This window comes from Pelophylax lessonae, assembly GCF_965119305.1.
Source record: "Pelophylax lessonae genome assembly, chromosome: 11".
Taxonomy (NCBI): domain Eukaryota; kingdom Metazoa; phylum Chordata; class Amphibia; order Anura; family Ranidae; genus Pelophylax; species Pelophylax lessonae.
The window spans coordinates 11,524,217-11,596,305 of record NC_138778.1 but is presented as its reverse complement, the minus strand read 5'-3'; the positions used below and the strand labels follow the sequence as shown (position 1 = coordinate 11,596,305).

The window sequence follows — 72,089 nt, the reverse complement described above, 5'->3', positions numbered from 1 at the left end:
GATGTAGGATAGAATGTAAAGATCTGATTGGAGGATGTATGTATGACACACAGAGGTCAGATCTGCATGGAGGATGTAGGGGGTAAAAATCTGATTGGAGGATGTATGGATGACACAGAGATCAGATCTGCATGGAGGGTGTGGGGTTGTACAGGGGACAGGTCTGGTTGGAGGACACAGAAGTCAGATCTGCATGGAGGATGTAGGAAGGAGAGGGTATAGATCTGATTGGAGGATGTATAGATGACACACAGAGATCAGATCTGCATGGAGGATGTAGGAAGGAGAGGGTAAAGATCTGATTGGAGGATGTATGGATGACAGAGATCAGATCTGCATGGAGGATGTAGGGTTTTTCAGGGGACAGGTCTGGTTGGGGGACACAGAGATCAGGGCTTAGGTCTGCATGGAGGATGTGGCACACAGAGATGAGACGTGGGAGGACACACACAGCTCAGAAGGACAGACTTCGGTCGGGCTGCAGGCACATTGGAGGTATGCAGGGCCCGGTGTCCGGCCTCCCCCGGGGTGCAGAGCGGGGAACCTCAGGCTCGATGCACAGCGCTGGGGGGCGGGATTGGAGGGGACACCACACAGCTCAGCAGATTGGTTCCGGGGGAGGAAGAGACCGAAGGGCGCTGGGTGGGGGGGGCGGAGCATCAGAGGTCACCTATCAGGGCGGAGCAACTATGGCATCCCAGCGTGTCAGAGGGCGATCAGGGAAGCACGTGTGAGGTGGGGGGGGGGGGGGGGGGGCGGCACAGTAGTGACATCACCCGACCCCGCCCCTGATATGCCATTTCTGTGATTGGTGGATTTTTTCTGGGTATTTCACTGACAGCTCTATGCATATATAGTATAGCAGAAGAATTTCCTTTTAAACTTTTTCGTTTTATTAAGTTAACCACGTCAGCTCCAGAAGATTTAACCCCCCCCTTCATGACCAGGCTTATTTTTTGCGATTCGGCACTGCGTGACTTTAACGGACAATTGTGCGGTCGTACGAAGCTGTACCCAAATAAAATTCATGTCCTTTTTTTATAACAAACAGAGCTTTCTTTTGTTGGTATTTGATCACCTCTGCAATTTTTATTTTTTTGCGCTATAAACAAAAAAAGAGCGACAATTCTGGAAAAAAAAAAATATATATATATATATATATATATATATATATTTTTTTTTTTTTTTTTTTTCACATTCTGTTATATAACATTCCCAAAAAAAAAAAAAGAAAATTAAAAATCTAAATTTTTTAACATTTTAGGCCAATTTGTTTTCTGCTACATATTTTTGGTAAAAAAAAATCGCAATAAGCGTTTCTTGATTGGTTTGCGCAAAAGTTATCGTGTCTACTAACTAGGGGAAAGATTTATGTCATTTTTATTGTTATTTTTTTAGTAGTAATGGCGGCGATCTGCGATTTTTAGCGGGACTGCGACATTGCAGCGGACAGATCGGACCCCTAACATTTTTGACACTTTTGGGGGGACCAGTGACATTACTACAGTAATCAGTGCTAAAAATAGGCACTGTTACTGTACTAATGACACTGGCATGGAAGGGGTTAACCCAAGGGTGATCAAAGGGTTAAATGTGAGCCTAGGGGAGTGTTTTCTAACTGTATGGGGGAGGGACACTACATAGGAGGATCACAGGAGCTCTGTGTTCATTCCAGAGAGAAGAACGGTCAGCTGTGTTTACAACAGCAGACCGCGTCGTTCTCTCTCCACGGGGAGAGATCGTGGGTGCCCGGCGGCAATCGCGGGTGCCCGGCGGCAATCGTGGCCGCCGGCCTCGTGGATCAGCTTCCCTGCTGCCTAATGGGGGCCCCCAGGATCGCTCCTGTGTTCCGACATACCCATATATCTGCGACGGGCGGTCAGCACATGATTGGATAGAAATTTGTACATCTCATCAGTGTTGGGGGTAACTAGTTACAAAGTAACGGATTACAGTAACTACATTACTTTTTTTGGTAACGAAGTAAAGTAACTAGTTACAATACTAATATTGGTAACTATACTACTTTACTAGGCTATAGGAGGTAACTACACTACTTTACTAGGCTATAGGAGGTAACTACACTACTTTACTAGGCTATAGGAGGTAACTACACTACTTTACTAGGCTATAGGAGGTAACTACACTACTTTACTAGGCTATAGGAGAGAACTACACTACTTTACTAGGCTATAGGAGGTAACTACACTACTTTACTAGACTATAGGAGAGAACTACACTACTTTACTAGGCTATAGGAGGTAACTACACTACTTTACTAGGCTATAGGAGGTAACTACACTACTTTACTAGGATATAGGAGGTAACTACACTACTTTACTAGGATATAGGAGGTAACTACACTACTTTACTAGACTATAGGAGGTAACTACACTACTTTACTAGGCTATAGGAGAGAACTACACTACTTTACTAGGCTATAGGAGGTAACTACACTACTTTACTAGGCTATAGGAGATAACTACACTACTTTACTAGGCTATAGGAGGTAACTACACTACTTTACTAGGCTATAGGACGTGACTACACTACTTTACTAGGCTATAGGAGATAACTACATTACTTTACTAGGCTATAGGAGGTAACTACACTACTTTACTAGGCTATAGGAGATAACTACACTACTTTACTAGGCTATAGGAGGTAACTACACTACTTTACTAGGCTATAGGAGGTAACTACACTACTTTACTAGACTATAGGAGGTAACTACACTACTTTACTAGGCTATAGGAGGTAACTACACTACTTTACTAGGCTATAGGAGGTAACTACACTACTTTACTAGGCTATAGGAGGTAACTACACTACTTTACTAGGCTATAGGAGGTAACTACACTACTTTACTAGGCTATAGGAGATAACTACACTACTTTACTAGGCTATAGGAGGTAACTACACTACTTTACTAGGCTATAGGAGGTAACTACACTACTTTACTAGGCTGTAGGAGGTAACTACACTACTTTACTAGGCTATAGGAACGCGCTTTCCTTCGTTACCCAAGCCGTGCGATACAATCGTTATTTCGGAGAATAGAGAAGGATGAAGTTTATGACTTTTTGTTGCACTTTATGTTTTATTCTGTTTTTTTCAGGTTTTCTTCTCATGTTTCCCAAAGCCTGTGTTTATACAATAAACTCTATGCAGAAAGAGTGTCATGTATCTTCTTCTACACGATCAATTAAGAAAGAGGAAAGTAAAGTAATAAGTAGTGAAGTTACTTTTCAAATGCAGTAACTAGTAAAGTAATCTTGTTACAATTTACAGAAGTAACTAGTTACATTTTTTGAGTAACTACCCCAACGCTGCATCTCATATACTACATATGCCAGCATGGGGCCATCTCTGTCCCCTGCCTGGCCAGATAATGGCATAATCCTTCCTCCCTCCTATATGTTTCCACAGATTTTTATCAGCCATGTGATGCCATGGCAGACTGCTTCTGGCAGATTATAATAAAAAGAGAAATGACCCGGCCAATCTATCAACACCACATCCCAAAAGTGAAGACATTAAAAAATATATAAAACTTGAAAAAGGTGAACTGTTATGGTAATAAACACTAAAAATTCCTAAAATAGAATAGCAGCTCCCACCAATTCAAGTACTCATGTGCTTGTGAAATAATAAAATGTATAGTAAAAAATGGTGCGCTAATCAAAGTATAAATGGTATACACAAGTAGATATGCTGTGCAAAAATAGCCAATAATGTGCAAATAGTAAATATAAAATATGAAAAATCGATCGATTCGTTCTTCGAAAAAATTCAATCACATCACACCCTTGTGCAAAATAGCAACTCTTGTGCAAATGAAGAATAAAACCAATCAGTTCAATCCAGAATCTCAGTTCATATATAAAAAGTCCATGAATGATTACATTCCATCAGTAAAAATAGTCAATAAATAAATCAAAAAAACAAATCAGAAAATGTAACCACTCCAAATGTTTCAAATAAATACTGAATACATCTTCATCCACTGTCAGTAAATCTCATATCCATGATTCCAGATATATAGAAGAAAAAAAAAAGAAGATAATAGTGCAATATTGTCTAAATAAAGTTCACTAATTTAAAGTGAATAAATCCAATCGTGTAAAAACAGTGAAAGTGCTCAAATTTGTGCAGGGTGGTGATAAAAATTAAAAAAAAAAAATAAAAATAAAAAATCATTCATGGACTTTTTATATATGAACTGAGATTCTGGATTGAACTGATTGGTTTTATTGTTCATTTGCACAAGGGTGTGATGTGAATGAATCACTGATTTTTTTTTGAAGAAAGAATCGATAGATTTTACATATTTTATAGTCACCATTTGCACTTTATTGGCTATTTTTGCACAGCCTATCTACTTGTATATATCATTTATACTTTGATTAGTGTACCCTTTTTTTTACTATACATAAAAAAATATATGAAATAGCGGGACTTTCAAGGTGTTGGCTACCCCCCTTCAGTAAACTCAAACTAGACAAATTTTATCATAAAAAATGACTTTATTAGACATAACAAATCTAAAAGGATTATTGGTTGTAAACCATAAACTTTAAAATCACATCCATACAAACAAAGTATACATCATAAATGACTAATGGTAAAACCACTCTCAAAATAAGGGGTTTTCCCCCTTGTACTCCAGAACTGCAGCTACTTTAAAAACCCAATTCCAAAAAAAGTTGGGACACTGTACAAATTGTGAGTAAAAAAGGAATAGACTAATTTACAAATCTCATAAACTTATATTTTATTCACAATATAATATAGATAACATATCAAATGTTGAAAGTGAGACATTTTGAAATGTCATGCCAAATATTGGCTCATTTTGGATATCATGAGAGCTACACATTCCAAAAAAGTTCGGAAAGGTGGCAATAAGAGGCCGGAAAAGTTAAATGTACATATAAGGAACAGCTAGAGGACCAATTTGCAGCTTATTAGGTCAATTGGCAACATGATTGGGTATAAAAAGAGTCTCTCAGAGTGGCAGTGTCTCTCAGAAGTCAAGATGGGCCGAGGATCACCAATTCCCCCAATGCTGCGGCGAAAAATAGTGAAGCAATATCAGAAAGGAGTTTCTCAGAGAAAAATTACAAAGAGTTTGGAGTTATCATCATCTACAGTGCATAATATCATCCAAAGATTCAGAGAATCTGGAACAATCTCTGTGCGTAAGGGTCAAGGCCGGAAAACCATACTGGATGGCGGTGATCTTCAGGCCCTTAGACGGCACTGCATCACATACAGGAATTCTACTGTAATGGAAATCACAACATGGGCTCAGGAATACTTCCAGAAAACATTGTCGGTGAACACAATCCACCGTGCCATTCGCTGTTGCCGGCTAAAACTCAATAGGCCAAAAAAGAAGACATATCTAAACATGATCCAGAAGCGCAGGCGTTTTCTCTGGGCCAAGGCTCATTTAAAATGGACTGTGGCAAAGTGGAAAACTGTTCTGTGGTCAGACAAATCAAAATTTGAAGTTCTTTTTGGAAAACTGGGACGCCATGTCATCCGGACTAAAGAGGACTTGGACAACCCAAGTTGTTATCAGCGCTCAGTTCAGAAGCCCGCATCTCTGATGGTATGAGGTTGCATGAGTGCGTGTGGCATGGGCAGCTTACACATCTGGAAAAGCACCATCAATGCTGAAAGGTATATCCAAGTTCTAGAACAACATATCCCATCCAGACGTCGTCTTTCAGGGAAGACCTTGCATTTTCCAACATGACAATGCCAGACCACATACGGCATCAATTACAACATCATGGCTACGTAGAAGAAGGATCCGGTTACTGAAATGGCCAGCCTGCAGTCCAGATCTTTCACACATAGAAAACATTTGGCGCATCATAAAGAGGAAGATGCGACAAAGAAGACCTGAGACAGTTGAGCAACTAGAAGCCGTATTAGACAAGAATGGGACAACATTCCTATTCCTAAACTTCAGCAACTTGTCTCCTCAGTCCCCAGACGTTGGCAGACTGTTATAAAAAGAAGAGGGGAGGCCACACAGTGGTAAACATGGCCTTGCCCCAACTTTTTTGAGATGTGTCGATGCCATGAAATTTAAAATCAACTTATTTTTCCCTTGAACGGATACATTTTCTCAGTTTAAACATTTGATATGTCATCTATGTGTAACGCCCCTGCGTTTTATGTATAATGTGGATTTACAGCTGCAGAAATATTCCACTTCAGTAGTCATGTAGAGAAACGCTGAGACACCAATCCCAACTCCCAAGACTCATCATGTGTGGATAGTCTCAATTCAGCAAGTAGATACACACACTCAATAAGATGTTCCTAGAGTGACTTATATGTATAGTAATATAGTGATGATAGGCTGAAGAGACAGGTTGGGTAGAGATGGTAGATGACAGACACTTGAAAGGAATGTTCTTGAAAGTAAGATAGTAGCAGATGGGATGCAGATAGGTTTAGCAATCATGTATGGTAGCAGATGATAGAGTAGCAGGTGAACATACAGGATAGACCAACCCAGTGCAAGAGCAGATGGTATTAGGCTCAAGAGCTAGCAATCTTAGTTAATGCAGATGTAGTAATAGTCCTTAGTATGCAGAGCTAGATAGTGTAAGCTTTAGTATGAAGGTTATAGAGGTTTCCCCTGTGGGGTACTTATCACTAGTAGCAATGTAGTAGAGGAGAGGTTCGGCAAGAGCGGATGATCCGGTAACGGGATACAGGGATCAGCAGCGTGGTTCCGATAGCGAGGTATGCTTGCAAGCATGAGAGCTTCAAGGCAGATTATGCGGCGTTGAACGAACATGTGAGTGAGACCGCCGGAGGTTGAAATAGCCGCTCCAGCGGCGCTCAGTGATGACAGCATCGGTCTTAAAGGTGTATGCGTACCTTACCAAAAGAGAATGGTGGGGCGCATACACTTAGGAAAAGTAGAATTAGGGTACCAAAGGTACCAGAACATTACAGTACCCCCCCCTTAAGGCCGGCTCCTGAAGGCCTGTGGAGCTGGTTTGTCTGGGTACTTCGCATGAAAGTTGCGGATTAATCTAGGGGCATGTATGTCAGAGGTGTTTAGCCAGGTGTCGTCTTGGGGCCCATAATTCTTCCATCGAACTAAGTATTGAAGTTTTCTTCTGTGGATACGAGAATCCAGAATCTCTTTTATCTCATATTCTTCTCCACCTTCAACTTGTACAGGAGGAGGAAGTGGGATAGTAGGCCTTATTCCTTGGTCAGGAACATGGGGCTTCAGTAGCGACACATGGAAAATGGGATGTATTTTGAGGTCTATTGGCAATGTAAGCTGTACTGCAGCTTTTCCAATAAGTTTCTTGATTGGGAAAGGTCCCAAGAAGAGAGGTCCAAGCTTTTTGCTAGGGATTTTCAGTCTTAAATTTTTTGTTGAGAGCCAAACGAGGTCCCCAATAGCATACTGAGGAGAAGGTCTTCTGCGAAGATCATAGTACTTCTTTTGTTGACTATGAGCGTGTGCAATGGTAGTATTAAGCAAACCCAGAGAGTCCTTTATTTGGGTAACATAGTCTGAGGCTACTGGGTTATTTGAAGGAAGGATGCGTGGTGGAAGAATAGAGGGATGAAGTAGAACGGACTCTGCTTGGTCGTACTGTGGGTTGCGTTGTTGTAGGCAAATTCTGCCAGAGGGAGAAGATCCACCCAATCATCCTGTTGGTAAGAAGTGTAACAACGTAAATATTGCTCGATGCATTGGTTGACTCTTTCAGTCTGTCCGTTGGTCTGCGGATGGTAAGGAGAAGTGAGCTTCCGCTCAATTCGTAGTATGTGACATAGTTCTTGCCAGAACTTGGAAATAAATTGTGATCCACGGTCAGACAGAAGAGTTTTTGGGATACCATGTAACTTAAAGACATGTTTCATCAGGAGTTCTGCCGTTTGTTTGGACGAAGGTAGTCTGCGAATAGCAATGAAATGTGCCATCTTTGTCAGATGGTCCACTGACACCAAGATGGTATTAAATCGTTTGGAAGAAGGTAGTTCTACTATAAAGTCCAAGGACACAACTTCCCATGGAGTTTGGGGTATTGGTAGACTGCATAGTAGACCGGATGGTCTCGTAGTGTCAATTTTGGACCTGGCACAGACATTGCATGAAGAGACGAATTTTTGTATAGATGTTTTCATGTCAGGCCACCAGAATTGTCTGGTAATCAGATTAAGAGTCTTTGTCATACCCATATGTCCTGCCATAGGCACATCATGCGATAATTCCAAGATCTTGGTGCGCATGGTAGGTGGTATGTAAAGTTTGTCGTTGTAGTAGAGGAAGCCTTCTGCATCGGTATTTAGTTGTGGTGGGGGTGAATCCAAACTTATACCATGCAAAACCTCTTCCTTCAAAGAACGGACAACTCCAATAATACGCTTGTGAGGTATTATAGGAACGGAAGGGATTTCGAAGTAGTTTTCTTCAGTTAGTCGTGATAGTGCATCCGCCTTTTTGTTCTTATCTGCGGGTGTGTAGGTCACTAGGAAGTTAAACCTTAGAAAGAATAGTGACCATCGTACCTGTCGGTGAGAGAGAGTTTTGTTAGTCTGAAGATATTGAAGATTTTTATGGTCCGTGTATATAAGTATTGGTAATTGGGTGCCTTCGAGTAAATGTCGCCAATTCTCCAGAGCCAATTTTATAGCAAGCAGTTCCTTTTCACCCACGGGGTAATTTACCTCTGGACTGCTTAAGGATTTAGAAAAGAAGGCGACTGGATGGAGAGGTGAAGTGTTAGTTGGTCGTTGGGAGAGTATTGCTCCTACTGCCATGTTTGACGCATCTACTTCCAGAATGTATTGGAGGGATGGGTCTGGATGGCGTAGTATGGGAGCAGAAGTAAACCTTGTCTTTAACAGGTGAAAAGCTTTATTTGCTTCATCTGACCATTTGAATGGTCTCTTAATGCTAGTGAGCTGTGTGAGGGGTCTGAAATAGGTTGAAATAGCCGCTCCAGCGGCGCTCAGTGATGACAGCATCGGTCTTAAAGGTGTATGCGCACCTTACCAAAAGAGAATGGTGGGGCGCATACACTTAGGAAAAGTGGAATTAGGGTACCAAAGGTACCAGAACATTACACTATGTTGTATTCTGAATAAAATATTGAAACTTCCACATAATTGCATTCTGTTTTTATTCACAATTTGTACAGTGTCCCAACTTTTTTGGAATCTGGTTTGTACAGTAGCAGGAATATAAAGGGGACAGAAAGCTCCGTCCGACGCGTTTCGTCTTTAGGCTTCTTCAGGGGTGTATACAGAGAATTCAGGTGGGTTACTACAAAAGACAAAGAAAAAAGAAACACACTAATAGAAAATAAATATACTTATATAATACATTCTTTCAATACTCTTTATTATTTTATTATATAATACATTCTATATTCAGTATAGGAAAGTTCTCATGATTTGAATCTATAGTCTTAGAGGGAATACCAATGCTCGCTTCAAGTTCAAAACAGGCAGCCTCCTAAGTGACCAAAAAAGGTCAAGATGGGATAGGATTGCACCCGAAGAGAAGGAAGGCCCACCTACTCCAGACTAAGTGCGTTTTTAGCCCATTTTTGACGCATTTTGCATTAGTTAACTGACCAAATAAAAAGAAAAAAAGCATAAAAATATGCAAAATGTGTGTCTGAAAACGCAGAAAGCACACCAAAAAGCACTGCAGAAATGCTCAAAAGCAACATGCATAGGTGTGAATGGAGCCTAAAGTAAAACTTAGACTCCATTCACACCCGAGCATATCAAAATAACTGCGTTTTTTTAGACATTTCTTTAAGCTTTATTGCAGCTTGTTGCAAGCTTTTTTTTTTTTAAGTGTCTTTGAAGTGTATTACAAGCTTTTTACAGCTCCAGATGTTTGTGTTTAGCCAATAGGAAGCACTAGGGGGAGGAGAGGAAATTAGTGGTGGAGAGCTGCTGTTTAAGCAGAAAACGAGTGGCAAAACGATTGTAAAACACTCAATTTAGGGATTTCTATTGAAGTCTATGTGGCCATAAAGGCTTAACCTCTTCATGCCTAAGCCTTTTTCTGACGTGTGTTGCTTACAAGTTGAAATCAGTATTTTCTGCCAGAAAATTACTTAGAACCCCCAAGCATTATATATATATATATATATATATATATATATATATATATATTTTTTTTTAACAGAGACCCTAGAGAATAAAATGTCAATTGTTGCAATATTTTATGTCAAACTGTATTTGTGCAGCAGTCTTTCAAATGCAATTATCTGGGAAGAAATACACTTTCATGAATTAAGGCAAACTTTACTGTTTTTTTTTTGTCTAATGTGAAAGATGATGTTACATTGAGTAAATAGATACCTAACATGTCATGCTTTAAAATTGCGCACACTCATGGAATGGCGACAAACGACGGTACTTAAAAGTCTCCATAGGCGACACTTTAACCACTTCCCCAAATCGACGTACCTGATATGCAGCTGCAGGCATCCACCCGGTACCGTTCTTTGGAGTCGGCGGTCGGCTTTCAGAAGATAACAGCCGATGCGGCTCGAAGGGAAGAGGGGGAGCCAATCAGCGGGTCTGGCAGAATTTCATTCTAATCGAATTCCATTCTAAATCTAAATAACTCAACACACAGCCATTAATGTCTAAACCGCTGGCAACAAAAGTGAGTACACCCCTAAGTGACAATGTCCAAATTGGGCCAAAGTGTCAATATATTGTGTGGCCGCCATTATTTTCCAGCACTGCCTTAACCCTCTTGGGCATGGAGTTCACCAGAGCTTCACAGGTTACCACTGGAGTCCTCTTCCACTCCTCCATGATGACATCACAGAGCTGGTGGATGTTAGAGATCTTGCTCTCCTCCACCTTTTGTTTGAGGATGCCCCACAGATGTTCAATAGGGTTTAGGTCTGGAGACATGCTTGGCCAGTCCATCACCTTTACCCTCAGCTTCTTTAGCAAGGCAGTGGTCATCTTGGAGGTGTTTGGGGTCGTTATCATGTTGGAATACTGCCCTGCGGCCCAGTCTCTGAAGGGAGGGGCTCATGCTCTGTTGAGTATGTCACAGTACATGTTGGCATTCATGGTTCCCTCAATGAACTGTAGCTCCCCAGTGCCGGCAGCACTCATGCAGCCCCAGACCATGACACTCCCACCACCATGCTTGACTGCAGGCAAGACACACTTGTCTTTGTACTCCACAAACATGCGAGAATGCATGCAAACAAATCGCAAACACGCACTTAAATGTAACTTAGTAAAAAAAGAAAAAAAAAATTGAAAAAATTATTCAAGAAGAACATGTGAATGGAAAAACGCACGGTGAACGCAAAGATTGTGGTGTAAATGAGGGAAGTAATGAGTGTTCAGGTGGACATGGAATGAGAGGTGGAGGAGATCTCTGTAATGATCACATTTCACCATCTTTATATCTCCACAGCATTTACAATGCACCACACTGCCCCCCTGAGTACACCGCACCCAATCATAGCCCCTCAAAGCACACTGCACCCAATCATAGCCCCTCACAGTACACTGCACCCAATCATAGCCCCTCACAGAACACTGCGCCCAATCAGAGCCCCTCACAGAACACTGCGCCCAATCATAGCCCCTCACAGAACACTGCGCCCAATCATAGCCCCTCACAGTACACTGCGCCCAATCATAGCCCCTCACACAACACTGCGCCCAATCAGAGCCCCTCACAGAACACTGCACCCAATCATAGCCCCTCACAGTACACTGCACCCAATCATAACCCCTCACAGTACACCGCACCCAATCATAACCCCTCACAGTACACCGCACCCAATCATAGCCCCTCATAGTACACTGCACCCAATCATAGCCCCTCACAGTACACTGCGCCCAATCATAGCCCCTCACAGAACACTGCACCCAATCATAGCCCCTCACAGAACACTGCACCCAATCATAGCCCCTCACAGTACACTGCACCCAATCATAGCCCCTCACAGTACACTGCACCCAATCATAGCCCCTCACACAACACTGCGCCCAATCATAGCCCCTCACACAACACTGCACCCAATCGTAGCCCCTCACAGAACACTGCACCCAATCGTAGCCCCTCACACAACACTGCATCCAATCATAGCCCCTCACAGAACACTGCACCCAATCATAGCCCCTCACAGTACACTGCACCCAATCATAGCCCCTCACAGTACACTGCACCCAATCATAGCCCTTCACACAACACTGCGCCCAATCATAGCCCCTCACACAACACTGCACCCAATCATAGCCCCTCACACAACACTGCACCCAATCATAGCCCCTCACACAACACTGCATCCAATCATAGCCCCTCACACAACACTGCACCCAATCATAGCCCCTCACACAACACTGCACCCAATCATAGCCCCTCACACAACACTGCACCCAATCATAGCCCCTCACAGTACACTGCACCCAATCATAGCCCCTCACAGAACACCGCAACAAATCATAGCCCCTCACACAACACTGCATCCAATCATAGCCCCTCACAGTACACTGCACCCAATCGTAGCCCCTCACAGTACACTGCGCCCAATCGTAGCCCCTCACAGAACACCGCGCCCAATCGTAGCCCCTCACAGAACACCGCGCCCAATCATAGCCCCTCACAGAACACAGCGCCCAATCATAGCCCCTCACACAACACCGCGCCCAATCATAGCCCCTCACAGTACACTGCGCCCAATCATAGCCCCTCACAGTACACTGCGCCCAATCATAGCCCCTCACAGAACACTGCGCCCAATCATAGCCCCTCACACAACACTGCACCCAATCATAGCCCCTCACACAACACTGCACCCAATCATAGCCCCTCACAGAACACTGCGCCCAATCATAGCCCCTCACAGTACACCGCACCCAATCATAGCCCCTCACAGTACACCGCACCCAATCATAGCCCCTCACAGTACACTGCACCCAATCATAGCCCCTCACACAACACTGCACCCAATCATAGCCCCTCACACAACACTGCACCCAATCATAGCCCCTCACAGAACACTGCATCCAATCATAACCCCTCACAAAACACTGCGCCCAATCATAGCCCCTCACACGACACTGCGCCCAATCATAGCCCCTCACACAACACTGCGCCCAATCATAGCCCCTCACACAACACTGCGCCCAATCATAGCCCCTCACAGTACACTGCACCCAATCATAGCCCCTCACAGAACACTGCACCCAATCATAGCCCCTCACAGAACACTGCACCCAATCATAGCCCATCACAGTACACTGCATCCAATCGTAGCCCCTCACACAACACTGCGCCCAATCATAGCCCCTCACACAACACTGCGCCCAATCATAGCCCCTCACAGTACACTGCGCCCAATCATAGCCCCTCACAGAACACCGCACCCAATCATAGCCCCTCACAGTACACCGCACCCAATCATAGCCCCTCACAGTACACCGCACCCAATCATAGCCCCTCACAGTACACCGCACCCAATCATAGCCCCTCACACAACACTGCACCCAATCATAGCCCCTCACAGAACACTGCATCCAATCATAGCCCCTCACAAAACACTGCGCCCAATCATAGCCCCTCACACGACACTGCGCCCAATCATAGCCCCTCACAGAACACTGCACCCAATCATAGCCCCTCACAGAACACTGCACCCAATCATAGCCCCTCACAGAACACTGCACCCAATCATAGCCCCTCACAGTACACTGCATCCAATCATTGCCCCTCACACAACACTGCGCCCAATCATAGCCCCTCACACAACACTGCGCCCAATCATAGCCCCTCACAGTACACTGCGCCCAATCATAGCCCCTCACAGAACACTGCACCCAATCATAGCCCCTCACAGTACACTGCACCCAATCATAGCCCCTCACACAACACTGCACCCAATCATAGCCCCTCACAGTACACTGCATCCAATCGTAGCCCCTCACACAACACTGCGCCCAATCATAGCCCCTCACACAACACTGCGCCCAATCATAGCCCCTCACAGTACACTGCATCCAATCATAGCCCCTCACAGTACACTGCACCCAATCATAGCCCCTCACAGTACACTGCACCCAATCATAGCCCCTCACAGAACACTGCACCCAATCATAGCCCCTCACACAACACTGCATCCAATCATAGCCCCTCACAGTACACTGCACCCAATCATAGCCCCTCACAGTACACTGCACCCAATCATAGCCCCTCACAGAACACTGCATCCAATCATAGCCCCTCACAAAACACTGCGCCCAATCATAGCCCCTCACACGACACTGCGCCCAATCATAGCCCCTCACAGAACACTGCACCCAATCATAGCCCCTCACAGAACACTGCACCCAATCATAGCCCCTCACAGTACACTGCATCCAATCATTGCCCCTCACACAACACTGCGCCCAATCATAGCCCCTCACACAACACTGCGCCCAATCATAGCCCCTCACAGTACACTGCGCCCAATCATAGCCCCTCACACAACACTGCACCCAATCGTAGCCCCTCACAGAACACTGCATCCAATCATAGCCCCTCACAGAACACTGCACCCAATCATAGCCCCTCACACAACACTGCACCCAATCGTAGCCCCTCACACAACACTGCACCCAATCGTAGCCCCTCACACAACACTGCACCCAATCGTAGCCCCTCACACAACACTGCACCCAATCGTAGCCCCTCACACAACACTGCATCCAATCATAGCCCCTCACAGTACACTGCAACCAATCATAGCCCCTCACAGAACACTGCACCCAATCATAGCCCCTCGCAGTACACTGCGCCCCGCCCCGTCCCCCTCCTCTCTGTACTGAGAGAACCGCGAAGCAGCAAAACGGGCGGGAAGAGGAGGGAGATCTCCTGTGGGCGGGGTCTCTGTCTCCTCCTAGAGTTAGGTGGAGTCGGCGTGGTGGGCGGGACGCGCTAGGCAGTGTGGGAGGAAGGCCTTAGCCGCCATTTTCTTGGTCGGGTGGTGAGCGGGGAGCTCCGGTTGTTCGCCATGTTATCCGCCGCGCAGCTGCTGGACGAGTTGATGGGCCGGGACCGGAACCTGGCACCGGATGAGAAGAGGAGTAACGTGCGCTGGGATGATGAGAATGTGAGTCGGGGGCCTGAGAGGGGGATGTGAGCGGCCTGTGCTCTGTACACCGCCGGGGATTGTGTGTGTGGGGGATGGGGGGAATGGTGATGTGTGAAGGGAAGTCACGTGGTCTGTGTGTGAGGGAACATACAGGGACACCATGGCTGTGTGTACTATATAGAGAGGCGTGTCCTATCAGAGCCCCGCCTCTCCTTACATTAGAGGGATGTGACCTGTCATGGCTCCTCCCATTTATAGATTACTACTAGATTAATATTTGGTTGGTGAGGCTCCTCCCATTTTCTAGGCGTGACCTGTCAGTGGAGTTGTCAGAACTCCTCCCCTTCCTGCCCAATGTTCCTGATTGTTATATAGAATGTATGAACACCCCTCTTTATATATACAGAGGGGTGCACGGGAGGAGGAGGCGTGTGCCCTCTATATACAGAGGGGTGCGCGGGAGGAGGCGGTGTGTGCCCTCTATATACAGAGGGGTGCATGGGAGGAGGAGGCATGTGCCCTCTATATACAGAGGGGTGCACGGGAGGAGGCGGCGTGTGCCCTCTATATACAGAGGGGTGCACGGGAGGAGGCGGCGTGTGCCCTCTATATACAGAGGGGTGCACGGGAGGAGGAGGCGTGTGCCCTCTATATACAGAGGGGTGCACGGGAGGAGGAGGCGTGTGCCCTCTATATACAGAGGGGCGCGCGGGAGGAGGAGGCGCGTGCCCTCTATATAGAGAGGGGTGCGCGGGAGGAGGAGGCGCATGCCCTCTATATAGAGAGGGGTGCGCGGGAGGAGGAGGCGCGTGCCCTCTATATAGAGAGGGGTGCGCGGGAGGAGGAGGCGCGTGCCCTCTATATAGAGAGGGGTGCGCGGGAGGAGGAGGCGCGTGCCCTCTATATAGAGAGGGGCGCGCGGGAGGAGACGGCGCGTGCCCTCTGTATACAGAGGGGCGCGCGGGAGGAGACGGCGCGTGCCCTCTGTATACAGAGGGGCGCGCGGGAGGAGACGGCGCGTGCCCTCTGTATACAGAGGGGCGCGCGGGAGGAGACGGCGCGTGCCCTCTGTATACAGAGGGGCGCGCGGGAGGAGACGGCGCGTGCCCTCTGTATACAGAGGGGCGCGCGGGAGGAGGCGGCGCGTGCCCTCTGTATACAGAGGGGCGCGCGGGAGGAGGCGGCGCGTGCCCTCTGTATACAGAGGGGCGCGCGGGAGGAGGCGGCGCGTGCCCTCTGTATACAGAGGGGCGCGCGGGAGGAGGCGGCGCGTGCCCTCTGTATACAAAGGGGCGCACGGGAGGAGGCGGTGTGCCCTGTATATACAGAGGGGTGCACGGGAGGAGGAGGGGGCGCGTGCCCTCTGTGTAGAGAGGGGTGCACGGGAGGAGGAGGGGGCGCGTGCCCTCTGTGTAGAGAGGGGTGCACGGGAGGAGGAGGGGGCGCGTGCCCTCTGTGTAGAGAGGGGTGCACGGGAGGAGGAGGGGGCGCGTGCCCTCTGTGTAGAGAGGGGTGCACGGGAGAAGGAGGGGGCGCGTGCCCTCTGTAGAGAGGGGTGCACGGGAGGAGGAGGGGGCGCGTGCCCTCTGTGTAGAGAGGGGTGCACGGAGGAGGCGGCGGCGCGTGCCCTCTATATACAGAGGGGTGCACGGGAGGAGGCGGCGCATGCCCTCTATATGCAGGGGGGGGGGTTGCAGTGTGTGCTCTATATACAGAGGGGTGGATGGGGGGGTGCTATGTGTGTCCTCTCTATATACAGGGGAGCATTGGTCTGCCAACTAATTGACTGCAGAGATACATTACCCCCCCCCCCCCCCCACACACACACACACACACACACACACACTCTGGTTAATTCTGGAAGTTTGGATTGTCGAAAGGGGAGGACTCCGCAACAGGCCACAGTTACGATGTACAGTGAGGGGGGGAAAGTATTTGACCCCTTTGTAAAACATGACTTACTTGGTAGAGAAACCCTTGTTGGCAATAACAACGGTCAGATGTTTCTTGTAGTTGGCCACCAGGTTTGCATCTCAGGAGGGATTTTGTCCCACTGCTCTTTGCAGATCCTCTCCAAGTCATTAAGGTTACGAGGCTGACATTTGGTAACTCGAACCTTCAGCTCCGTCCACATATTTTCTATGGGATTAAGGTCTGGAGACTGGCTAGGCCACTCCAGGACCTTAATGTGCTTCTTCTTGAGCCACTCCTTTGTTGCCTTGGCCGTGTGTTTTGGGTCGATGTCAGGCCGGAATACCTATCCATGACCCATTTTCAATGCCCTGGCTGAGGATAGGAGGTTCTCACCCAAGATTTGATGGTACATGGCTCCGTCCATCGTCCCTTTTGATGCGGTGAAGTTGTCCTGTCCCCTTAGCAGAAAAACACCCCCAAAGCCTAATGTTTCCACCTCCATGTTTGATGGTGGGGGATGGTGTTCTTGGTGTCATAGGCAGCATTCCTCCTCCTCCTCCAAACACGGCGAGTTGATGCCAAAGAGTTTAATTTTGGTCTCATCTGCCCACAACACTTTCACCCAGTTCTCCTCTGAATCATTCAGATGTTCATTAGCAAACATCAGACGGGCTGTACATGTGCTTTCTTGAGCAGGGGTAGTGTGTTACCAATTGTTTTCTTGGTGATTATGGTCCCAGCTGCCTTGAGATCATTGAGAAGATTCTCCGGTGTAGTTCTGGGCTGATTCCTCACCTTTCTCATTATCGAAACTCCACGAGGTGAGATCTTGCTTGGAGCCCCAGACCGAGGGAGACTGACAGTTATTTGTGTTTCCTCCATTTGTGAATAATCGCACCAAGTGTTGTCGCCCTCCCACCAAGCTGCTTGGCGATTGTCTTGTAGCCCATTCCAGCCTTGTGTAGGTCTACAGTCTTCTCCCTGACATCCTTGGACAGCTCTTTGGTGTTGGCTATGGTGGAGAGATTGGAATCTGATTGCATCTGTGGACAGGTGTCTTTTATACAGGTAACAAGCTGAGATTAGGAGCACTCCCTTTAATCTCAGCTTGTTACCTGTATAGAAGACATCTGGGAGCCAGAAATCTTGCTGATAGGGGATCAAATACTGTTCACTCATTAAAATGCAATTCGATGTATAACTTTCTTGAAATGCGTTTTCTGGATATTTATGGTCTGTCTCTCACTGGTAAAATAAACCGACCATTAAAATGAGACGTGTCATTTCTTTGTCAGTGGGCAAACGTACAAAATCAGCAGGGGCTCAAATACTTTTTTCCCCCTCACTGTATCTCTATAATGAACAATGACCGTACGCCGGATCCGTGATTGGCAGCTGGGAATTTCTTGGCTGTGCCGGCTGCTTCGCCACTGATAAAATTTCATCAGTTGCCCCTCGGGGCGGATTAAATCCATAAATGTCACACAAAGGTTACAAGTTCATCTCCCCTCAATGCCAGGATTGTAGATGCAGGCTGTGTGTGAGCACCTGTCATGTCTCCTCATCCACCACCTCTGCATGGTGCCAACGTCTACTGTTATTAAAGTAGAACTAAACGCAAAACTTTTATTTTCATTTTGGACAGAGTAAAAGGGGGGGTCATAACTCCTCCATTTTTTTTTTCTCTCTCATATGGGATTTTTCCTTTACTTCCTGTCACATAGCCAAAACACAACAGGAAGTGAGAGGAAATCCCTCCAAAGTGATGGAATCCTGGGATGTCCACATTGGAAGACTTCCCTTTTTTATTTTTATTTTTTTTCCTGTTCTGGTGTCAAAATTTGGGATTTATTTTTCACTTTCGATAAGTTATCCGGACAAATAGAGTGAATATTCCAAACGGAGGCACAGACAGCAATAAAAACCTTAAAGTGCGTCTCCACCCAAAAGGGGAAGTTCTGCTTTTAAGGACTCTTCCCCCGCTCCTCTTGCACAATTGGCACTTTTGAGGAGCATTGGAAGGGGGGAGGGGGCATTGTACAGGTGGTCCCTGGGTTACAAACATCCAACTTACAAACGACTGAAAATAAAGAACAAAGAAGGGGCGCACCGGCCTAGCGCATTATCCTCAATGTAGGCTTTATTCATAAAACATAAAAATGGCTACTCGCAAACAATGGTGTTAAAGCAGCATATCAAATCCAAATATCAGGAGTAGTCCATGTGAATATCCACTGTCCTTAATGGATGATGGCTGATGGGTTTCAAGGCTTCGCCTTGTTCTCAGAGCCACCCCTAATAGTTACTTGAGCCCCATCTTGATCCAGTGAGGTGTATGAGAGCAGTGGCTCTCTCGGGTGTCTTTCTCTTCATTGGCTCCTGCTGCTGTCAATCGCAGCCAGTGAGCCAATGAGGATAGAGAGGGCAGGGCCGAGCGCGTGTGAATGGACATGCAGGGCTCAGGAGCGAGCCTCCCTGAGTGCCCCATAGCTAACCTAGAGGATCCAGGTCTGCTGGGGGAGAACCTAAAACCTAAAGAGGATAGGGGCTGCTCTGTGTACCTTTTTTTTTTTATTTTTTAGGACAGCTTTAAACTATACAGTATAAGTGGGATGTATCAAAAATGTTTTCTGTTCCTTCAGATTGATGGGAATTCAGTGTGGATGTGAATTAGTTTTATTTTGCACTTTGACCATAGATAACATTGTAACACTTTTTTTTTTTTTTTCTCGGCAGGTGTGCAAGTATTATCTGTGTGAATTCTGTCCGGCAGAACTGTTCACAAACACAAGATCAGACCTAGGTAAGGTAACTGTGTCTGGAATGCAAATGGAAAAAATGTAAATTCTTCTGGGGCTGAAATTCTCGCGGACTGCCGGTCACCTTACTGATTTATCCTTTAGTGGCAGTTACTGTAACTGTCACTGTTGCAGGACAGTTTGACCTGTTACGGGAAGTGTAAAAATAACTGATTTTCTGACTGGATTAAAAAACTGTTTCCGGGGGGGGGGTGACGGCTCAGAAAACTAAAATTGCTGTAAGCCCTCCTTCACATCAGCACAGCTTTGTCATCTGAACTCGCACGATTTCAAAGCCGCATTTCAGTCCAATTTCGGGGGGGGGGGTGGCTTGAAAGACATCTGTGCGGGTTCATGCACAGACGTCTATTGAAAGCCCCTCTGAAGTCGGGAATTACTTTTACAAATCGGTACGGCGCCGCAAAGTCAGCATCGCATCGATTGAGACGCTCCCATTGCCGGCAATAGGCCGTGATTTGATCTGTCAAATCACACAGATGTTAACTACTGACAGACCGCATCATAGATGTCTTTTTAATTCTATTTTTTGTGGTCGCAGTGTTTTGCACAAAGCCGCTTCAATCCTGGGTTCTCCCGCTGGTGCCCCTGGCTCCACTGAGAGCCTGGTTGAGCCCCACCCTCTGCTCTCTGGCTGTGATTGACAGCAGCCAGAGCCAATAAGGAGGGAGAGAGCCAAAAATTCTCTGCTCGCATGCAAATCGGTGGATCGAGATCGGGCTCAGGTCAGTATTTAGGGAGGGATGAGAGGGAACTACTTGCCTTCTATGCATTAACCTCCTTGGCGGTATTCCCGAGTGTGGCTCAGTGCCATTAGCGGTAACCTCGAGCCACACTCGCATCGCTGGATCCTGGTAGAGAGGGTACTTACCTCGTCCCCGGGATCCCGCGATGTGTCACTGCAGCATACGTTGGCCGGATCTTCCGCCCGATGCTGTAAGCCCCGGCTTCCGTCTCCTGCGACGTGACGCTCACAGGGGGGGGTGGAACCGGCGGCAAATTTGAAAAGTAAAACACACTGATATATTGTAATCCTATTGGATTACATTACAAAACAAAATTGACATTAGTTTGCCCCCCAGTGCCCTTTCCTACAGTTTTACTGTACATATATATATATATATACTTTAACTTATTTATAGTTATTCATTATAATTTTATGATTTTGTGTTTCAAAAATTATCATACCCGAGATTTTATAAAGAACGCACAGTAAAAAAAAAAAAAAAAAAAATCACATGTAAATAGTTGGTTTGGGCTACTCGTCCTTAGGAATTACTAGCAAAATAATTGTACCGCTTTCAGCACCTAAAATCGGAAACAATCATACCGCCAGGGAGGTTAAATTGCATTTTTCCCCCCCTTTTGTTAAAAATAACAAGTTAAAATTACCTGTTCTGTGCAGTTGAATTTGCATAGAGCAGCCCAGATCCTCCTCTTCTTGGGTATCTCTTCGTTGCTCCTGGCCCCTCCCTCCTGTTGAGTGCCCCAACAGCAAGTGGCTTTCTACCGGGGGCACCCCAGCCGAGCCGCCATTCCCCTGTATCTATTCAGACACAAAGCTGCAGCCCGCCCCGCCCCCTTTTTCTCCTCATTGGCTTACTGAATTTAACAGCAGCTGGAGCCAATGGGCACAGTGTTGTTGTCTCAGCCAATGAGGAGGGGAGTCCTGGGCAGCCGAAACACTCCAACATCGCTGGATCTTGATGGGGCTCAGACAAGTATAAGGGGAGGGGGCTGCTGAATACAGAAGACTTTTTTTTTTTATTTTAATGTATAGAATGCTTTAGGATAAAAAAACCTTCTGCCTTTTACAATCACTTTAAGGTGAAAAAACCTTCTGTTTGAACCGCTTTGACTCAAAAAGTAAAGTATTGGGGTGTCCAGAGGTGTTGTATACCGCCATGGCCAGCTGCCTGTGTATATCAATGACAGGCTGTCAGGTTGTTGGCTGTACACCTATAAGCAGTCATTCAAGTGGTTACAGATGCAAACACACACACACACATCATAGGTTGAACTGGATGGACTGATGTCTTTTTTCAACCTCACAAACTATGTAACTATGTACAGGGATGGATAATCGGCCCTGGATGTAAACTCTGTAAGCTGAAATGAATGGGCGTACATGAGCCCTTGGGAGTGCAGCCATGGTGGTAGTTCTGAGACTTGGCATACATTGCGGAGGTGAGATGATCCTTGAGTTGAGCCTTAATAAATATGGTATGACATTTGTGTTTCTCCAGGTCCGTGTGAAAAGATCCACGATGAAAACCTCCGCAAACAGTGAGTGGTGTTCTGTATTTTTGTTTTTTCTTTCCATTGTTGCTTTTGCCATGTTCTCACTGAGGTCTGTGTGCCCCTCCCCCAGGTATGAGAAGAGTTCTCGCTTTATGAAGGTGGGATACGAGCGAGAGTTCCTGCGCTATCTGCAGAGCCTGCTCGCCGAGGTGGAGCGGAGGATACGGAGGGGACACGCACGGTTAGCTCTGTCCCAAAACCAGCAAGCTTCTGGTGGTGTAAGTGTCTATCTCTTCTCTCTTCTTCTTTTTTTTTTTTTTTCTCCCCAAACTGAAAACATGTATATGTATGTGTGTTATATATATATATATATATATATATATATATATAATTTTTTTTTTTTTTTAGACTGTATGTTACACTGTGTAGCAGACGGCATGGTGGCAATATCTTGCTGGTGTTGAGTGGAAGGGGTTAGCTGATATCAGCTTTTGGGTGGCATTAGGACTCCCTTATACTGCCCTCCTCCAAAATATTTGCTTCAGGAGTCAACGCATATAATAGATCATTATATTAGCATTACTCGCTAGGGCTCCTTTAATCCTTTTTTTTTTTTTCCCCTGCAGTCTCCCACCTGGGGGATATTCGGTTTCTGCTTTGCAGCATGCTTCAATAAACGCGTTTTATGCTTTTATTCTCCTAATGAAGCAGATCAGAGAAACATGTTAGGCCACTCCTGTTCAACCTAGCCATTCTTGTTACCGGAGGACACACCATTTATCTTCAACAATGGTTGTTGTTTACATTTTGTATATTACATAGTTACAAATACCAGCTAATGGTTGGTGATTCAGGCTTCTTATGAAGGTAAAAGAAGAAATCTATGCCTAATTTCTTGCGTATGAACTTTACTTTGCACTGAACTCAACATTGTGTTAACATTTGTTCTAACGTTTTATATGCGTACAGTGTAAATGTACTCTATTGGAATAGAAGTACCCATGTTGCTCAAATGTTGCGTTCATCCAGCATACAAAGTACTTTTTTGTGCAGGAACTTGCTGCCAGCAGAATCCTATGTATTTGGTGCTGTATTTTCATATGGCCTTGTTCATGCTCCCTCATACTAAGTATCTTATTGATGTCATAACAAATGGAACCATTTTAATGTTATTTTTTTTATAGTGTGTATGTATGTTTTTTTTTTTTTTTGGTTTGTTTGTTTTGTTTTTTTGATGGAATTAACAAATTAAACCTTTTAGGCTCCGTTCACATGTCAGCGTATCGATCGCGGGCAGAACCGCCATGGTTCCGCCTGCGATCCGGAGATTATTGCAAATCGCGGGACGCCTGTGCGTTGCCCGTGATTTGCAATAGCCCCCCAAACGCTGAGCGATGTTGCCGCGATTTCCGCCTGCCGAATTGCGGTAACATCGCGCAAAAAAAAATTGCGGGACGCAATACGCTCCAAAGAAGCTCTTGTACTTTTTTGGGCGTCCCGCGATTTTTTTTTTTTGCGCAATGTTACCACGATTCGGCAGGCGGAAATCGCGGCAACATCGCTCAGCGTTTGGGGGGCTATTGCAAATCAACAGGCAATGCACAGGCATCCCGCGATTTGCAATAATCTCCGGATCGCGGGGGCGGAACCGTGGCTGTTCTGCCCGCGATCCATACACTGACATGTGAACGGAGCCTTATACATGATACGCTGACATGTGAACGGAGCCTTATACATGATCTGATATTGGCACTAGAGATGCACCGAAATGAAAATTCTGGGCAGAAACCGAAAATGCAGGATACCCTTGGCCGAAAACCGAAAATGACTTTTTCCCCCAAATGATTTTAAAATAGAACAGGGGCATACACCAGAAACAGGCAGCGACGTACACCTGTAGCTGCCACCCTGTCGCAGTATATGTACTGTGACGGGTATGGCAAGTGGATAATTTAATTACCAATGGTATTTGTATTATGCAGCATGAGGGGGTTCATGTATTGCCACTGGTCACTGATGCATTAGTGACCGACCAGTGGCAGTTAATTAACCCCTTTGTGCTGCATTAGTGGCACCAGTGTCAGTGTTGATTAACCCTGGTTGTACTGACACTGATACTGGTTGCACTAATGCAGCACAAAGGGGTTAATTAACTGCCACTGGTCGGTCACTAATGCATCAGTGACCAGTGGCAATACATTAACCCCCCTCATGCTGCATAATACCATTGGTAACCTTGCCTCAGCTGCGCCCGCGGCAGCCATCACTAATTTCGGCGTCTTTAACCCATTTTCAGCCGAAAATTTCGGTGCACCACTAATTGGCACATTTTTAAAATCCCAATCTATGGTAATGTTTTCTACTTAAATGCTTTGTTTCGACAGCCACAAATTTGGGGGGGTTCTTTTTAGGATTATAGGGACGGTGGAGTAATGTCTGGTCATATGTGTTACGCTCAGACAAATGTACATTCTATTGCATTAAAGGTCTCTCGGGTTGTGTAAATTTTGTTCTGAATCTTCATTTGTCTGAAATCTTCTTCTTTTTTTTTTTTTTTTTTTTTCTTTCACATCAGGCTGTTGGTCCAGCCGGAAAGAATGAGGAGAAGGTTCAGGTCCTGACAGATAAAATCGAGGGTCTGTTGCTGCAGGTGAGATGAATGAATGGAACGCAAATGATAATTGGCTGCTAGGCCTGGTCATCGTCTCAGGGGAGCAGGTCACATGCTCCTTCATACCCGAAAATGCTAGATAATGCCTTCTGCAGTTGGGCTGAGAGCAGCTGCAGGGGGAAGCACAGGAGTTCTGTCCCTCTCTTCTGTCCCTCTCTTCTGTCCCTCTCTTCTGTCCCTCTCTTCTGTCCCTCTCTTCTGTCCCTCTCTTCTGTCCCTCTCTTCTGTCCCTCTCTTCTGTCCCTCTCTTCTGTCCCTCTCTCCTGTCCCTCTCTCCTGTCCCTCTCTCCTGTCCCTCTCTCCTGTCCCTCTCTCCTGTCCCTCTCTCCTGTCCCTCTCTCCTGTCCCTCTCTCCTGTCCCTCTCTCCTGTCCCTCTCTCCTGTCCCTCTCTCCTGTCCCTCTCTCCTGTCCCTCTCTCCTGTCCCTCTCTCCTGTCCCGAAATGCATTTATAGTTTAGCCCACTTCAGTACCTGACCTGGTAACTTCTTGCAGTCCTTCTACATCAGAGCTTAGACTGAGGCAGAAGCAGCAAAAGGAGCCAATCTTGTTGTGCTACAGTGTTCATGTGCATGACTGAGATGTGAGCTCATCAGTCTGCTGCTTCTCCTCTCCTGTCACAGGCTGGGGGAGAGATGAGACCTGTATGTATTGCTGAACGAATCATGTCTGCTGACGTGCCAGGCAGAACTGTGCTTTATGGCAGGGATGTGTAAGTCTTAGGACTGGATGGACAGCATTACAGATCTATTGTTGGGTAAAACCTATATGCATTTCAAATGTATTTAGCGGTTTGCCTGGTGTTCATCCTTTTAATATTGTATTTCTGTCTTCTATGAACAGATTGAGGAGCTGGGCTCGGAGGGGAAGGTGGAAGAGGCGCAGGGAATGATGAAACTTGTAGAACAGTTGAAAGAAGAGCGAGAACTTCTCACATCTACCACATCGGTAAGTCCTTGAAGACACAGCCACTCAGTCGTCTGCTCCTATGAGTAGGCCGAGATGTTCTGATTTTTTTTTTTTTTTTTATTTTCTTTAACTTTCTGCTATAAAACATATCCAATAAAAAGGAAAAAAAAGTCTTCATCAATTTAGGCCAATATGTATTCTGCTACGTATTTTTGAGTAAAAAAAAATCCCAATAACCGTATATTGATTTGCACAAAAGTTAGAGGTTGTAAACCCATACAACTTTTTTTTTTTTTTGCAACCTGTAAGAGAAACACATAATGAGCTAGTATGCACCGCATACTAGCTCATTATGCAATACTTACCTTAGAACGAGCCCCCGCCATGCAGCCCGCTTACCTGTATGACGGGCGACATGTCCAGTCGCCCGTCTTCCGGGATCGCAGCATCCGGCCATCTGATTGGCCGGAGCCGCGGTGACGTAAAGATATGCACTGTCACTGTACTAATGACACTGGCTGGGAAGGGGTTATAACATCAGGGGTGATCAAAGGTTTGTGTGCTTGACCAGTGTTTTTGTAAACTGAGGGAGATGCTTTTACTTGGGGGAAGAGATTAAGCCTAGTCCCTGCTTTGCAGAGACACCAGGTCTATGCCTTCCCTCCTGTAAGAATGGCAATCTGCCTTGTTTACATAGGCAGATTGCAGTTTGGTTTATGTGGCTGATGATCAGTGGGTGCTGGCGGACATAGAGTGCGTGGTAGCTGCTGATCGCTCCTGCTGTGTGTTGCCCGCCCTACCTGGAGGTTCAGTATCGTGTGTGTGTGTGTGTGTGTGTGTGTGTGTGTGTGTGTGTGTGTGTGTGTATATAATATATATATAAATAATGTGTGTATATATGTGTGTGTGTGTATATATTTTACACACACACACACACACACACACACACACACACACACACACACACACACACACACACACACACACACACACATACATACACACATACATACACACATACATATATATATATATATATATATATATATATATATATATATATATATATATATATATATGTATATATATATATATGTATATGTGTATATATATATATATATATATATATATGTATGTATATATAGATCCTGCACACAGCGACCGCCCTGTAGCAGGAAAACTGCTATAGGGCAGTCAGCAAATGGTTAATCACAACTTATTTACCTACCAGATACAGCTATCCCCAGCTGCTTCCAAGTGCGAGAACTGAAGGATCACATGACTGCTGATTGGTCAGTTCTCGGGTCAGCTTTGAGCAGAGAGCGGTGACTGTCAAACACCGCCCACTGCTCCTCAGCACTCACTGGAGCATCGGGTTGGAGAAGGGGTGGGAGTGGCTGGCTCAGGCTCTCAGCAGCACGCTAAGCCAGATGCCAGTCAGTAATTGGGGTGGATCCCGACATTGTTCTTTATCAGTTGATCGAAGCCACATGGGGAGATTCCCCGCAGCAGTTTGTGTCGCTGCCCCTTGAACTGTGAGATTTCCCCTGTAGTGGTTTTTTTTTTTTCCTCGGTGGTGATCTTTATCCTGCATTAGATGTCTGGCTTCTTTCACACTAGCCGACTCCAAAGTTGCACTGAAAATTGCGCAACTTTGAAATCCAACTTTGATGTGACTTTGAGCCCTGGTTCACATTGGTGCGGCTTTGAAATTGTACTTCTTCAGTGTGGTTTCAAAGCCACAGAGCAGTGCAGTTTGCACCTCCAATTTCATTGCAATTTGTGACTGTTTAACAGAAGTCAATGCAAGTCGCAATGAAATCAGAAAAAAAGTAGTTCAGGAACCTTTTTCAAAGATGCGACAATTTGAACTGTTCTATTGCCTGCAATGGGATGCAAATTGTCTTGCGATATGGAATAGTTAAATCGCATCACAAATCGGTGTGAACGAGGGCTGAGAAGACTTATACATTCTCTGGCATTGAAGTTGGATCAAAGTGGTGCAGGAACCTTTTCCTGAAGTTGCAGCAACTTCAGTAGTGTCAATTAGAATGACTCTTCTAGAGATGCATGGCATGTCGAGTTCTGCGGAGTAGGGTCTCAAAGGTCAGATCCTAAGTCGCACAAGTGTTAAAGGAGCCTCTCCGCTCCTTACTGTGGTGTTATTTTTTTACATTACAAAGTTTACATTAATAAGGACCCATCAGGAAAAGGCATCAGCTGGATGAGGTGGGGATATCATCACTGGGGTTCTCAGGAGACACAGGAAAGCAACAAAAAAAGGCTCATGTGGAATAAATCATGTAAGGCTAATGACAAGTTTCAGCATTCAATTCCTAACTTCAAATGTTTTCTTAACTTTTGCAGACAATTGAGAGTTTTGCAGCCCAGGAGAAGCAGATGGAGGTGTGTGAAGTGTGCGGTGCCTTTTTAATTGTCGGAGATGCTCAATCCCGAGTGGACGATCACCTCATGGGAAAACAGCACATGGGTTATGCCAAAATTAAGAGTACTGTGGAAGAATTAAAGGTATGTCCATGATGATGATGATGATCATACACGCAGCATGACATGTTTTGTGTACTGTGGGAGATCAGATATGGTCACTGCAGTGTCCTGAGTTACTTCACTTAAAGACTTTTTAAAAGTTAGCTAGCTGTTGAATAAAAAAAAAAAAAAAATGAAGTTCCTTCTTTAAAGCTGAGTTCCACCCAAAAGTGGAATTTCCGCTTATGCTTACCCCAACACCCCTCCCCCCGTGCCACATTTGGCACCTTTCAGGGGGGCGGGGGAACAGGTACCTGTGTTTGACAGTTACCCTTTCAAACCTTTGGGAGACAGCGCTGCCCTTGGAAGTTTGGCACCCTTTCCCACCTCTGGGAGACAGCGCTGCCCTTGGAAGTTTGGCACCCTTTCCCACCTCTGGGAGACAGCGCTGCCCTTGGAAGTTTGGCCTGCTTCTGCCACCGGACCAATTTGAAAGCGCAGCGCGCATTTGTGCATTCACAGTAGGGACCTGGCTGTAAATGGCTTGAATGGCGGTGGCCGCACCCGAGAGTCAATCTGAAAGTCCTAATATTAGGTCAGCAGGTACAGTATTTGTAGCTGCTGACTTTCATTTTTTTTTTTTTTTCGTGGGGGCTGGAATTGCTCTTCCTGACTTACTGTAAAATCTTTTTCTCTGAAGTTCATTGACGGACGCAGCACCTGCCCCTCTATTTCTGAGTGAAATGGGGTTGTTGTTTTCTAAACACTGCTTGCAACGAAACTGAGGGCTGTAGCAGAGTGTGTGGGGTTATGCCTGCAGGGACAGCCCCATAGGCGTTGTGAAGTTTTTTTTCCTGCCTAGTGTCCTGCTCCTGAAGGGGGCAGCATAACCCAATGGTCAAGAAGAATATGGAACTGCGTTTGTCAATGAACTTCAAAGAAAAGGATTTTTACGGTAAGTCAAAAATGCAGGGTTTTTTTTTTTTATTTATTGTATTTTATAACTGAAAATAGAAAAGCATGTTTTAAAGCGGAGTTCCAACCATTTTAATAGGTTGGATTACATAGATGTATGTAATCCCCTTTAAAACGGCTTTTACCAATGGAAACTTTTTTTTTTTTTTTTTGCCTTTAAATACCTTAATTTCTGCTTTATTCCTCCTCTCCTCACTTCTGGGTCCGATCGGCGATGACGTCATTCGGCGATTCGCAGTGTGTGCTGGGATGTATTCTATTCCAGAAATCTCGCAGTATTACACAGGAGCTGAGCTGTACTGAGCCGTGCCTGTCCCGCCTCCGCCCCGCCTCCTCTCAATGAGTTGTACTGTATGCACTGTATTCAGGCCGTTCTCTGCCCCGCCTCCTCTCAGTGAGCGACGACTGAAATCATTATATCCTCACTGAGCTCACTGAGAGGTTCGGGGCGGAGGCGGGGCAGAGAACGGCCTGAATACAGTGCATACAGTACAACTCATTGAGAGGAGGCGGGGCAGGCACGGCTCAGTACAGCTCAGCTCCTGTGTAATACTGCGAGATTTCTGGAATGGAATACATCCCAACACACACTGCGAATCGCCGAATGACGTAATCGCCGATCGGACCCGGAAGTGAGGAGAGGAGGAATAAAGCAGAAATTAAGGTATTTACTAGCAAAAAAAAAAAAAGTTTCTATTGGTAAAAGTCGTTTTAAAGGGGATTACATAATCTAAAGTTACGAAAATGGGTGGAACTCCACTTTAAATTTTTGGTTATTTTTATATATAAATTTTTTTTTTTTAAATATTTATAAGAATACTAAAATGTTCAATAAAATTTAGTGGTGATCAAATGCCCCAAAAAAGTGTTGCATGACTGCGCAATTACCAGTTAAAGTAACGCAGTGCTGAAAAGCAAACAATGCCCTGGTCATGTAGGGGGTAAAACTTTCCGGGTAAAGCTAGCCATACATTATACAAGTTTCTTGTAAAATTTTCCTTTGGATTTACCAAAGCCATATAATATGAGGTCAATCCTAGACACTGACCTTGCATGCAACGCACTACATAGTTGAAGGTAAATCTAAAGGAAATTGAATAAGAAAATTGTAGAATTTTATGGCCAGCTTTAGTTTAACCACTTGCCTTCTGTGCACTTAAACACCCTTCCCATCCAGGCCAATTTTCAGCTTTCAGCGCTGTCACACTTTGAATGACAATTGCGCGGTCATGCTACACTGTACCCATATGAAATTTTTATCATTTTTTTCACACAAATAGAGCTTTCTTTTGGTGGTATTTAATCATCTCTGGGTTTTTTATTTTTTACAAAAAAACGAATAAATACAAAAAATTTTGAAAAAAAAAAAAAAGTTTTTCTTATTTTTTGCGAGTAAATTTTGAAAATAAATTTTTCTCCTTCACTGATGTGCGCTGATGAGGCGGCACTGATGGGCACTGATAGGCTGCACTGATGGGCACTGATGAGGTGGCACTTATGGGCACTGATGAGGTGGCACTTATGGGCACTGATGAGGAGGTACTAATATGCCGCACTGCTGGGCACTGACAGGTGGCACTGCTGGGCACTGACAGGTGGCACTGCTGGGCACTGACAGGTGGCACTGCTGGGCACTGACAGGTGGCACTGCTGGGCACTGACAGGTGGCACTGCTGGGCACTGACAGGTGGCACTGCTGGGCACTGACAGGTGGCACTGCTGGGCACTGACAGGTGGCACTGCTGGGCACTGACAGGTGGCACTGCTGGGCACTGACGGATGGCACTGCTGGGCACTGGCGGATGGCACTGGACACTGACGGGTGGCACTGATGAGCGGCACTGATGGGCAGAACCATCAGTGCCCACACTCAGTGCCCATAGTGCTGCCAGTCAGTGCTCATCAGTGCCTAGATGAGCAGGCACTGATGGGCACTGATTGTGGGCATTGATGGGGGGCATTGATGGCGGGCACTGTGGGCACTGATGTGGGGGCACTGTGTGTGTGTTTTACCTTTTAGTAATCAGGGCACTGGTGATCGGTGCCCTGATTACATTCTCCTGTGTCCCTAGCGGCTGTCGGCTCCCCCTCCTTCCTCACACTGCAGGCTCCGTGTGAGGAAGGAGCGCCGGCGATGAGAGATGATCTCATATGTTTACATATGAGATCATCGCTCATTGGACGGCCAGATCACGTGGTGAATGGCCGGTGTGATTGGCCATTCACCACGATCTGTGATCGGCTGTGTCCAAGGGACACGGCCGACACAGATTTTCCCTGCAGCGCGCTCGCGGGAGCGCGCTGGGGGCGTGTCACTGGGAGGCCGTTTAAAAACGGCCTCCCGAAAATTCGAGTCCGCGCTGCAGCCGTATATAGGCTGTAGCGCGGACGGGGGGAGGTTAATGAAGGACAACTGAATCTGGTTTATTTACAATTAGGGATATACATGTGTTCTAATTTCATTGGAAAAGACAACAGGGGGAAAGGGGAAGAACTTTGTAGGCTAGCATAATTGTTGCATTAGAAATTTGTCTTCTTTCAGTGTCTAATGTATATTTTTGTTTTCCAAAGGAAAAACTAAGAAAAAAATCAGTAGAGCCTGACCGGGAAGACCGGTTAAAGAAAGAACGAGATGACAAAGATAAAGACAAAGAGAGAGAGCGAGAGAGGGAAGAGAAGGAAAAGAAGAGGAAACGAGACGAGGAGGAGAAGGAGAAAGAGAAAGAAAAGGAGAAAGAAAAAGAGAGGACCCGTGAGAGAGAGAAGCGCAAAAGAAGCCGTTCACGTAGCCGAAATTCCAGCAAAACATCGGACAGACGAGGCAGCCGGTCTCGTGAGCATAAGAGGTCCCGGAGTCGGGAGAGGAAGAGAAGCAGGTACACTGGGGGGGTAATGGGCTTTCTACCTTCTATCCATGAGTGGGGGGGGGGGGGACACAGTCACCACACCTTTTTACTTTGAAAATGGAAACCTTGCAGCAATGGATGATTTTTGGCACTTGTGTGTTTCCCATCCTTCTTTTTTTTTTTTTTTTTTTTTATGTGTTGACCCATGTAACTTTAATAGAAATCATGACCACTTCTAGAAAAACACCTGGGTCTTCCCTTTTGTCCTGACCCCTCCCACTGCTTTGTAAACAGTGCAGCTACCTTTTGGCAAATTTTAGCATTTAGGCTAAGATCAGTGACTTTTATGTGTGCACCCACAAAGTAAACCGAAATGTCAGTTACGACAGTCGCTGCTTAAATCCATGCATACAAATCTAAACCAAGCAAGCACTGAAGACAATATGTACAGAGTGGTGGAGGGGGTCACTGCTGGTATTGTTCATTGATCTGCTGTGTGAGAGCTTCTACCATCACCATTTCTGCCCCCTCAATCAGATAAATGAGAGGCTGTTTAGGGAACCTCAAACATAAATATAGGTTGGGGGATGCTACAGAGTGTCATCCCAGGCTATGGACATCACGAGCTAGAAACCGTGTGCGGTCATCTTGTGGTAGGAGAGTATAGCGACACCGCTTTGTTCTTCTGCCCTCTTGTGGACAAAGTTCTGTACTATAGAGGTATTCCCTGTAGCTGCTTCTGTGCATCCTAGGGTTGTTCACTGCAGCTTTTATATAAGGCTGGGGGTTTTATTATTTGCAGCTGCCTCTGTATACTATATGGGTTCAGAGGCAGCCCTATGGATTTTCACTTTCACTCTGTGTACCATAGAGGTATTCACTGCAGCTGGGTTTGTATCCAAGGGGCATTTCCTGCAGTTGCCTTTATGTACCCAGTGGGCCTTCTTTGCAGTTGCCTTTTTGTAACCTGTAGGTGTTCTCTGGATCTTCCTCTTTCCCCTCCCGCTGCTTGTAAAAGCAGTCCAGAGGCTAGTTAGCCGCTAGGATTGCTTTTACCAGAAAGCCAACTGTCGGGTCTAAAAAAAAAAAAAAAAAAATTGATATTGCCTGCAGTTGCAGGCGCACGGTTATAACCACTTGAAGTCTAGCGACGTACAGGTACGTCTGGTCAGCAAGTGGTTATAGCTGTACTTAAAGGGGTTGTAAACCCTTGTGGAGGTCCCCCCCCCCCCCAATAAAAATAACATGGTATACTTACCCTCTCTGTGCAGTCGTTTTGCACAGAGCAGCCCTCATCCTCTTCTTCTGGGGTACCCCACCAAAGCTCCAGGCGCCTTCTCTTCATTGGGTGCCCCCACAGAAAGCCACTTTCCATGGGGATACCTGTGCTGGCTCACGCCCGAGTCCTGCTGCTGCGTCTAACGCAAACTGCGGGACTCGGCTCCACTTCGCTCCTGTAAATAAATAAACACTATCTCATCAGCTAAGAAAAGGGGAGAGTTTTTTTGGGGGGGGGGGGGGGGAGCTGCAGCACAATAGGTTTTTCACCTTAATACATAGAATGCATTAAGGTGAAAAACCTTGAGACTTTACAACCACTTTAACCTAAGAAGGGAAGTTTCGCAGTTTCGCTTCCCCCCCCCCCCCCCCCTCTTATTACTTTTGGTTGTTTTTTCTTGGAGAAGGTACCTATTTCTGATAGGTTCCTGCTTGGATAACCTAGGGGTTTATTTTGCTCAGAAATCAGTTTGAAAAACGCCCCCTAGCATTTCTGGCCATGGCCATCTTAAGTAAGGGCGGATGATTCATGTAGCATTTACTTCCTGTAATCCATAGACCCTTAACTCATGCATGCAGGAGGGTGTGCTTAGCTGTGAAACCCCTCCTAACGATTACTGGGATGTATGACATTTTGCCTAGGCCTTGAAACCAGTAAGTAACTGAAGCAATGTGTGTTTTAAAAAAAAAAAATGTAAATATACTTTATCTATTTACTAATGATATAGCAACAGAAGGATGAAAAATGGTCAATGTTGATTGAGAGAGTGAAGTTCTACTTCAGAATTCAAGTAAGAATATGTATGCCTCTTGTATGTGGACAATATTTGCTTATCCCAAAGTGCAGCCATAGCCTAAAGATGACTACAGCGTGGCCCTCTTGTTCCGGGAGGGTGTCCATGAATGTCCTCCCAGAACATGCCTCCTGCGTGCCCCCTGGGGGGCGTTCTGTGACCGCTGTGTCTTTTGGACAAAGATCAACGTAAAAGGCCAATCACAGCAGCCCTTTACCATGTGATCAGCTGTGTCCAATTACAGCTAATCACATGCAAACCATCTTGCCGGTTATCGGCATTCCTTTCCTCACTTGCTGTCAGTGTGGGGAAAGGAGAGCTGATAACCGGCAAGTCAGGGCACATTTACACTGATAATCAAGGCACTGATCATTAGTGCAGGCTCGTCAGTGCCCATCATTATTTTATAAGAAACTAAGAAAAGCATTTGTTTTGTTTTTTTTTTTTTTCAAAAATGTATTTATTTTTATTGGTTTAGCAAAAAATAAAAAAAAAACAGTGATTTAAATAACACCAGAAGAAAGCTCTATCTGTCTATATAATGTTTTAACTATTTCATTTTGGGTACAGTTTTGCATGACTGCGCAATTCTCATTCAAAGTGTAAAGACGCGGAGTCAGTGCCCTGTATTGAAGTGCAGAGATTTTTAAAGGGATTGTAAAGTGTGTTTTTTTTTTTTTTTTTTAATCTTAATGCATTCTATGCGTTAAGGTAAAAAAAACTTTTGTGCAGCAGCCCCCTTATACTTACCGGAGCCCTATCTTGGTCCAATGATGTGCATGAGTGCCTTGGCAGTCCAGGACTCTCCCTCCAGATCGGTTGAGTCACGGCAGTGGCGCCATTGCCTCCTGCTGCTGCCAATCGGAAGAGAGGGGGCGGGACTGAACCCTTGCTCTGTGTCTGAATGGGGACGCACAGCTTTGGCTCAGGTGCCCCCATAGCAAGCTGCTTGCTGTGGAGGCACTCTGCAGGAGGGGCAGGAGCACCGAAGAGGGACCAGAGAAGAGGAGGATCTGGGCTGCTCTGTGCAAAACCAACTGCACAGAGCAGGTAATTAGAACAGGTTTGTTATTTTTAAAGAAAAAAAATCAAGACTTTACAATCACTTTAACATAAAGGCTGAAGTCCTTAAACAACTGCGATGTATTAAAAGGAGGTACAATATGCTTAATGTAAGAGAGCCTGTGTTTTGCTATATTTTAACCACGGTCTTGAATCTTACAAGAGATTGTGTGAAACAATGACCTTGACAAAACTGTGATTTGATGCCCCATTGTTGAAAGGTAATGTGATCCTTGCCAAGTCATTGGTTACTTCATCTCAGAGAAGTGGCATGGGTATTGGGGCGTTGATGCTTATTGGCAAGCTCTGACCTGCATGGTAGTGGTAACAGATAATTTGCTGATTAGCAGTTGACCATGTGAGCAGTGCCTTGGCATCATGTTCACGATTGAGGGAGCACAGGGTGCTTTATTTTATATAATTGTATTACTCCTATTCTCTCTTGTTCAGGAGTAGAGAGCATCAGAGAAGCCGCAGTCACAATCGGACAGAAAGGAAGCATCGATCACGCAGCAGAGACAAGCGCAGGTCAAAGAGCAAAGAACGCAAGTCTTACAAACACAGGAGTCGGAGCCGAGACCGTGAGCGCAGATCCAAGGAGAAAGGTATGTCCTCTTCTTTTAGGCCTCTTTCACATGGCTGGTTTACCTGTGGCCATCAGATTACAGCAATAAGAATCTTGTGGCTGAAATGCCTGAGGCATGCCGGGTGACGGCGGCTGCTGCTGTTCACATGTAGCCACACACCGAGGGGATAGCTGCGGTTTAGGGACAGATGTCCTAACCTAAATGCAGCTGACTGTCCAGGCTCAGACTACATCAATAACTGCAGCTATCCGCTCTGTGTGCAGCAACATGCCAACAGCAGCTGGATTCCAGGGGCAAAAATCAGAAGGTTCTTGCAGCTGGAATGACTGGGGCATGCAAGTCATGTGTCTCCCGAAATTCCAGCTGCAAGAATCCTCTGATTCTTGCCTCTGGAATCCGGTGGCCGCAGATAATTAGCCTTGTGAATGTGGCCTTGAAAATGAATTCCAGGCATGTTATGTTTTACACATATTATCTATGTATATATCCTACCTGGCTGATGCTCCTGGAAGCTGGAAATCGCTGAAGTAGACACAACTACTTTAGTGATCTTCATTTCCCGGGGCCTTCGCTGAGTGGTTGGCCTCAGGCATTGTCAACACAGGTGGTCAGTCTCTTGGCACAAGCAAAAAAAAGCCAGGCCACAGTTCTAGATGAAACACAGATTTACAAGTACATCATGAAGATGGCTTTCAAAGATGAACTGCTGAGGGAATGCCTGAGACTTCAACAGAGGATGTAGAAAAAGAGGAGGTTCCTTGGCAGGACAAACCTCTCCATGGGGTATACCACCGGCAGATAGTGGATGTGGCTTACATGACAAAATCTTACCAGTGGTTGGAAAAGGCAGCACTGAGGCATTAGTCCTAGCAGCACAGGAACAGGCACTCCGCACTAGATCAGTAGAAGCTGGAGTCTACCACACCAGGCAAGACCCAAGGTGAGACACTGCAAAGAGGCCTCTGAGACAGTCCAGCACCTAGTAGTCGGATGCAAGATGTTGGCAGGAAAAGCATACATGGAGAGACTCAACCAAATGTTGCTGGGTTTGTATACCGGAACATCTGTACAGAATATGGATTGGACCTGCCGAAGTCCAGATGGTAGATACCAAAATGGGTAGTTGAGAATGACAGGGCTAAGATCCTGTGGGACTTCAAGATCCAGACAGACAAGTTCTGGCCAATCAACCCGACATTGTGGTGGTAGACAAGGAATGAAAGACTGCATTCATGGCAGATGTGGCAATACCCAGTGACTAGAACATCAGAAAGGAGGAACATGAGAAGGTGGAGAAATAACAAGGACTGAAAGAACTAGAAAGGATGTGGAAAGTGAAGGCAGTAGTAGTCCCAGTTGTGATGGGAGCACTCGGGGCTGTGACTCCTAAGTTGGGAGTGACTTCAACAGAATTCAGGTGGGACATCTGAGATCGTTGTTGAAGAGTGCAGTTCTAGGAACCGCTAAGATACTGCTGAGAACCCTTAAACTCCCAGGCTTCTGGTAGAGGACCCGAGAATGAGGAATAAAACGCACCACCCAGGAGGGGTGAGAAAATCAATTTGTTTTTTTCACACTCACTGGCCACTTTCTTAGGTACACCTTGCTAGTATCAGGTTGGACCCCCTTTTTGCCTTCAGAACTACCTTTAATTCTTTGTGGCATAGATTCAGAAAGGTGTTCCTCAAGAGATTTTGGTCTATATTGACAAGACATCACACGGTTGCTGCAGATTTGTCAGCTGCACATCCACGATGCCAATCGCCTGTTCCACTACATCCCAAAGGTGCTCTATTGGATGAGATGTGGTGCCTGTGGAGGCCATTGGAGTACAGTGACTGGATATGGGGAGTGTGGAGTACAGTGACTGGATATGGGGAGTGTGGTGTCCATTGGAGGACAGTGACTGGATATGGTGAGTGTGGAGGCCATTGGAGTACAGTGACTGGATATGGGGAGTATGGAGGCCATTGGAGTACAGTGACTGGATATGGTGAGTATGGAGGCCATTGGAGTACAGTGACTGGATATGGGGAGTGTGGAGTCCATTGGAGTACAGTGACTGGATATGGGGAGTGTAGAGGCCATTGGAGTACAGTGACTGGATATGGTGAGTATGGAGGCCATTGGAGTACAGTGACTGGATATGGGGAGTGTGGAGTCCATTGGAGGACAGTGACTGGATATGGGGAGTGTGGAGTCCATTGGAGGACAGTGACTGGATATGGTGAGTATGGAGGCCATTGTAGTACAGGGACTGGATCTGGTGAGTGTAGAGGCCATTGGAGTACAGTGACTGGATCTGGTGAGTGTAGAGGCCATTGGAGTACAGTGACTGGATATGGTGAGTGTGGAGGCCATTGGAGGACAGTGACCTCATTGTCATGGTGAAGAAACCAGTGGTGAGATGATTGGAGCTTTGTGACATGGTGCATTATCCTGCTGGAAGGAGCCTTCAGAAGATGGGGACACTGTGGTCCAAAGTGTGCCAAGAAAATATCCCCCACACAATTACACCACCACCAGCCTGAACCAGTGATACAAGTCAGGATGGATCCATGCTTTCATGTTTACGCCAAATTCTGCCTCTACCATCTGAATGTCGCAGCTGAAAATGACTCGGACCAGGCAATGTTTTCCTGATCTTCTATTGTCCAATTTTGGTGATCCTGTGCGAATTGTAGCATCAGTTTCCTGTTCTTAGCTGACAGGAGTGGCACTCGGTGTGGTCTAATGCTGCTGTAGCCCATCTGTTTGAAGGTTTGATGTGCTGTGTGCGTTCAGAGATGGTATTCTGCATACCTTGGTTGTAACGAACGGTTACTGTTGCCTTTTTATCATCTGGAACCAGTCTGCCATTCTCCTGTGACACTGAGGCATTTTCCTCCACACAACTACCGCTCACTGGATATTTTCTCTCTGGTTCATTGACGGACACAGCTCCTGGTATTCATAACCATTGGGTTATACTTCCCCCCCCCTACAGGAGTAAGACACTAGGCAGAAAAGAATTGGTGCGTGAGACCCTGAAACTGGAGGCTGAAGGCCTTGATTGATCTTAATTTTTTAAGATGATTGCCTGTTTGGAGCTACCCTGGATGACCTCATTTAATGTCTCACGGGGGGAAGAGTACTTCTCTTCCGCAGGCCTACTATGGGCAAGGAACCTTGTCTTAGGCGTGGTCTGCCTTTCTTGGCTCAAGTTTTTTCATCCATCAGGGTCAACTGACAAGGGCTCGAAGCCTTTCAGAAGTCTGCTCTTGCTCCATCTACAAAGCTGGACGTCCTTAGCCGGAGTGCTCCTTCCTCTGGACAAACTCCAGAAATTGCAGGGTGCAATTCGCCTTCTGCTGTCAAACAGATTGTCGTTCCTCCGGGCTTGCATGGTGTCTAGCGCGGAGACACAGCTGTCATCCTCAGCGGGGGATCGGCAGATCGATCCCCCGCTGAGAAAAACGGACTCCGTCCGATGGATGGAGTGTGTGAAAGGGGCCTTCGGGTGTACCTGGCAGCTATGAAGTCTTTCAGGAAGTCAGACTCTATTTGTGCTCACGGACGGACCTCGAAAAGGGTTGTCCACTTCCATCTGCGATCATTTCCAGATGGATCAGACAGACGGTGGTTCAGGCCTATTCCATCAGGGGTCAGGTTCCTCCTTTCCCTGTTAAGGCGCTCTCTATTTGGGCGCTTAGTGTCTCCTGGGCCTTTCGTCATCAGGAGTCAGTGATGCAGGTGGTTGTTGTTGTTGTGTTTTTGGTTTTTTATTTTTTTTTTGGTTGTTCCCACCCCTCATGTTTAACACTGCTTTGGGACATCCCAATGGTTATGACTATCAGGAGCTGCGTCCCCTTTGTAAAGTTATAACTCTCCTGACACTGCGTGTGTTTTTTCTATGTAGATATGTACCATGCCTGGAATCTTCTGTTGGGGTTTGGGGTCAATTTTATTCTAGTTATTGGTTTTTACTCTCTATATGAAAAAAATCACACAGACATTGAATACATGACATTAATGTTAAAAGTATAACTTTTTTTATTTATTTTGCTTTTTGCATAAAGGGGTTTTAACCCCTGCTAATATATATCACGTCCTGTCCCTTAGCTAACACTATAGAGGAAATCCCTCCAAAGTGAGAAAATTCATTTTTGTCACTGGGGTTGCCAGAGCTAGTGTTCCCAATGGAAGGTTCCCCCTCCATTCCTGTTTTGGGGACAACCCAAATTTGGGTTGTTTTCTTTCCCCCCTTGGTGACGACAGTAAAGCGGGTTAACAAAAATGAGAGAATATGGGGTGGACACAGTTCAAAACTCACAATGGTAGCTGCAGACTCTGCCGGGAGACAAAGCCATCATAATCCAGGAGTATACAGATACAGTCGGATTGATCATCCCTCACGATTGACTTTCATTTACCCATGAGAATCATATGACCCGTTTGCCCCATTTACTATAAAGGCACCGGAGTCCATACTTTCTGGTGAGCGCACTTACCTTTTTAATGTTGGTGTTGGGTTTTGTTTCACTTATAACCACTGGAATCTGAAACCTTCAGCTTCTCATTTGGTTTCCAGTTTTTTTTCCACACAATTCCATGAGATACAGCAGTAAACAAAGATTAAATAAAAGGTTTTCTAATTAGGGGTGCACCGATCCGACTTTTCTTGTCCCGATACCGATAATCTGGCGTGGTGTATCTGCCGATACCGATACGGAACTACACACATACACAATATGCATGCGGCTGCAGTACAGAGCAAAGCCGCTGCTTCATGTGTATGGCTCCTCCATTCACAGGCGGAGTGCATCTGATATCACTCGGCCTGAGGGCCGGACCTGTACAGGAAGTAGTGGCTCCCATCCCACTACTACACCAAGTAAGGGACGGCTGAGCCGGGACTCGGCAAAACCGGATCGGCCCGTGGCTCGGCGGCTCTGTATAAGTAAGGGATGGCTGGGCCGGGACTCGGCAAAACCGGATCGGCCCATGGCTCGGCGGCTCTGTATAAGTAAGGGACGGCTGAGCCGGGACTCAGCAAAACCGGATCGGCCCGTGGATCGGTTAATTTTACCGATTCCCCCGATCCAGCTATTGTGGCAGTATCAGCACCGATATCCGATCCTAATATCGGATCGGTGCATCCCTATTTCTAATCCCTCTCTGCTCTATCCAAAAAGTTTTGCCTTCAGTTCTACTTTAAGGCTCCGTTCACATCTAGGCGTTTTGGGGCGTTTTTGGGGCGTTTTTCTGCTCTAGGATCAGCTCTCAAAACGCCCTAAAAAACAAAACAAATCCTATTCATTTCAATGGCCCCTGTTCACATCTGAGCGTTTTGACGCTGTATACAAAACGCCCAACGCTCAAAAAAGTACATGAGCTTCTTTTTGGGCAGATAACAGGCGTTTTCCATTGATCTCTATTCAATCTAAAAACGCCTGCACAAAAATCGCGGTAAAAAACGCCGCAAAAATCGCGAAAAACGCTACTCTCAGGTGTGAATGTAGCCTTAAAAGTAACCTGCCATGAAGTTAAATTATTTTCCGCTCAAAGCAGCAGCAACGGTTTAGGTATTAAACTCAAGAATTAAAAAAAAAAACGCTAAGGCAGGGTTTTTGACAGAAAAGACCCTAATGGTCGGTTCTGTCATAAATGCCCCCCGCCTGTCAGCGGTAATGTGCACTGAGCCGTGCGTAGCTCAGAGTAAATTTGTCACCAGCTCTGTCATAATGAAGTGACTTCCGTGCGCATGCATAGGGGTGACATTGTCATGGCCCAGCCATTCAAGCGCCCAAACAGAGTGAACCCGGAACGATGACCGGGAGAAGAAAACACCTGAGCCACTGACTGCGCAGCATTGGAGGGCATCCTTTGACAGGTAAGTCTGTCATAATGTGCTAGTATGCTGTGCATACTAGTGCATTATGTCATAAACCTGCAGGGAGCCTGTTTTATAATGTTTGTTTATTTTGCAGAGTTTAATTCATTCTTTTACGCATACACGGTGAGAATTATCTATTGACCACTTCATCCGCAAGTAGTGTTCCATGTGTTTGGTGGATTCAAGAAAATCACAAGTTTCTTACCTTGGAGAGGTTTGATGGGAGCTCTTTGAATGTGTTTCTGGATCTGCATAACTGCTGCAGCAGTTACAAGGTTTTTTTTTTTTTTCTTTTCATTCATTGAGGAATGTGTGCACTCCAGGGCTGCAGGGAAAACATGGAATGCTCCAAGCTGGGCAAAAAATGAGCCAGGGACACAGTCATCTAGAAATACATAATCCAGCATAGGCAGCTGCAGTTACATTTACTGCCTGTCACTCTTTTGTCAAATACCAGAGGTGCCTTTTCGGGCCACTGAGGTGCTGTAATGTTAGTTAAATGACAGTGCCAGGAGGGTGCTGGGCAACCTGGGCAGAAGCCTAGATGTTGTGTACAGTCTGCGTCTGGAACATAGCGTCACTGGAGATTATTAAAGGATTCTTGTCCTTAGTGAAAAAAAAATACAAATGCAGTTTCTGGCTTCGCATGCAGCCAATGTTTGTCATACTGAGCTTCTTGCTACAGTGCTCTGAATCAATTCACCATTATTGTTCGCTTAATTGTTCCCACCGGGAGGACGTCCATGGATGTCCTCCGGTTTCAGTGGTTATATCGAAATGCCTGCAGGCATCATTCCGGTATGTATGTTTTTAGCCGGTGATTGCCTAACATGCAGAAGTGGTCCCATGGGTGGTGGAAGGGGGTCTCTTCCATGCTTTACTGTATGATTGTGGTCCCCAGGAGCGATGACTGCCCTGAACAGAGAGCGAGGAACGGACATCTTTCCCTTCTCTGACTCCGGAAACTGTGAGCGACGAGTCCTGGTGTCGCTGCCGGTTCTGCATCTTTATACCTGGCGACCACGAAAGCAGGCTATCAGACCGATCTGTGTCAGATCGACTACATAGAAGGCTAGAGGAGAGATTTGGGGTCTAATAGACCCCAGATCGCTGCATAAAGAGGACCTGTCACGGCTCATGCTGGCACAAGGGATGTTGTTAATCCCTTGTAATATCAATAAAGTTAATCCAAAAAAGTAAAACATTTTTGTATAAAATAAAAAATCAAAGCCCCCGTCCCACCATGCTTGCGCACAAATACGAACACAAACATTACTCCCACACACATATTTATACGGTGATCACACCACACGTGAAGTATTGTTGCTAACATCAGAAAGAGAGCAGTAATTCTAGCACCTCTTGTGCAACTCTAAACTGGTAACCTTTTAAAGGCGTTTAAAACGTCATCGATGGAGAATTTTGAGCACCGTAATTTGCCGCCATTCCACGGGCAGACACAATTTTAAAGCATGACATCTATATTTACTTGACCTAACATCTTTTACATTATACCAAAAAATTGGGATAACTTTAAAAAAAAAAAATGCATTTTAAAGCACAAATACCATCTGACATTAAAAAAAAAGAAATTACAACACCCACCATTTTTTTTTTTTTATTCTATAAGAACGCTGCTTTAAAAATATATTTTGTTTGGGGTTCTAAGTAATTTTCTAGCGAAAAAGTTGATTTTTACATGTAGGAGCAAAGTGTTGGATGGCAAGTAGAGGATCTTTAAGGCCGAAGTAAACCCATTGATTTAGTTTCAGAAAACAGTTAAATTTCCAGCACGTGTTGGTTATGTAACTGTCACATTGGTTGTGCTCATAACCAAACTAGCCTTTAGCTGGTGTCATAACTGATCACGTGCAGCACCATGGCAGTTGAAGATTAAACAGAGGCCAAGATGGCAGCTTCTATGGCTGAAAACGATAGGTGGGTTTACGTCCACTACAATCCGTTCCCAAAGAAGGCCATCAAAATGCAAAGGGATTGTCCACATTTATTTGCCTAATAGGCTTCCTGGAGCTGATTTTCCCATTACTGACTTAACGTGTCTTGTTCTGCACTGTCTGTGTGAAAGGGGTCTTCTTTCTAGAGGTAGAGAGGTAGGGCTTTGCTTTGTCATAGCTTCCTCCCCAATGACTGGTATTCTGATGACTGGTAGGGTAATGATAGAGGTGGAGGAAGACCAGATCCACAGAATAGACAAAGCAGAATCAAGGAGATCCTTACACTGTATGTTCTCAGATACAGCTTCCCCTCCAGCAAGGAAAACTATATTAACCAAAAATCCTGCGTTTTATCCATCTGAAATATGTGACTGAAAATATGTAAACGCATAAAATCTTGATCACAAATAAAATTCAGTAAAAAAATAATTGTATAAACTAATCAAAATACTAGAGCCGCTACCCAGGAAGTCTGAATATGGGACTCAAATAGTTAACTAAAAGTGATTGGGTGCGCCTCTCATTCATTTATCACAAATAACATGAATAGCGTAATCAAAACAAGGATAAATTAAACCTAAAAAAAAACTTTTCATAGAAGTCCATCAAAGTGATACCTATGACAGTCCATTTAGATGATGGATATGGAAAAAAAAACAGCAAAACAAAACTGAAAGGGTGCGCTTGTACAAGGCCGTCTTCACATCAACTCACGCCTCTTATTAGAGACTTTGATCTCAGATTATATAGATCTAAATCACTTTACGATCTCTACACATCCCTATGGTTATCGGGAGGAATATGGTATCCTACACATGTATGCTCAGCCATATTACCATCAGAGAATCATAGCCGATGTTTAACCAAGTATATAAAAAAAAAAAACAGCTGAATACTAACAGACGTGGCTGCAGACCTAGCCAGCTGGTTTGTGCGTGCAGACGCCAGATGTGGCTCCATCCAACACGTTTCCCTGTAAGAGGCGTCAACTGGGAAAGAGCTTCCTCCCCAATGATGGGTAATCTGATGACTGGTGTGTCAATGATGGAGGTGGAGGAAGCACAGATCCACAGAATAGATAAAAGCAGAAGTAGGGAGATCCTTACACAGCAGGTTCTCAGATACCACTTCCCCTCCAGCAAGGAAACCATTGTGCAGCACGCTATTTACATCTCTAAATTTGCTGAGACTAGCAGTCAGAAGAAAGCAGCAGTGCCTTGGATCAGTGGTCTCCAAACTGGCCCAGGGGCCAGATTTGGTCCTTTGCTTGCTTTTTATCTGGCCCTTGGGACCCTATATTATCCACGGACACCAATGATGGGGACAATTGATCTCAATGACTGATGGGCGTAATTTCTACCAATGACACCAACAATGTGGTCCAATGACAACGTTAACAGGCCCTATTGGCATAATTGGAAGGAACTGTGCCCTAAGGACGCCAACAATGGGGCATTGTTTGCTCCTGCCACTGATGCCGGGACACTTTCTACTCCCGATGGTCCTAGTCCTGCCCCCGTAAAGTCTGAAGGACAGTAAACTGGCCCTTTTGTTTCGAAAGTTTGGAGACCCCCCCCCCCCTGCCTTAGAAGTTCTCACACTACAGATGAGGATGCCGAAAGATGTTATGGATAGGCACAGGAAGTTCACTTCTATTTGGGCAATACCTTTGTCAAAGTAAAACATTTGCCCTACTTAAAATTACATTAGGTTATGGCTCTAGTAAAAAGATTTGCAAATGAAAAATGGCCTTTTCATTATTCCTTTTTTTTTGTTTTTCAAAATACGGTATGAGGAAGCACAAAAATGATATAGAAAACTGCAATGTGTAATGGAGGTGGTACCGTTTAAAGGGATTGTAAAGTCGGAAGTTTTTTTTTAAAACTACTACTGCCTGGGAGGACCTAGGGCTCTGGGCACCCTCTTATGTGTCCAGGTTTCAGGTGAACTAAAACCCATGCACATAAATCAAAACCCAGACTGTCCGGGTAGCACTCCCAGTGTCCACAACTGTTTAATACCAGATACCCATTCACAGGAGGCAATCTCCAGGCCTACATGTATTTCTTGTTCTCGGTAAACCACTGTTAATCAATTTCCCGGTTTTCTCAATCTGCAGAAAAAAGGAGTTCCGACGACAAAAAAAGCAGCAAGTCCAGCAGCCGAGACGGGCAAAGTGAATCTCGCAAATCCGACTCTAAGGAATTGCCCACCCAGACCTCTGTAAATGGGTCCAATGAAGACATAAAATCTGAAGGTGACACTCAGTCCAATTAAAACTGATCTGATTTGACCTCTGATCAGCCGGAGGTAAGTGTTTTTGTGCCTCTCTCTCTTATAGCTCTTATGTTTTGCTAGAATGTTACGGTGCAGCGTAAGTATGCACAGATGAAGACAGGAAGCCTTGCCATGAAGGGAGAGCGCTGTGTAGCCCCAGCACACATGTAGAGGTATCTCCTTTTTATGTATTCGTAGTGACCCGCGCCCATCCAAATCTCTCTCCTCCCCCTTTCTGCCACCATAACGCGTCCTCTTTGTCACATAAGCCATCCCAGAATCTCTAATCTTTAAACTTATTTCAATCAAATGTTTTAGCTTTTCCTTTTGTTTTTTTTCCATTTTCAATTTGCTTAATAAATTTATTGGCGTAAATAACACCTAGATTATAATTTTATAGCCTTGTGTTAAAGACCATTTTGATTCATCGGCAGTAATGTTTAATTTTAAGAGGCGCGTTTTTTTTAAGGCACTTATAAAACCAGGCGTAATTTAACTGTTAAAAGGAATGAAAGCTGTTTTAAAAAAAAAAAAAAAAAAAAATTGTGAAAGATGTTTTGGAGTCATTTGCCTTACTGCCTTGCATTCTAATGCAGTTTGTTCTGTAACTCGAGAGCCTGTAGAATTGGATTGTTCGAAGTGTAGGGTTTATGAATAATTTCAAGCTGTCTGCCATACCTCATGCAGCGTTGGTGTTGTAAGCGGGCCCCTGAAAATGCCAAATTAAAAATCAAGGATTCAGTCATACTAATCAGGTATTCTTGCAAGGTACTCCTTTCTTCCAAAATCCATGTTTGAATGATGTTACCTGTAATAGCTTAAGCTTATTTTTTGTGTATTTTGTTTTTACTTTGTCTTTGTCTACCAAGCAAAGCCACAAAAGAGTGTTTTTTTTTGGTTTGTTTTTTTGTTTTATTTTAGTTTTTTTCTTTAATTTTATGTTAGACTTTTGCTGTTCTTAACATCTTTAACAGTTCTGGCAATTTTCTTTTGACTGTGTCTAGGGATGCAATGATGCCCAGTCAGTAAAACAAAATAATTTAAAGATTTTAAATGCAAATCTTGTCTATGCTCGCTAGTAATCGACTTGTTACATTCAGTGCAAGCTTTTACAGAGGTATGTCTTTAAATTTTTCCTACTAAGTAGGAGGAATTGTATCAGGCAGTTTACGCTGTAGTCCGCTGTACGGACGTTGACGGAAAAAGCAGAGATCTGGGATTGATGCATTTTTTTTCTTTTTCTTTCCGCGGATCCCTTTTTCCGATCTAGCATTAGATTGTTTTTGGTTCCTGTTGCATGAAAGTTCTAGAGAATGGGGGACGAGTCTAGAGCCAGAGAATTTTGGTTTTCTTTGATAGATTTTAAGATCTTGTTTCTTGGAATGGCAACTAATTTAGCATTTTTGTTTTATTTCTCTTCATATTTTACCCAATAGGACTGCATTGCGAAGATCAAGGTGACCTCTCAAGATGTCTTAATCGAAGATGGGCTTTAAAATGAGGTGACAGAACCTGTAAAATGAAAAAATTAAAACTCGGTTAGAGTTGGTTCTTAACTATTACATTGAGAACTGAAGTATTTCTGTAGAGTTGATTCAGTACAGTCTCTGGTGATATGTTATTGCCCAGATGTCAGGGCACAAGAAAATTTAATTTAAACAAATGCAAGCAAGTATAACAGCCAAGGCTTGCATAATAATTAAATCAGAAGTTTATTTTTTTTTTTTTTTTTGTTTTCTTTGTTCGGACTTGGAAACCACAAGATAATTGTGAACCACATTAACTTGTTTTTTTTACTAGTAGAAAATAGTTTATAAATAAACGCAACTTCTAATTTCTCTTGTATATGTGCGCTGATGTCATTTTGGCTTGGTATAAAATGCTTTTTAAAATAAATGTGTCACTGTTTAAATTTGTGCAGTTTATTTTTTTCTAAATAAAATATTTCTTTGAAACGCATCTTTTAATGTTTATCAATGGCCAGGCAAGAAAAGATATAGTGAGCATCGTACAAAAATACACCCAAATACAAAATCTACCTGTCCACAGCTTTATCCCTCCTTCTCTTAAGGTACATTGGACTTCCCTGATAAAAAAGATTTCTGGGTCAGGAGTAAGATGAGGTTAAAATAGTAATAAACCCTCGGCTTGTAAAAAAAAAAAAAAAAAAAATCTTACCCCAGCATGTGCACTTTCCATCTTTCAATACTGTTGGCTCCTGCATTTTGATTTTGGCTTCCCTAAACTTTTGGTCTTCACAGTGCATACCCCTTCCAGTCTGTTAGCTTTGTGAAGGGAGGGGAGTTGCAGAAGAGTACTTTATCATCCTAGGCTAGAGGGATGTGCACTTTAATTGATGCGCACACTGTAGATGGAAGGATCCTGGATGCAATGGTGACTCCATAGGACACTGCAAGAAAAGACATGGATATTGTTATCCCTGCTAAGAAAGTTCCAACTTTTTACTAGGCCTTTCCCCAGACTGACTTTTGAGTGCCATATCCTGACCCCGCTGGACTAGCGGTGCTAGCCTGGAAGTGGCCTTTGGTTACGAAGTTCCGCTTTGTGGTGCTTTCCACACATCAAATGCTGATAGAAGTTTGCCACGGAACTGCTTTGCAGTTCCAGAGCCGTGGCATTGCCTTAGCAATTGCACTGCCCCAAAAGACTCACTTTCTCTATCGCTCATTGACAGACGTAGTCTTCTTGATTCTCAAGAGCTGGGTTATGTTGTCTCCGCAGGAGTAGGACTAGGCAGAATGACAAAACGTTCTGGCTCCACCCTAGGGGGCAGTCCTTGAGGGTATATCCTCCCTCTCTCTGCTACAGGGAATCAGTTTTTTTCTGTCTAGTCAGGAGTAAGGACCTAAGTTCCTTGCTGGGATCTTTTGGTCCTGGCAAGACTTTTTTTCTTTAAGAAAAAGACATTTTTTAGGTAGTTTTCTCCAGTGTTTTTTTCCTGTGAGATCTTCAAGCAAAAATGCCGGACTGGGCGACACTTGTGGTCCCCCCAGCCGGCCTACGAGCGCGTGCAGACCAGGCATTGCGCTTGGTCGGCCGCGACATATTCAAGTAAGTATGCGGGGCCGGGCGACGGACTGGATGTGAGATCCAGTGGTCACCCCGGTTTCTGCCTAAAAGCGCGTGCAGACCAGTGCGCTGAGTCGGCCGCGACGGAGTCCCAGTAAAGGGACTGACTTTGCGAGTTAAAAGCTCGCTTGGACGCCAGGACCAGAGAGTCGAGGCGTCCACAAACCCCCACCTCGGTGGAGAGGGTATTGTGAAGAGAGGGTGCCTGTCGGTTCGGTATGGTGAGTAAACGTTCCCTTTTTTCCTCATTATGAGGCAGTATATATTATGGGCCCCTCCATATATGGTCAGTATATATCTGACACTTACAAGTCCCCCTTGTAATACAGCATGTGTTTGTGGGAAGTGGACTTGGTTCAAGAGCTAACACTCTACCCAGCAGACTGTAACATTACAGCAAACATAGGAGGTATAATCCTACCTTATGTGCAGTGTATCTCTGTAGATCCATATGTCACCTCTCAGCAGAGTGCAGGTGGATGTGCTGGGAAGACGATATCGGCGGTCCGCCGCCATTTTGCCGTAGACCGAATGCATGTATGTCCTCAGGTCACGCCGGCCGCCATGTTTTTGGAGTCTTATGTCTCTTCTATGGGGGCGGCCATGTTTTGTGAGCCCAGCTTCCTCGTGGAGGGCTGGGAACGCCGGAAGGCGTACACAGGGGGCGGAGCCACGCCTTCTGCCTGGGAAAAAGCAAACAGCTCCTTCCAGTCTGTGTAAGACAGACGCTGGCTGCAGTTTGTTGGAAACTGCACTGCATCGGTTGGTGAGCCTTGGGGGTCCCTCTCTCTCTCTCTGGGATCGAGAAGCAGGTACTCTGAGGGGCGCTATTGCGCTAGGGGGAGACACACAAAAAAAAAAAAAAGAGGTTTTTTTGTTTATTGCTGGCAAAAGTGTCCTGTATTAACATGGACCCTGCCACTCATGTATCTCCTCCGGATCCCCTCGGGTCTGCGGGATCCTCCAGCACCCCATTGACAATTGAATCTTTGTCAGCCATTATGGAAACTTTTGTGTCCCGGGTGGAAGTGGCTTGTCAGGGACAGGGCGCAAGAAAGCGACCCCCGCCTAACCCCTTATTATCTGAAACCTCGGATTCAGACTCTGAGCCTATTTCTGCAGTTGCAGGTACTTCATCTGGTATTGGTGTCTCGGGTCCTGTCTCTTCAGACAGTGAGGAGGATGTTTCGGCATCTGCCATAGCCCGAGAGGAAGCGTTGGTAAACGCACTCATTGTATCTGTTCAAGAGACTTTAAGGTTACAGGGTATTCCATCAGAAATAGCTGAAACTGAGATCCCTTTTGGGACTAAAAAGCGCATCAAGGTGGCAAAGGTTTTTCCATTGCCCAAATGTTTTGGCAATCCAATCGATGAAGAATGGCGTCTGCCAAAACGCACTTTTAATATTTCCAAACGCATTGACAGGCGTTATCCGTTTGAGGAAACCCTTATTAAGAAATGGACAGAACCACCTGTGGTGGATTCACCAATTGCTAGATTGAATAAAGCCACGGTTATTCCTTTAGAAGACGCTCCGTCTTTTAAAGATCCAGTGGATCGCAAGATAGAAGCTATGTCTCGCACCATGTTTTCCTTGATTGGATCAGTTTTCAGGCCAATAATTGCTATTGGTCTGGTTTCGCAGGCTGTAACTGAATGGACCAAGTGGTTACGCCGGGACTTAGAAGTCCCTCAGGCGGTATCAGATTTGTTGGAACAAATGATACAGGGGTTACAGTTTGTATGTGATGCGGCGTTAGACGCCACTCCATTAATGGCGCGAGCATCAGTCTCAGCAGTGGTTCTCAGGCGTACACTGTGGCTAAAAGGTTGGATAGCCGACCAAGGTTCCAAAAAAGCTTTGGCTAATATCCCCTTTTCAGGAGAACGTCTATTTGGAGCCAACTTAGATGAGATCATTAAGGATCTCACCGGTGGAAAAAGCACCTTTTTACCGCAAAATTTTAAAGGTAGAGGAACTCGTCAAAGACGAGGGCCTTCTTTTTCTGCTCACAAGAGGTTTTTTCGTCCAGCGGGTGAAAAAACTAAGTCCTCCAAAGCTCCTGCAGGAGGCGTCAGGGGTCGTTGGTCGGGCAAGCAAAAGCCCGCCCCCTCCAGACCTGAAGATAAACCATCCAAAGCCTGAAGGTGCGCCCCACCCATAACTGGGGTGGGGGGACGTCTTCGCCGGTTCCCGGATCCATGGCTTTCCAGAATCCCGGACAAATGGGTTTGCGAAGTCATAAAGTCAGGGTACAAGATCGAGTTTCGATCTCTCCCACCGGCGCGATTCTTCCCTTCCAATATCCGACTATCTCCGGATCGTCTAGAAGATCTGCGGAGAGCAGTCACAGATCTACTACAACAAGGAGTGGTAGTCCACGTTCCTTGGACAGAACGGTTTCAAGGGTTTTTATTCAAACCTGTTTACAATACCCAGGAAAGAGGGCAAAGTGCGTCCAATTCTGGACTTAAGAGCGCTCAATTCTTTCGTCAACATAAGAAGATTCAGAATGGAGTCCATTCGCACAGTAGCAGCCTTCCTGCATCCAGGGGATGTCCTAGCGTCCATAGACATCAAGGACGCCTATCTTCACATTCCCATTTTCGCAGGACATCAGAGTTTTCTACGCTTTTCCGTAGAGGAGAACCACTATCAGTTTGTGGCGTTACCTTTCGGTCTCGCCATGGCTCCGCGGGTCTTCACAAAGGTGTTTGCCCCTATGTTGGCACTTCTGCGCCAAAGAGGTATATCGATTCTAGGTTACCTAGACGATCTTCTGCTTCATGCAGAATCTCCTCAGACCTTGCTACAAAACATAGAGATTACTATGATTTCTTTACAGGAATTCGGGTGGCTGGTGAACCAGCAAAAGTCATTTCTGGTTCCCACCCAGAGGCTCGAATATCTGGGTCTAATTCTAGACACAGTCAGGACGAGAGTTTTCCTTCCGGTAGGGAAACTTCGAAAGATTCAATCAGCAGTCCAGTTGTTACTGTCCAACAGCTGGTCTTCCCTTCGGACGTGCATGAGGGTTCTGGGGTTGATGGTGGCTTCATTCGAAGCAGTCCCATTTGCCCAGTCCCATACCCGAATTCTTCAGCAAGAGATTCTTCTCAGATGGAATCGGAATCGGAATCCGGAATCCCTGGACAATCAGATACGATTGAGCAAACAGACCAGAGAGTCTCTGGTTTGGTGGCTTCGGTCTCCAATGCTCAGCCAGGGAAAGTCATTTCTGCCAATATATTGGACGATAGTGACCACGGATGCCAGTCTATCCGGATGGGGAGGAATTCTCGGTCAATTATCTGCCCAGGGACTTTGGTCCCCGGAAGAATCCAGATTACTGATAAATGTATTGGAACTGAGAGCGATCAGACTTTGTCTGATTCACTGGACCGAGCAGCTCCAGGGCAGCCCGGTTCGGATCCAGTCGGACAATGCCACGGCCGTGGCTTATGTCAATCATCAGGGGGGCACCAAGAGTGTCCGAGCGGCCAAAGAAGTGGCTTGCATTCTTCGCTGGGCGGAACGATTTGTTCCAGCAATCTCTGCGGTGTTCATTCCGGGGGTGGAGAATTGGCAGGCAGATTATCTCAGCCGTCAGACCCTGGATCAGGGGGAATGGTCCCTCCATCCAGACGTTTTCCACCAGTTGTGCCTACGGTGGGGCACCCCGGATGTGGATCTGTTGGCATCACGATTCAACAGGAAAGTTCAGAGATTCGTGGCTCGCTCCCGCGATCCTCTAGCAGAAACCGCAGACGCACTGATCGCCCCGTGGGGGCAATACCAGCTAATATATGCCTTCCCTCCTCTCGCGTTACTGCCAAGACTTCTTCGCAGGGTAGAGGAGGAAGGAATCCCAGTAATCCTGGTAGCTCCGGACTGGCCTCGTCGAGCTTGGTACGCCGACATGGTCAGACTGGTGGCGGACGTCCCGTGGAGACTTCCTCTCAGAGAGGATCTACTGTCTCAGGGACCGATCTTCCATCCTGCTTTACGATCGCTGGCTTTAACGGCCTGGCTATTGAGACCCAGGTGCTGAAGGACAAAGGTTTGTCCGCTTCAGTTATTCCTACTCTAGTTGAAGCAAGGAAAGCGACTTCCAGAAAGATTTATCATCGTACATGGAAGTCCTACATTGCATGGTGTGAACCTTTGGGGTTCCGTCCTCGGTCTTATTAGATTAGTCGAATATTGGCTTTTCTGCAACAAGGGGTTGAGCAGAAACTGGCCTTGAGTACTATCAAGGGTCAGGTCTCAGCATTAGCCATCTTCTTTCAGAAGCCTTTGGCTACTCATTCCTTGGTGCGGAATTTCATCCAGGGGGTGCGACATCTGGCTCCGCCAGTGCACGCGCCGTTACCCCCCTGGGATCTTAATTTAGTGTTGTCGGTTCTTCAGAAACCTCCCTTTGAAGATATTAGGGAGATTCCTCTACCCACGTTGTCCCAGAAGGTGGCCTTCTTGGTGGCTATTACTTCTGCACGCAGGGTGTCAGAACTGGCCGCATTATCTTGTCGTTCACCATATCTGGTGGTTCATAGAGATAAGGTGGTTCTTCGTCCGAATCCATCCTTCCTACCAAAAGTAGTTTCAGAATTTCATCTGAATGAAGAAATTGTATTACCTTCCCTGTGTCCTAAGCCCAGTCATCCTCGGGAATTTGCTTTGCACTCCTTGGATGTGGTCCGGGCGATCAGGGTATACTTGAAAACGACAGACTCGTTTCGCAAGACGGATTCACTTTTTGTGATCCCAGATGGACCCAAGAAGGGGTTGCCTGCATCTGCCGCGACCATTTCCAGATGGATCAGACAGACGGTAGTGCAGGCTTATTCTATTAAGGGTCGGGAGCCCCCGTTCCCTGTTAAGGCGCACTCCACTCGGGCACTTAGTGCGTCATGGGCCTTTCGCCATCAGGCGTCAGTGGTCCAGGTGTGCAAGGCGGCTACCTGGTCGTCGGTGCATACCTTCTCTAAACACTATAAAGTTGATGTAATGGCATCGTCTGATGCCTCATTTGGCCGCAAGGTTTTGCAGGCCGCAATTTGAGGAGACCAGTGGTCTACCTCGAGGGTTTTTTCCGTTGGAAAATTTTTCTTTAGTCTCATTCTTTGTTTATAATGAGCCTTTAAAACTTCTAGTTTGGCACCGGTTGGGCCTACTAGATTGGATTTGATTTTGTCAATCCCACCCCTCATTTGTGGCACTGCTTCTGGATGTCCCAGCTCTTGAGAATCAAGAAGACTACGTCTGTCAATGAGCGATAGAGAAAAATGGATTTTTGTAAGAACTTACCGTAAAATCCTTTTCTCTTAAGCTCATTGACAGACGTAGTACCCGCCCCTCTATCATTGAGTTGGGTTGGGTTAATTTCTCTGTACTGCTTTAAACAGAACTGATTCCCTGTAGCAGAGAGAGGGAGGATATACCCTCAGGGACTGCCCCCTAGGGTGGAGCCAGAACGTTTTGTCATTCTGCCTAGTCCTACTCCTGCGGAGACAACATAACCCAGCTCTTGAGAATCAAGAAGACTACGTCTGTCAATGAGCTTAAGAGAAAAGGATTTTACGGTAAGTTCTTACAAAAATCCATTTTTGTAAGTGGGCATTTAGGCCAAGCATCAGAAGCTCCCTCAATATTTGGACCACTGAGCAGCTCTAAATTTCCCATCACCCATTTTACTGTAATAAGGGTTAACATTGAAGAACTGCGTACTGACTGACCCATACACTGGATGGAGTGTCACGCCCACATTCTTGGTCTTGTTAACCACTTAAGCCCCAGCCCTATTTCGGACACTTTTTGTTTACAAGTTAAAACCAGTATTTTTTCCTAGAAAACTACTTGGAACCCCCAAACATTATGTATATTTTTTTAGCAAAGACTCTGGAGAATAAAATGTCGGTCATTGCAAAACTTTTTGTCAAGCGGTATTTGCGCAGCGGTCTTAAAACGCCATTTTTTTGGAAAAAAATTGAAAAATCACATTTTCACTGCATTTAAAAAATACTAAACAGTAAAGTTAGCCAAATTTTTTTGTATATTGTGAAAGATGTCACGCCGAGTAAATACCCAACATGTTACGGTTTAAAATTGCGCCCCCCCCGTGGGATGGCGACAAACTACGGTCAATAGAGATCTCAATCTGCGACGCTTTAAATTTATTTAACGGTTTAGAGGTAGAGTGTAGCTCTTTTTTTATTATTGCGCACGCTCTGGCGATCGCGGCGATACCTCACATGTGGGGTTTGAACAGCGATTTCATTCGCGGCTCGACTTGCGTATACGTTTTTTTTTTTTGTGCGCGAGCTAACGGTGATGGGGGCGGCAAAATTTTTTTTTTTTCCTATTTATTTTTTTTAAACTTTATTACAGGTTTTTTTAAAAAAAAAAAATCTGATCACTTTTATTGCTGTCACAAGCAATGTAAACATCCCTTGTGACAGCAATATGTGTGACAGGTACACTTTATGGAGGGATCGAGGGTCTAAAAGACCCTAGACCCCTCCACTACACTTCCCTGTATGCAAAACGCCGAAAACGGCATTTTTGCATACAGCCGTTTTTTAAATTTGCCGCCTTTTGCAGCACAGTAACCCGGACGTGACGTCATGGACGCCGCCTCCGGGTTACGTCATCGGAGCCCCGATCGATGCCGTGTCCGGCATTCATCGGGACTCCATCCAGCCGGCGGACGTGCCGGCTGGGTGCTCGGGGCTCCCGGTGGGACGGGAGCCCCGGGCAAAGCCACGGAAGGCGGCGGGAGGGGGGGGACGTCCCCTCCCGCCCCCCCGGGTAATGATCGAGCGGCTCCCGAGCCGCATCGGTCGTTACCGACGGAAAGCCGACCGTCGGCTTCAAACCACGGTACCGGGATGATGCCTCTAACTAGAAGCATCATCCCGGTATAAACCCGCAAAGTGTACCGACGTATCGGTACGTTACTATGCGGTAAGTGGTTAATCATCTTAAGATGTATCATCCTGCTTCTGCTCTTACCCTTCAAGGACAACATGGAACTTTGATTTCTGACTTGTTCCCACTACCTGCTTACAGTGACACCGGTCCCTTTCTGCTGCTTGACCATCCTAAGCACCAACTTCCTGCAATTGAGTGTACCCGAGGCCTTGCTTTGGGTCCAACTTGTCTGCACATAGACTCAGAGGGGACACTTCTGCTTTGAGTGACCTTGGCCCTCTCCTAACTGTTCCAGGGGCATCCACCTTTACGCTCCACATCTGGTTTTAGTCCTACTCTGAAAAAAATGTATATGTTTTCCCTTGTTGTTGTGGATTTTGGTTGATCATCTTCTTGCTGATTTTAGTTGTGGTGTTCCCTCATGTGTGAATCAGTTTCCCTCAGGTGGTGACCTTTTTATCTATATTCTTGCCATAATATTGGTTCTTTGTACGCTCCTGATGGTCGTGTTGGTAGGTTCCTCTATCCGGTAGGGGACTCTGCGTCATTCAGTTCTGATTCAGGTGTTGATCCCTAAGGTAGCTCTTGGGAAGCAGGTGGTCCCCAGTTCTATGGTGCACATGTTATGGTTGTTACTGTGTTCCCCACCCTCATTTGGACTGCTTTTGGACATCCTGACAGCATCTGAATTCTTATGCTGTGGGCAAAAAAGAAAATGGTGTTTCTTTATCCCACACCCACAGGACATCTTCATATCCACTAAGATAGGGTTATGCTGGCACCTTCAGGTGATTGGACACTGTGGAAAAAAAAGAGAAGACAGGAAATCCCCCCCCCCCCCCTCCCAGCTAGGCATAGATTCCAATCTGGGGCCCTGTGGCTGGGAATGAGTGCCCTGGACCTGTAATCTTAGTGGGGAAGGAGTATGTGCTTGTACCACCTTTCCTGTGTGCTATTTTGTCACCCCCCCCCCCCCCTACACACCACACACTTCTTTCCTCATATAACTGTTTTTAGTGTGGGGAGATATCTTTGCTGGTTCTGGGGCTGTGGCCTTGCCCTGCCAGCGACCAGTGGATCTACAAGGTTGTTGTATCTGTTTCTTGTCCTCTGGAAAGGTTCCTTCCTACCGATGTGCACCTGCCCCTGGATCGGCTGCAAGCTCTGTTTGGGCAGGGCAGAACTTCTTGTCCTAGGGGCGTGTTCGTTCCTTTTCTGGTGTCGGAACATTTTTGGGGGTTATATTTATGCCCTTTCCTGGTTCCCAGGTAGGAGGGCATGTTTGTCTGATTCTGGACCTCAGTGGCGTCCCTGCATCAAGGTTTCCATGGCTTGTATAGATGTCGGGATGCCTATCTGCACATTCCTATTTGCACCCGGCATCAGCATTTCCTCCGCTTTGCTGAGTAAGGCGCACGATCAGTTTGTGGCGTTACCCTTTGGTCTAGCCTCCACTCCTTGGTTCTTCACAAACTTGTTGGCCCCGGTCTTAGCGTTGCTGCGTCAGCAGGGGATTGCTGTGCTGGGGTACCTGGACGACCTCTTGCGAGTGGAGTCTGTCTGCTCTGACGGCCAGTGTGGAAATTACTCTCCAGACTTTGCGGGAGATTGGGTGGTTTCTGAATTTTTAGAAGTCTACCCTGGTTTCGACCAGGAGATTGGATTATCTGGATTCCGCTCTGGCAAGAGTGTTCCTTTCTCGGAAGCGGTTGCAGAAGTTGCATTCTGCGATTCAACTGTTCCTAACCCACAAGTATTTGTCCCTTCGTGAGTGTATGCGAGTGTTGGGCCTGATGGTGTCCACCTTCGATGCTGTTCTGTTTGCACAGTTCTACATGAGACTCCTTCAAAAGGAGATTTTGTTCAATGGGACGAGTATTACAAGTCGCTGGACTATGTGATTTGTCTGTCAGGTGACCAGTTATTCTCTGGTGGCTGTGCTTCCCGACCTTGATACAGGGCAAGTCCTTTCCCCCCCTTGTACCGGACATTGGTCTTGACAGATGCCAGTCGGTCTGGGTGGGGAGGGGGTCCTTGGGCTGTACCCAGCCCAGGGCTGTTAGAGTCCAGGTTGCTCATCAATGTCTTGGTACTGCTTTGGGACGTCCCTATGGTGAAGAATATGGAGCGATCTCTCAATGAGCGGAAGAAAAAATAGGATTTTTGTCTCACCACAAAATCCTTTTTCACGGAGTTCATTGACAGAACTTTTTTATTTGAATTGTAAAAATCTAAAACTCTCAATTTTTATCCATACTAAAATTAGTACACATGCTTATAATAGATAATACAATAGCACAATTGCTTTAATATTTGTATGAAGATTTTAAGTGTAACTCCAGCCAGAAAAATTACTTTTTTTTTTTTTTTTTTTTTGGAAAGCATAGGGAAGGGTAAACACTCCTGTAAGATTAGTTTTTGCTGTCTGTGCCCCTGTTCAGACGATTTCACCTCACTTTCTGTCCCTGTGACAATTGAATTTTGGGTTATGGAAACATGGGTTGGTGATAAAGCTTTAGTGGAGACACTTTTTTCCCATGATAAATACTTACAGGAGGGAATTTCCCTTCCTGGGGGTAGATTTCCACTCCCTGTTGTCTTCATTCGTTTTAAAGGAGTTTTAAAGTCAGAAGGTTTTTTTTTTTTTAATCTTAATCCATTCTGTGCATTAAGATAAAATCCTTCGGTGTGCAGCAGTCCCTCCGGGTGTCTCAGCCGCCTGAGACTCTCCCTCCTGATTGACTTTGACAGCAGCGGCAGCAATGGCTCAGCCAGTTAGCCAATCAGGAAGGGGGGTGGGGGGCATGGCGGCGACGGCAGCTATGTGTCTGAATAGAGCTGCAGCTCGGCTCAGGTGCCCCCATACCAAGCTGCTTGCTATGGGGGCACTTGACAGGAGGGAGGTGCCAGGAGCAGCAGATGGGGACTCAAGAAGAGGATCCCGGCTGCTCTGTGAAAATCCACTGCACAGAGGAGGTAAGTATAGCTTGTGTTTTTTTTCCCTTTTTAAAAACACACTTTCAAGTTGAGTTGTAAGTCGGATGTTTGTAACTCAGGCACTTGCCTGTATTTGGCAATTAAGGTCTGCACTCCACTGTTAACTACACCATTCAACAATATTTTATTTTTTTAGGGTGCCTAAACATCTCCACCATGTATCGGTCTGTTAGTACAGTATCTGCTATTGCTAAGCGCTGATGTTGGTGTGAAACATGTTCGTTGGAGTGCTATGTTCTCTCGATTGTACATTGTGGAGTGTCTGTTCTGAATAGGTCTAAATAAAAGTGATTTTTTTTTTATTAGATGTGTGGCCTATCGTATTCCTTTCTTCTACTGTTAGTACAATAGTTTAGGTATATAGAGTAAGCACACCACATAGAAAAAATGCTTTAGCAATAAAGTTGTACTAGGCAAATGCGTACAATAGATACAAATCCAAGTATTTCAAATCACATCAAGTATAATACAGCAAAGGTGCTCACTCCACTGATGAATCACATCAACAAAAATACATGCATGTAAAGTGAGCTACATTTAGAACATAAAAGCTGATGTTTAGAAATACATACAGGAGCCGTACCCAGAACAGAGTAATGAAAAGGATAGCTGAGCCAGACCCTGGTGAGGGGAGGTGGAGGGAAAAAAAACATTGTTTCGAGGATGTAAGCACCCCTTTCTCAAGAACCTCTTACATCCCCGAAATGTTGATTTTTTTCTCCTCCTTTTCACCTGTTATGTTTTTGTGCAATTCAGTGATTGTGTTCATATTTATGTAATTTGAAACGTTTAAAAATGTATATTAAAGGAATTGTAAAGGCCGGAGGTTTTTTTTTTAATCTTCATGCATTCTATGCATGAAGTTAAAAAAAAAAAAATCTCTGTGCATCAGCTCCTCCTCCTTACCTGAGCCTGTTTTTATCTAGTGATGTTACAAGAGTGTCTAAGCTCCCCCCCCCCCCATATTTTGCTGTGACAGCACGATTGGGTGCCGCTGCTGTCAGTCAGAATCATTCAGATGAGAGACGGGTGGGCCCGGGTCGTCTGAATGGACACCGGTAGCTGTGACTCAACTCGGGTGCCCCCATGACAAGCTGCATGGTGTGGGGAAACTCAACAGGAGGGAGGGGCCAGGAAATCCGAAGAGGGATGACTTACACAACATCCAGCAAGTAACAGCTGATGAAACAGCAGCTCTGGACACCAGAAAGATGGCCGCCGTATCCTCCGAAGCACAGAGCGTCTCGCCAGCCAAGCTCCACCTACATGTTTTGTCACGCCCCCTGATGACGTATGATTATGACAAAACATGTAGGTGGAGCTTGGCTGGCGTGACGCTCGGTGCTTCGGACTTCATGTGAACTGTTTTCCACTTTAATACCTGTGGACCCTAGGAGACTGGTTCACTTTACTTTAAAAAGCGCTGCATGATTATAGAAGGTTTTATTGTATCCACAATTCCGGATTCGTGCGAGCTGCTTTTTTTGCTTTATATCGTTTTTTATTAGGATTAGTGCAGTATATTGCCCTCATAGTTATAGGTATATCTAGGTAAATCTAAAGGAAATGGAAAAAAAAATGTATAGCTAGCTCTACCCTGCCAAAACACCATCCAAAAAAGGTTTACCTAGAGATGCACTTTAAAAGCTTTTTCTGTTTAGCCAACATTCCTTCTTTAAATATCCAGTTGGCAATGAAGTAAACCATGTTTTTTTTTTTTTCTTTTATTTCAATCTATCTCTCAATCTCTCTGACAATGAAATAATTTCACCCTTGTGACTGTGATTATGTGTCCAGAAACCGCTTAGAACTCCCTTAAGACGTTAATACTAAACTTCAGCAGCAGCCTGTCCAATCAGACTTTTGCTGTGTTAATGTCTGATCATAATTTGGGTGAATATCATCATAATAAAACATGACTTCAAGTTTAAAGGAAAACCTTCAAACAGTAGCAAATGTTATGGGAAGTATGAAAGATCATAGAAATCCAACTGAAGGGTCATCCGATCTAGATTAAAGCCCCGTACACACGAGAAGAAATTCGGCCGGGAAATTTCATCCGACGACCGATCTGACGATTTTCGGCTTGTTAGTATGGTGCTTCCGACAACCGATTCTGACTTTTCGGCTGAAAAAATCCTGGTGTGCAGGCTATAATAATTTTTGTCGACCATCAAAACACGTCTGATTTTCGTCTCATTAGTACACATTTTGATGGGGAAAAATCTTATGAGCAAGACTAGGCATGCTCAGAGATGAAAGAACACATACAAAGCAATCCAACACATTGGTGAGGTTTTCCCATTGGTGCGGGCAGTCAGGAACTTTTGCGGGAGACCCGCGGGGAACTCTATGATGTAACGACTCACTGTACTTGTGCATGCTCCCCCCGCAGCTATGGTTCCTTCCTTCCCCAGCGCAGCCAATAACCAATGCTGATACAGTGCCAGACCGAACCATTACACAGGAAAAGGAGGGGGGCAAAGAAGAAAAGTCTTCCCTGACCTCGCTCCGCCAGCTCTCGTTACTCTTCTTGGGGTATGGTACATGACTGTCAGTGTACCATACCCCGAGAAGAGTAACAAGAGCTGGCAGAACGAGGTATGGGAAGACTTTTCTTCTTCGCCCCCCTCCTTTTTCTGTTTAATGGTTTGGTCTGGCACTGTATCAGGCGTTGTATGAGGGTATTGGCTGGGGAAGGAAGGAACCATAGCTGCGGGGAGAGCATGTGTGTAATGGTTTTGTCTGGCACTGTATCAGGCAATGTTGTATGATGTGGTTATTGGCTGGGGAAGGAGAAGGAGGAACCATAGCTGCAGGGAGAGCATGATGAGTCTCTAACTCTAATGCCTCGTACACACGTTCAGATAATCGGATGACTTATCGTTCGCAATTCTTTGCATGATACTAACATCGAATTCAACAATGCGTACAAACCGTATGATTTTTGTCGTACGATTCTGGAAAAGCTTCCTGGTTGCTTAGCTACGTATCAGATGGTGCAAAACAAAAACAATGGCAGCCAGGCTTTTTCCGTTCTATTTTAGTGTTTCTGAGCATGTGCGGTGTTTGTCGATCGATTTTTAGCGGACGCATAGTGTACTGATGAAACGATTGTCGTTCGCGAAGCTGTCGTACGACAGAAGTTTTCCTGTTTGTCCCTTCGGATTTTGTTGGATGAACTGTCGTGAATGTCAGTCGAAAGCTGTGTACTAACAATCAGATTATCGTGCGATCAGGTCGAAAGCAAGTTTTGTCGTACGATTATCGGAACATGTGTACGGGGCATTAGACCTCTTTTCAGCATCATTATAAGGTAAGGGCTTTGACTGCAGATTAGGGCCAGCACTGAGATAAAATTTGCGGGAGTGGACACAAACATTGCGGGTGCGGGAGGGATTGAACACAAACATTGCGGGTGCGGAACACATAGGTTGCGGGTGCGGACGGTCCTGGTAATGCATTCAGCGGGTGCGGGCTTAAGAAAACAGGCCCGCACAGGGCTCTATCTGGAATGACAGGAAGAGACAGAAGGATTTGAGGTAGCCGATATCCACAGAGCTGTGGTCAGTTCTCCAAGATGTTTGGAACAACCTACCTGCCGAGTTCCTTCAGAAACTGTGTGCAAGTCTACCTAGAAAAACTGATGCTGTTTTGAAGGCAAAGGGGGGTCACACCAAATATTGATTTGGATTTCTCATCTGTTCATTTGCTTTCCATTTTGGTAATTGATAAAAAATAAACTATTAACACTTCTGTTTCTGAAAGCATTTCTCATTTACGTAATTTTTACAAAATATAAAAAAAAAAGAGCCTTTGCTGTTAAAAATTTGGCAAAAGCTTTGAAACTGCACCTGGCTAAAAGTTTTATGATCTGCAGTTATCCTGCAAATTAAATCTGCACTCTGTTGTAAAAAAAACCAATCCTTTCACAATACAAATCTTTGACAATAAACCTGCAGATACATATATGCCTCGTGGGAACAGCCGATACTTTCCAACAAACACCTTGGTTAGGACTGCAAATTGCTTTTTGTTATCCCATTATAACAGATTCAGCTGAAATTATACATTAGCGGTTATCTAACCCCCCCCCCCCCCCCCCCAGACTGTCTTGAAAATTCTCAGGCAAATAAAAAACAAAGTTGGGGAGAGGTGGGCGACTTTGGCCATTGTTAATTTGTTGGAATGGTTAGTCGATGCCTTCACAGGATGAATGGAATGGCCCCACGGTTCCCAGCTCCCATTGTAGCCCAGTTTTTTTTTTTTTTTCACTCCTGCATTTGATGCCAAATGTCGTCAGTAGGCAGTCTGTGTTTTGGATTTTCCAAATCGGCTCAGACAGAGAAATTAATAGCATAAAAATAGCTTGTGCGAAGGCAGCTCATTCATTAGGATTTTCCGCCTTTTAACGTTCCACCAAGATCGAACAAAGAACAACGGTGTTGTTTCATAATACCCACAGAGGAATTTATTAATCTCTTAATTTGATATATAAAGTTTCTGTTCTAAACTAAATAAGGAACAGTAATATATAAATGTCTCTTCTGATTAAGTTCAGATATCTTATAGGGCTCGCCGCCCCCTTTTCTTTTTTTTTTTCCGCCTTCCATTATATTACATAAATTAAGACCGCTCACCCGTGAACAGAACAATAGTAGGTCTTAGGTGGGGTGGGTACATTACTGGGGCATGCTGAATCCTTTAAACTATTTCCAACTTTTTTTTTTTTTTTTTCTGAAATTCACAGACTAAACCGAGCACAAAAAAGTATTGTCAGAAAAATCAAGATTTCCCGAATTAATTCATGGAATAAATCGTATGCAAGTAAAGTGTGAAATTAAAGGGTTATTTTTTAATAAGACCATTAATCCGGTGCAGTTCGGACCAGACGGGGGGATCGCAGTGTTCACTGTGGACACAGCCCTCAGACTTGTTCATTTTTAGAATTTTAGTGAATTACTCCAAGCCAAAATGTGGCGTTTAATTTGTTGTACCTGGATCGGGATGTTGACGGCAGAGACTTTCATATTGCTTGTATTCAGTCTGCTTCGAGAAGGAGATGCATTGCCGCATGTGAGGTACTCTCATGCCGGTTTATGTCCTAATGAAATGAATCCAAACCTGTGGGTGGATGCGCAAAGCACCTGCCAGCGTGAATGTGAGGCCGACCAGGTGAGTCTTTTATCATTCCATACAGTAACGATCGAAGTAGTGAAGTCAGATAGCAGCTAGGCAAGCAAGGGTTTCAGGTGGCCAGCAATGGCAGAAACCTACATTTGTTTCAGGTATTTTTACGCGTGTGATAGAAGAGGCTAACTAATCTATTTTGAGAGCAATCATAAAAAAGAAACAAGCCAAAAAGAAAAAGATTTTAGGATGCAGTCTGTCAGTAGCATTAACACAACTGTTTTGTTTTCTGAGTCCTCCCTATAGATTTTAATAATTGTTGATCCTGCCAATTGATCTGTTCTTTCCTTACCTGTAATAGACCAAGCTGCCTAGAAAAAGGGAATTACAGGGATTGAGACAAACCATATAAACTGGAAGTGCTTTTACCAGTCAGATTTTATTTATATGGTTTACACGTTTCACATAAAAAAAAAAAAACTGTTGCTGTAACTGCTTAATAAGTGTTAGTTTGAGTTGGACTCTAATGTGTTGGTCTGTTACTTAAATAAGAACTCCAGAAATTGTATATATTTACATACAGCTGATAAAATAAGTATTGAACACGCTAACTGAAATTTACAGTCAGGTCCATAAATATTGGGACATCGACAAAATTCAAATCTTTTTGGCTCTATACACCACCACAATGGATTTGAAATGAAACAAACAAGATGTGCTTTAACTGCAGACTTTTAGCTTTAATTTGAGGGTATTTACATCCAAATCAGGTTAACGGCGTAGGAATTACAACAGTTTGTATATGTGCCTCCCACTTTTTAAGGGACCAAAAGTAATGGGACAGATTGACAATTATAAATCAAACTTTCACTTTTTAATACTTGGTTGCAAATCCTTTGCAGTCAATTACAGCCCGAAGTCTGGAACGCATAGACATCACCAGACGCTGGGTTTCATCCCTGGTGATGCTCTGCCAGGCCTCTACTGCAACTGTCTTCAGTTCCTGCTTGTTCTTGGGGCATTTTCCCTTCAGTTTTGTCTTCAGCAAGTGAAATGCATGCTCAATCGGATTCAGGTCAGGTGATTGACTTGGCCATTGCATAAATTCCACTTCTTTCCCTTAAAAAACTCTTTGGTTGCTTTCGCAGTATGCTTGGGGTCATTGTCCATCTGCAGTGTGAAGCGCCGTCCAATTAGTTCTGAAGCATTTGGCTGAATATGAGCAGATAATATTGCCCGAAACACTTCAGAATTCATCCTGCTGCTTTTGTCAGCAGTCACATCATCAATAAATACAAGAGAACCAGTTCCATTGGCAGCCATACATGCCCACGCCATGACACTTCCATCACCATGCTTCACTGACGAGGTGGTATGCTTTTGATCATGAGCAGTTCTTTTCCTTCTCCATACTCTTCTCTTCCCATCACTCTGGTACAAGTTTATCTTGGTCTCACCTGTCCATAGGATGTTGTTCCAGAACTGTGAAGGCTTTTTTAGATGTTGTTTGGCAAACTCTAATCTGGCCTTCCTGTTTTTGAGGCTCACTAATGGTTTACATCTTGTGGTGAACCTTCTGTATTCACTCTGGTGAAGTCTTCTCTTGATTGTTGACTTTGACACACATACACCTACCTCAGGGAGAGTGTTCTTGATCTGGCCAACTGTTGTGAAGGGTGTTTTCTTCACCAGGGAAAGAATTCTTCGGTCATCAACCACAGTTGTTTTCCATGGTCTTTTGTTGTTGCTGAGCTCACCGGTGCATTCTTTCTTTTTAAGCATGTTCCAAACAGTTGATTTGGCCACACCTAATGTTTTTGCTATCTCTCTGATGGGTTTGTTTTGTTTTGTTTTGTTTTTTCAGCCTAATGATGGCTTGCTTCACTGATAGTGACAGCTCTTTGGATCTCATATTGAGAGTTGACAGCAACAGATTCCAAATGCAAATAGCACACTTGAAATTAACTCTGGACCTTTTATCTGCTCCTTGTAAATGGGATAATGAGGAAATAACACACACCTGGCCATGGAACAGCTGAGCAGCCAATTGTCCCATTACTTTTGGTCCCTTAAAAAGTGTGAGGCACATATACAAACTGTTGTAATTTCTACACCTTTCAGCTGATTTGGATGTAAATACCCTAAAATTAAAGCTGAAAGTCTGCAGTTAAAGTGGAGTTCCACCCATTTTTGGAACTTTAGATCTATGTAATCCCCTTTAAAACGGCTTTTACCAATGGAAACTTTTTTTTTTTGCTAGTAAATACCTTAATTTCTGCTTTATTCCTCCTCACCTCACTTCCGGGTCCGATCGGCGATGACGTCATTCGGCGATTCGCAGTGTCTGCTGGGATGTATTCTATTTCAGAAATCTCGCAGTAGCTGAGCTGTAGTGAGCCGTGCCTGCCCCGCCTCCTCTCATTAAGTTGTATTGTATGAATGTATTAAGGCCGTTCTCTGCCCCGCCTCCGCCCCGCCCCGCCTTCTCTCATTGGTTGTATTGTATGAATGTATTAAGGCCGTTCTCTGCCCCGCCTCCGCCCCGCCTCCTCTCATTGGTTGTATTGTATGAATGTATTAAGGCCGTTAGGGCGGAGGCGGGGCAGAGAACGGCCTTAATACATTCATACAATACAACCAATGAGAGGAGGCGGGGCAGAGACGGCCTTAATACATTCATACAATACAACTTAATGAGAGGAGGCGGGGCGGAGGCGGGGCAGGCAAGGCTCACTACAGCTCAGCTACTGCGAGATTTCTGGAATAGAATACATCCCAGCAGACACTGCGAATCCGATCGGACCCGGAAGTGAGGAGAGGAGGAATAAAGCAGAAATTAAGGTATTTACTAGCAAAAAAAAAAAAAGTTTCCATTGGTAAAAGCCGTTTTAAAGGGGATTACATACAGCTATGTATTCCAACCTATTAAAAATGGGTGGAACTCCGCTTTAAATGACATCTTGTTTGTTTCATTTCAAATCCATTGTGGTGGTGTATAGAGCCAAAAAGATTAGATTTGTGTCGATGTCCCAATATTTATGGACCTGACTGTATTTATTACTTCGTACAAAATCCTTTGTTGCTTATGACTTCAAAGCGGTAGTATACTCCGCTTTTTAACTTTTAGCTACATGTAAGCCTATAATAAGACTTACCTGTAGGTAAAATTAATATCTCCTAAACCTACACGGTTTAGGAGATATTCGACCTGCATGCAGCCGCTGACACCAGCGGCGCATGCGCTCTGAAGGTCCGGCGTATCTTGCCAGACCTTCAGACCTCCTTGCCGAAAAGTGAACTCCCGTGTGCATGCAAGGGAGTGACGTCATCGCGGCTCCGGCCACTCACAGCGCCGGAGCCTCCGAACCCGGAAGAGACGCCAAGGGAACATGTCAGCTGCCTCAGCGGTGTCCGTGCGACCGTGTCGGGGCTTCGTTCTAAGGTAAGTATTTTCATAATGTGCTAGTATGCGATGCTAGTGTAACTCACTAGCTCCTCCTGGACTATTTCTCCTGGAAATTTCAGAGTATCGAAGCCAGTATTACTCCCATATGTAATCTAGTGACAATGTTGGTAGGTTTAGTTGTCAGAAGTAGATAGTGACAATCCAGAGCAGAGGAGGAACGTTCTTGAAAATTGTGTTCTTGAAATTAGATACAATGCTGTAACGTGGTTTGTTTTTCTATAGGACTGTGAGACTTATGAAAAGTGCTGTCCTAATGTATGTGGGACCAGGAGCTGTGTGGCAGCACGATACATGGATGTAAAAGGAAAGAAAGGTCCAGTCGGCATGCCGAAGGAGGCAACGTGCGACCTCTTCATGTGCACCCAGCAAGGCTCTGAATGCGACATTTGGGACGGGCAACCGATTTGCAAATGCAGAGACAGGTGTGAGAAGGAACCCAGCTTTACATGTGCCTCTGACGGACTTACCTACTACAACAAATGCTTTATGGATGCTGAAGCTTGTACAAAGGGGATCACTTTAACTGTGGTCACCTGTAAATATCACCTGTCTTGGCCCCACACAAGTCCATTGCCTTCAGAGACAACGGCTAACCCAACGATTCCTTCGATCCCTCCCATCCTGAATGTGATTCCGCCCACTTTAGTCAACAACCCAACTCACAAAGCGGTCCATGTGGGGGATACTGTCAGTTTTCACTGTGATGTGACTGGCAAACCCAAACCAGAAATAACATGGGAGAAAGAAATTGAGGGGAAGGAAAATCTGGTCATGCGACCCAACCATGTTGTTGCAAACATAGTGGTCACCAACATTGCTCAGCTAGTTATCTACAACACTCAGTTACAAGATGCCGGTGTCTACATGTGTACAGCTAAGAACACTGGAGGCCTCATCAAGGTCAACTTTCCTTTGTCGGTCAAAGAACAGCCTGCTAAGGAAAAATCCAACAAGACTTTTTTTCCAACTGATGAGTGTCTGAAGCCACCAGATAGTGAGGACTGCGGGGAGGAACAGACTCGGTGGTACTTTGATGCCAAGAAAAACAACTGTTTTATTTTTGTGTATGGTAACTGCAACAGCAACTTGAACCACTTTGAAACGTATGAGTTGTGTATGATGACTTGCATGAACGGACCTGTCAACCTCTGCAGTTACCCTGCCCTACAAGGCCCTTGTAAAGCCTATGAGCCAAGATGGGCTTATAACAAACTACTGAGCCAGTGCCAGTCCTTCATCTACGGGGGCTGTGATGGTAATGAAAACAACTTTGAGAGCAAAGAGATGTGTGAACACATGTGCCCGTTCCCCAAGAACCAGAAGTGCAAAGTGTGCAAACCTCGGCAGAAGCTGGTCACTAGCTTCTGCAAAAGTGACTTTGCCATTCTGGGGCGCATCATTGAGCTGACCGAAGATCAGGATTCTGGCGGCAATGCCCTGGTCTCGGTTGAAGATATCCTTAAAGATGAAAAAATGGGACTAAAGTTTCTCGGAAAGCAGCCACTGGAAGTCACCCTGGTGAACATGGACTGGAGCTGTCCGTGTCCCAATGTGACATCTGTCAGTGGTCAGCTCATTATTATGGGTGATGTGCATAACGGCATGGCTGTTCTGCAACCGCACAGCTTTGTTGGCATGTCTAGCGCTCGCCGCGTGCGCAAACTGCGTGAAGTCATTCACAGTAAAACATGTGATCTTCTGAAAGAGATTTTAAGCCAACCGTAATCAAGATCAGTATAAGCATGTGCAATACCTTCAAAGATTTCTGGGGCTTCCAAAACTGTCCAGGCTCAGGATCTGACATTTTTAAAATCCCAAAATATTGGGAATATATATACGTTTTTTTTGTTTCCTGATGCAGGACAGTTTCGGGAGGTCCATTTGTTTTTTCCTAACCTACTAATATTGTAACTTTAGTTTGACTTAAACATTAACGTTTGATTTGGGAATCTCCATGTAGTGGGCTGTGTGCAAGTAAAATTTGGGAGTTTTTTTTTTGTTTTTTTTTGCATGCGCAAGGAAACATACACTATATTGCCAAAAGTATTGGGACGCCTGCCTTTACACACACATGAACTCCCGTTTTTATTCTTATTAAAATAACAAACATATGATACTTACCTCCTCTGTGCAGTTGGTTTTGCACAGGGCAACCTAGATCCTCCTCTTCTCGGATCCCTGGTGGGAGCTCCTAGTCCCTCCCCCCTGTTGAGTGCCCTCACAGCAAACAACTTGCTATGGGGGCACCCGAGACAAACTGAATTTCCGTGTATCAATTCAGACACAAAGCTGCTGTTTGGCCCTGCCCTCTCCTGATTGGCTAACTGAATTTGATTGAAAGCAGTGAAAGCCAATGGTGCCACTCCTGTGTCTCAGCCAATCAGGAGAGAGAGAGTCTTGGACATCTGAGGCACTCATGGACATCGCTGGATAGAGAGTGGGCTCAGATAAGTATTAGGGAGCTGCTGCACACAGAGGGGTTTTTTATCTTAATGCATTAAGATAACAAAAAACCTTCTGACTTTACAATCCTTTAATGGCATCCCAGTCTTAGTCTGTAGGGTTCAATATTGAGTTGGCCCACCCTTTGCAGCTATAACAGCTTCTATAACCTTCTGGGAAGGCTGTGCACAAGGTTTAGGAGTGTCTATGGGAATGTTTGACCATTCTTCCAGAAGCGCATTTGTGAGGTCAGGCACTGATGTGAACGAGAAGGCCTGGCTTACAGGCCTTCTCGGTGTCCTATCAGGTTTAGATCAGGACTCTGTGCAGACCAGTCAAGTTCCTCCACCCCAAACTCGCTCATCCTTATCTTTATGGACCTTGCTTTGTGCACTGGTGTTGGAACAGGAAGGAGACATCCCCAAACTATTCCCACAGATTTGGGGGCATGAAATTGTCCAAAATGTCCTGGTATGCTGATGCCTTAAGAGTTCCTTTCACTGCAACTAAGGGGCCAAGCCCAACCCTTGAAAAACAACCCCACACCATAATCCCCCCTCCACCAAATGATACTTATCTGAGCCCCCTCTTAATCCAGCAATGTCCACGAGAGCATTGCCTCTCCAAGGACTCACTCCTGACTGGCTATTGGCAGCAGCGTGAGCCATTGGCTCCTGCTGCTGCCAATCACAGCCAGTGAGCCAATCAGGAGATGGAGGGGGTGGGGCCAAGACATGGCTCCGTGTGTGACTAGACACACACAGCAGCGGCGTGGCTTGGCTCTGGTGCCCCCAAAGCAAGGTGCTTGCTGTGGGGACACCCAACAAGAGGGAGAAGCCAGGAGCACTGGCGTCAGACCCAAGAAGAGGAGGATCTTGGCCACTCTGTGCAAAACCAACTGCACAATGGAGGGAAGTATAACATGTTTGTCAGTTTAATGAAAAAAAAAAATGAAAGCTTTACAATCACTATAAGGTCACGCCTCACCATCTCAATTAGCTTTAAATCCGGACTTTGATTAGGCAACTCCAAAACCCTTTTTTTTTTGAGCCATTCATAGGTCGACTTGGTGGTGTGTTTTGGATCATTGTCCTGCTGCATAACCCAAGTGTGCTGAGGTCACAAACTCATGGCCGGACATTCTCCTTCAGGATTTTTTGGTAGAGTGTAGAATTCATATTTCCATCAATTATGGCAAGTCATCCAGGTTCTGAAGCTGCAAAGTAACCCCGGACCATCACAATACCGCCACCATGTGTGACTGTTGGTATGATATTCTTTCTATAAAATGCTGTGTTCGTTACACGTCAGATGTAACGGGACGCACCTTCCAAAAAGTTCAACTTTTGTCTCATCAGTCCACAGAATATTTGCCCAAAAGTCTTTGGGATAATCAAGATGTTTTTTGGCAAATGTTAGACGAGCCTTGGTGTTCTTTGTGGTCAGCAGTGGCTTTGGCCTTGGAACGCTCCATGGATGCCATTTTTGCCAAGTCTCCTTATTGTTGAATCATGGACACTGACCCTAACTGAGGCTTGCAGTTCTTTAGATGGTCTGGGTTCTTTTATGACCTCCTGGATGAGTCATCCTTCTGCTCTTGGAACAGCGGTGAACCTTCCCAGGAGTGACCGGCCTACAAAATTACTCCAAGTTTTTTCCATTTGTGGATAATGGCTCTCACTGTGGTTGACTGGAGTCCAAAAGCCTTAGAAATGGCTTTGTAGCCTTTTCCAGACTGATGCATGTCAATTACTTTGTTTCTCATCTGTTATTGAATTTCTTCAGATCGCATCATGATTTGTTGTTTTTTGAGATTTTAGCATGCTTCACTTTGTCAGACAGCTTCTATTTAAGTGGATGTGGATGTGGCTTTAACGCAGCTTTCCAAAAAATGTGGTTATTCACAGATCATTCTTAATTTGGGGGGGGGGGGTTACTTTTTCACATAGGGCCAGACAAGTTTGGATAGCTTTTTTCCCCTAATAAATGAAACCATCATTTAAAAACAGCATTTTGAATTTACTGTATCTTTGTGTAATATCAAAATTAGTCTGAGGATCTGCATAATTTAAGTGTGACAAATATGCAAAAAAAAAAAAAAATCAGGAAAGGGGGAAATACTTTTTCACAGCACTGTACGTTAATGTATATAAAAAAAAAAGTGTACACAATTTTTTTGGCAATGGCAGTGCATTGTGCTCAACTGTACAAAGCATTG

General features: G+C 45.2%; 2 protein-coding genes and 1 long non-coding RNA gene across 3 annotated transcripts in view; all 3 read left to right on the top strand.

Moving 5' to 3' along the window:
* LOC309567132 overlaps positions 1-275 on the top strand; it is a 466-nt gene extending 191 nt beyond the window's left edge. The window contains exons 2-3 of the long non-coding RNA XR_014225919.1: positions 22-55; positions 121-275. This is a non-coding gene — a long non-coding RNA (uncharacterized lncRNA). The remainder of the gene's footprint in view (positions 1-21; positions 56-120) is intronic.
* Positions 276-14,961: 14,686 nt separating this feature from the next.
* LUC7L3 (LUC7 like 3 pre-mRNA splicing factor) lies at positions 14,962-47,678 on the top strand. The gene is made up of 10 exons (XM_082272471.1): positions 14,962-15,146; positions 19,779-19,845; positions 22,105-22,144; positions 22,230-22,383; positions 24,675-24,749; positions 25,613-25,717; positions 28,046-28,207; positions 31,712-32,016; positions 35,571-35,725; positions 45,657-47,678. The coding sequence occupies exons 1-10, from the start codon at positions 15,048-15,050 to the stop codon at positions 45,812-45,814; spliced, it is 1,320 nt and encodes a 439-aa protein (XP_082128597.1). The 5' UTR covers positions 14,962-15,047; the 3' UTR covers positions 45,815-47,678.
* Positions 47,679-63,729: 16,051 nt separating this feature from the next.
* On the top strand, positions 63,730-69,217 carry WFIKKN2 (WAP, follistatin/kazal, immunoglobulin, kunitz and netrin domain containing 2). Its single transcript, XM_082272431.1, has 2 exons — positions 63,730-64,008; positions 67,652-69,217. The coding sequence occupies exons 1-2, from the start codon at positions 63,808-63,810 to the stop codon at positions 69,152-69,154; spliced, it is 1,704 nt and encodes a 567-aa protein (XP_082128557.1). The 5' UTR covers positions 63,730-63,807; the 3' UTR covers positions 69,155-69,217.
* The last annotated feature ends 2,872 nt before the right edge of the window (positions 69,218-72,089 follow it).

Coding starts and splice junctions, on each gene's coding strand:
- LUC7L3 (XM_082272471.1), top strand. CDS start 15,048: ATGTTATCCGCCGCGCAGCTGCTGGACGAGTTGATGGGCCGGGACCGG. Junction 22,384..24,674: donor AAGCTTCTGGTGGTGTAAGT/GTCTATCTCTTC, acceptor CTTTCACATCAG/GCTGTTGGTCCAGCCGGAAA. Junction 32,017..35,570: donor CGGGAGAGGAAGAGAAGCAG/GTACACTGGGGG, acceptor TCTCTTGTTCAG/GAGTAGAGAGCATCAGAGAA.
- WFIKKN2 (XM_082272431.1), top strand. CDS start 63,808: ATGTGGCGTTTAATTTGTTGTACCTGGATCGGGATGTTGACGGCAGAG. Junction 64,009..67,651: donor GTGAATGTGAGGCCGACCAG/GTGAGTCTTTTA, acceptor GTTTTTCTATAG/GACTGTGAGACTTATGAAAA.